The sequence below is a fragment of the Nuphar pumila genome, chromosome 8, assembly GCF_984573655.1.
Source record: "Nuphar pumila chromosome 8, dmNupPumi1.hap1.1, whole genome shotgun sequence".
NCBI classification, from domain to species: domain Eukaryota; kingdom Viridiplantae; phylum Streptophyta; class Magnoliopsida; order Nymphaeales; family Nymphaeaceae; genus Nuphar; species Nuphar pumila.
The window spans coordinates 24,324,215-24,396,303 of NC_143256.1; the positions used below are offsets into that span (position 1 = coordinate 24,324,215).

The following is a 72,089-nucleotide window of genomic DNA, read 5'->3' on the forward strand; positions in this document are numbered from 1 at the left end:
ATTAGAGGCAAAAAACTGGAAAGTAAAATTGGCCCGACATTGGCAAATAATTGAATTGCTACTAAGTAATATGAGTTGCATATACTCATTTTGCACTCACGCAATACTTTTCAAGGAAAGTATCCATTTAGGTGATGAAAAGTTTTACTTTAAAAATCTACTTCAAAAAAGTTTAGCAAGGGACAATTTCTGTTGAAAAAAGAGTCATTTGAAGAATAATTTTCTTATTTAGATCATCATTTATATTGTATTGCATAAGTCCCACTGTGACATTTAGCATTATGTTATGCACATTTGTCATTCATAAATGTCATCTTTGTCTTGTTATGAAATTCTTTTGTATCAATCCCTGATTATCTTGTCAATAATGTTAATATTGCATTCAATCATTTATGTTGTCTCATTTAACCCCATAAGGTCTACCAGTTGATCATGTAGCAAGATTTATTTGGACAATTTTTTGTTGCAATCCTTGTCAATTTTATCCAAAATTAAGTTTTTGACAATGCATGGAGCATGGATCATAGTCATAATTTTTGCTAGAAGTGTCATTTTAAGTCAAAATTTCAAATTATGTCATTGTCCTACTACATTTTATCATGCTTGTTTTGTCTTGAGATCGATGGTTAGTCATTGGCAATAACTTTCAATGGCTATTCATGAAGCCAGTGGGACCCTTATGTGAAACAAGATTCTTGTTTCATCTTGAGATTGATAGTCGATCATCAACAAAATCCTCCCATATTGAACAACTAATGCTTAAGCCAGGGTATGATTAACGTCTGGAAATGCATCTTATCAACAATCATTTTCATCAAATATGTCAATATTAACTCCAAGCATGTAAGGTTACGTATATTTCACATTGTTTTATCAAAAAGTTTGGTTTTCATGAGTTAGAAAGTTGTCTTAAGAAGTTGCTTCATGAACATCTTGATAAAAAAGGGTCAAATCAATGCATTTTATCATGCATCAAATGTTACTAATTAGTTTTCTTGTAGCTGAATAGCCACCCAATTATCCCATTTTTCATTAGGAAAAGCCAATGTAGTTCCATGTTAGAATTCTCTGTGATCTAGACAGTTGGACATTAGGTCCATAGGTTGTCTTATAGACTAATGGAGTAGTCCGCTACCCAATCGATGAGTGCATAACCAACCCATATCTTTATTGTCCAAGTGAGTCCCATAACTTGGTCATTTTTTGTCAAAAGTCCTAAATTATTTTCTCAAAGATTGTCTTTGACATCATCATTTTCAAAAGAAGACTTTAGCTTCCAAAATCTTGTCTACCATATGTTTGTGCAATCTTATGCGATAAGACACTTGTTTCGCCTTTTGTTCGACTTGTTTGTCAAAAACTTCCTGCTTATTTGATAGAGTCCAAGGAGAATCCCTCGTGTAAAACAAGTTACTAGCTTCATCTTTGGCCTAGTATTGTTCAACCAAGACCTCTATGCTCAAATGAAAGAGCATTAGAGAGACCTTTGTGTGTGACTATACATGCCTTAAGTTATAAAGTGCATATTTGTCATCATATCATGTCTTCTTAAAAGACTTTTTCAAAAAAACTTCATGTCACTGTCAACCTTTGACTTCCAAAATCAGTTTGTCTACTTCTTTGTTATCAATTGAGCGTTACACACTTGCCAACAAAGAGTAAAATCCGTAGACATCCTAGTTTTGACTAAATAGTTTTCTAGTAGGAATCCCTTTTGAAACCAAGATGTTTCAGGTCTTTCATAAGAAAATTCATAGTTATAATGCACTTTTAGTCTTCAAAATGACATCTTCAAGATTTTTGTCCAAAAGAAAATTGAAACTAAAGAGTCTTAGCTTTCAAACTTGAAAAAGCCAAAGTCAATATGACATCAGAGTAAAAAGTCATAGTCAAAACAAGATGACTTGTTTTGTCGAAAACTTGTCTTTTTAGGTAGTGCCCATTTTAAGTATAATTTCGATCACCAAAACAATCGAATTCGGTTAAGTATAATTTTAACAACCAAAACATTCAAATTCGATTGTTTACATAAAATATAAATTAAGGTAGAAGATGTTATCTTTCCAACACATAAAAAACTATCTCAAAAGGTCATCTAATTGGGGAGTTATGGCCAAAACATGTTAGTTTGTCAGTGTAGTTAGGGTCATTTTTGTCTAACAGGTCAAAAAATTTGACTTGCCATCGGACATTGTTTGACAAATCAGGAAATTTAACTTGTCATTAGACCCCAACTTTGACTTGTCTTCAGAGACCTTTGAATTTTCATTAGACCACCTATCTTGTTGTTAGATAGGGGGTACAAATCTATAAATTGTCATGAAACAATCCACTTATCAGCATACCTTTTTGACTTGTAGTTAGACAACTTTGTGACTTGCTATTAGACAACAAGTTGCCCATTTTGGCTTGAGACGCACGTGAAAATGAGGATAAGCTTATCATACTTACCAAAATCACAAAATTTCATGATTAAGCCTTTCCTTAACCAAAACAAGCCCACCTAGCTTGTCTTAAACCTATTTTCCTATTTTCCAAAACTCCCTTTAGAATAAACCTTGTGGTTTGAGCCAATCAGAGCCTAATATCTCAAATATCCAACCAATTAGATCACAACTACTATCCAACATCTAGATTTGGATAATTAGACCCAAATTCTATTGAAATTAAATCTTGAAAAGGTCCAAGATCCAAAATTCATCCTAAACTCTATAAATAGGCACCTACCTTCCCTATTTCAACATTTAGAATCAGAGTAGAGGAGGAACCTTGCTACACTAATACCTTACCTTAGCATAGGTACCTATATTCTGCCTTATCCCACTTAGCCTATTTGACCTAGTTCTAGATCCATAGACCTAGCTCACTGGGTCGACCCTATAGAACCCAAGTCCATAGAGCCTTAGCCCTAAGGAAGTTCTACTGGATTCGATAATGTAGGAGGGCTACCTAATCCCAAGATGAGTCCCTTTTTCGCTTATTTCTCATACTTTATCATTTTATTTGGATTTATTATATTTAAATTAGTTTGTTAAACCCTTCTTATTTTGCCTCATTTTTTCATATTTTTTATTAGCTCTGGTGGTGCCTAGCACCATTGATGTCTTGTTTTCTTATATTCATACAACCTGAATGCATGAAGATCCGACCCAAGGTGCTATGATCCTGTTGGAACTAATGTCTCATTATTTAGGGAGGAAAAATGTTCAACTTGCAGGCCGAACACCCACACTTTCACAAAAATCTGATTTAAAAACAATGTTTATCTTTTTAAAACCATTATTTTTAGTGAAGAATCAATGTATTCAGAAGTACCCAAAAACCCAAAGGGTAGCCGGCCCTTTGGCCACCCCTAGAGACAAGCTCATTTCATTTGAACCTGAGAACCCCAAGTGATGATAGTGCAACCTAACTATTTGACAATCTTTTCATGTCCCAAATAGACCCACACACATGCACAAGACAATAAGATTAAGGTGCCACAAGGGCTCTACCATCCTGGCAGAGTAAGCACAATTTGTCACTTGGCATGGAATGATCATAGTCAAAACCCAAAGGGGCATCCCCAACCAAAAGGTCGAACATGGAACCACCAACTAGGGCTAGACAATCTGTGGGCTGGGCTATCCAAGACCATTTAATTGATGGCTTTGACTGGGCTGTTCACAGGCTGAGCCTGGTCAAGTCCTACCCATTGACCAATTGAGTCAGCCATAGGCCTGGTTCGAGTCAGTCTTAGGTCTAATGCAAAACCCATGGTCTGCCCATTAGGCTCATGAGCCTAATTCGGATCAGTTTGGGCCATGTTGCAAGTCATGATATATTCACATTACTCATTTGTTTCCTCAAATTCATAGGTTCCTTTAATGAAATTAAAAAAAATGCAAAAGAATAGATGGGATTCGATGAATCAAGTTTTTGAATCAAAAGTTAATGAGTGGTTGGGTCTATGGTTAGGTTTAGTGGGCTTACCTAGGCTCACTTAGGTCAAAGTCAAAGTCAAAATTGGGTAGACAAGGTTCTATTTTTCGAGGTTTTGGTAGAAAAATCACTATGCCAAAATGGTGACAGAAAATTTCCAAATTTTAGGAGAAGGTTTTGAATACTTATGGATCCTTGATTTTTAAAAGCAAAAATATAGGTTTTCCACAAAATTTATTTAAAAAATGGATTCGAGATTTGGATCCAAATTTGAGAAGAGTGTAGGGAATCGTTCTTCAAGTCCTTAAACATTTCCTCCTCCATTGAGTAGGGATTAGCCGGATTAGGGATGTTGAATCAATCGTTGTAGAGAGTTACATTGCAATAGTATGTACCTCGGGCACTAAAACTTACAAAATCTAGTTTGGTGGTGAAAACCACCAAAACTCAAAAAAGGACAAAGAAAATAACAAATGTGCAAAAATTAGAATAATTCAAACTTAAAAAATATATAAAATAATTTAAATAAGCGACGAGATAAGCAAACCAAACTTACCACGAGATTAGGTAGCCCTCTTTATGATCGTTGAGCACAGAAGAGCACATACAATACTTTGGCTAGGTTCAAGCTCCAAAAAAGGGTAAGTTAGGTGATCTGGACCCTTGACTAGGTTAGTTAGGCTAGGCTAGGCCGTGGAAGATTTTTTGCAGAGTGGTATTACTTGAGAGTTTGATTTCAGATCATTTAAGTAGGAAGAATGACTCTATTATTTGTTGGTTTTGAAGTGGATATGGATATGCTCCTATATATTCGTGATCCAGTACAAAATCTAGGGCCATGGTTGAAAGAGTTTGAATAAAAGGTAAAGGGCTAAGATTCAATCTTAGGAAGGTGTTTAGGGGAAACAATTTGGTTTTAATAAATGTCATTTAAGTAAGGCTTATTTTAGGTTGTCAAAATGGACAAAAATAGGCCTCAACACGTCATTTTTGAAGCTTGCCAACATTCAAAACACGAGAATGTGTTAACGGGCAAGTGAGTAATAATGACAAATGATTTATCATTATTACTTCCTAATAATGATGAATGTTGAAAACAAAAACAATATTGAAAAAAAGTAATAACGACACATAATTTTGTATCATTATTGCTAATAACGACAATTCATCAAAGTAATAATGATAAATGATTTGTCATTATTGAAACTGGTCCAACATGTCAACTTTTCTTGGCCATAACATCCTAGTGATATCCGTTTTGAGTGATTTTTATTGTGTTTGAAAGCTAACATCATCAATATTTTGAGTAAAAAACCAAATTTGATAGTCAAAACCTAAGTCAAAATAGGACTTACCTAAAAAACAATTTTTTTACTAAACAAGTCACCTTATGTTGGTCATAACTTTTTACTCTAACGTTCGATTAACCTGATTTTTTATTAATTGAAAAGCTTTCCTCTAGTTTAAATATTCTTTTGTATGATAACTTGAAGACGTTGTTTTGAAGGCCAAAAATACAATTGAAATTTGTAGAACCTTGAAATATGGTCTATAGATGCCCCTCTTTGTTGTCGAGCATGCAAAGCTCGATCAATAACAAAGAAGTAGATACACTAGCTGAAAAAAAATGAAAAAGATTGTCTCTAGTGAAGTTTTCTCGAAAAAGAGATCTTGACAAAGACAAAGACAAAGACATAGATGACTTGACGGTGCTAGAAGATAGCTAAAAGCTTGTACATAGCTTAACATAAATGACTTCCCATTGTGCATGTCATATAGGTAGAGAGGTCTGGCTAAACACAATTCAACTGCAGACTAAGCTACTACCTTGTTTCACATGGGGGCTTTCCCTTTAACTCAGTGATGTGTGCGAGAAGTCTTGCTAAATGAAGTTAGACAAAGACAGAACAAATACCTGGTTGCTTGAAATCGCATAAAAAATTACTAACGATTTTGCCAAAGACAAAGACTTCTTTTTCAAAAGATAAATATAGAGACAATTTTTTTGGGGCAAAAGCATCAAAAAAGGAATTTTTGAAATATTTTGGATCATTTAAAAAAGACATAAACTGACAGAGGATGGAATAAGGCAGTGTTGGATGCCATTCAAAAGATGTGTCCCTGGGACAAAGATGGGTTTTTAGGATGGTTCGTGCACTCAATGGGGCTTTAAATTGTTCCATCAATCCGTAGGACAACTTATGATCCTAATGTTCACCTATCTGCAGGATGATCTTAAAATAGGACTGGGTAGGCTTTTTCTAATGGGACAGAACAATTGGGTTCCTATGAACTATGTCAGCTGCAAGAAAAATTGTTAGTAATATGTATATGATGCATGATGAAATGCTTTGATTTAACCCATTTTGATCAAGGAGATCTTGAAACAAGTTCTTAAGAGAAATGTTTTGCCATATGAAAGGTCAATTTCTTTTTAGAAAATAATGCAGAAGATACTTGGCATTAGCTTGCTTGAAGTTGATATTGTCATTTTGGACGAAAAATGATTATGCTATCAAAATGTATTTTTAGACGTTCCTCATTCCCTAGCTTAATGATTAGTCATATAAAGTGCGAGGTTTTGCTGATAACCAACCATCAGTCTCAAGATAAAGAATAAACTCTGTTTCATACGAGGGTCTCTTTGGCATAATAAATAGCCATTCAAGTAGGATGTCTTGCTGATGACCAACCATCAATCTCAAGATGAAACAAGCAAAACAAAATACAGGAAGACAAAGATATATTTTTTAAAAAAGATTGATAAAAATGAAACTTCATGCAAAAACCTATGACAATGATCTGGGCATCGTGGAAAACTCAATTTTGGATAAAATCAACAAAAGATTGCCAAAAGTTTTGTCAAAAGAAATATTGTTGTAGGATCAACTTGTAATCCTTTGTTGGTTAAATGATATGACATGAATGAATGACTACAATTTAAATGCTATGGATGAGACAATCAAATAATGAGGTTAAAGAGCTTTATAACAAATAAAAGACAAGACAAAGATGACATTTATGAATGACAAGGGTGCATGTCATAATGCTAAGTACCATCATGAGACTTATGAAATGCAATATGCATAATGACCTAAGCCTGAAAATGATGCCATACATTTATTTTTTCTAAAGAAGAAATTACCCCTAGTTAAAAAATTTGAGAACTGATATTGAAAATGAAAAATTTTACTTGATTGGATGCTTTCCATGTAAAGTGATGCAAACATGAGAAGGGTGAGTGCATAAGTGAATGTGTGCAACTTGCATTACTCAATACCAATTTGATTCTTGGCCACTAATTGAAGTCATCATAAAATAAACAAGCTCACTATTCTTTACTAGAATAAATCTTATGTTTGACCTTCAAATTTCAAATCAACTTATCACACCAGTACATGTTTAAGCTCATACTTCAATAGCTGCTAGTCTAATCTCACAAAGATTGACACTCTAGAAATTTTGAAATGAGCAAGACTCATTGATCATGTAGGCTTGAAAATGAGATCTCCAAGTGCATGAAAGTTTGTGCCTTTTCATTCCAATGCACTTTAATCTCTTTTCTCCAACACTTGCATCAAACTAATCCAAGCGACCAATCATTTTCTAATGACTTTGAAGGAAACAAATAAGACATGGGTTATTGAACTTTGGATAATGAGGATAAATTGTGATAACAATATATGAGATGAAATAGTAAAAATTCCTCTTTTTTATAGGTAAATAAACATTTTTTTTTTAACTTTGGGCATCATGAGGCTGAAAAGGGTTAACAAAGAAAGTTGAACACAATATTCTTGAATGCTAGGCTCAAAGAAAATAAAGTGGGTTAGGGAATCCTGGGTATCTCTTACTTGAGATCTTCAATTGTAGAGGAAGCACTGAGATTTTTAGAGCTTTCTCACATTTTTCTTTTTTTCAATAATGCCTTTTTTTGATATTTTTATGAGATTTTTTATGCTTCTCTTTGTAAAATAAAAAAATGCCCCAAGATAAGGCTTGAATGGATAGTTTCACTTTATACAATGATATAACTAACTTAGTCCTTATCAAGGATGATGAAAACAAGACATAGGAGCAAAAGATACCAGTGCATAAGACAAATAAGTATAAGCCAGACTTGACATCTTTCAACTTTAAGAGTTTTTTCCTCTAAGTTGATTATCATGGTCTTAAACCATAGAATATGAGTATGTACATGCCCATGTATGATTCATCATTTCTTATTTTCAAGCTTTAAAAAGAGATTTATCCTTCTATTTCAGTAGAAGCTCAAACATTTTATGTTGCCTTCTCGTAAATAACTCTACTTTTAAGTTTTCTCTTCATAATAATAGAAAAGAAATAGTCATTGTTAATAATGAAATGACTTCTTGAAAAAATCCATTCAAATGACAAAACTTTTTGCAATAAAAGAGGCAATCCTTTTAAAAAAATTAAAATTTATGATTTTTTTTTTTCAAGAATTTTCTAGTTTTTTAGATTTTTTTTTACTTTCTATTTTTTTGGATTTTTCAAATAGCAAGTTACAGAAGACATTCAAACAACTTATATTCTCAAAAGATGTGGGAATGATGGATACATGGCTTTGGACTATAAGACGTTAAAAGCAAACTTGATTTAGATGGTGTCGTTTTACCTCCTATGACTCTCTAACCTGATGTATAGAACCCAGTGTGCTTTGGATATACCCCAATGATAGGTTGTAGGTGGTGTAAGGATAGGTCCATGTCATTTTCTTCTTGATTCATATTCTGATTTTGTTCTCCTCCATTTCAACCTTGATCTTTCAAGGGATTGGGATTTGGACTTTTGCTCTGATGTTGCCCTAGACGTGGCTCCATGAAATGGTAGATGATATTGATCTTCCACCTTATTAAAAATATCTACTGACCTTTTTGCTCTCTTGACCCAACATAGATTTGCTCTATATAGTGCAGACTGCAGGTGACTTTTTCATAATTTTCAATATCAGAAGTAGAGGTTCGAGCTGAATATATGAGAATCTTGGTTACTCAATGGACACATAGAGATCAAAAGATTGATGACTAACATGAGCATGAGTATAACAAGGTTGCATCTTCCTCTGGCAAATTTTGAGTTGTCTTAAAGAGTCTCATCAATAGAACTTTTTTTTTCCTCAAGAGAAGCATGCGAAATCTCTATGACATGATATGGACAATTCATCTTAGCAAGATCATTACTATTAATGCCAAGTTGGATGAGTCAAAATCTTCCATTACATCAGCAAATTCAGAGTCTTCTTCAATGGAAATTTTAGACACATTTTCTTACTCCAAAATGGGTTTGTCAATGGTTGATTTCAGCATAGTCAAACCTTTATTTTCTAAAGTCATAGTAGGATCATCCTTTTCTGGAGCCACGGGAGGACTTTCATCTTTTGAAGTTGTGATAGGGCCTTCATTTTCCTCTTCTATGATCTTTCTCCTTGAATTGATTCTCACAACGGTGGACCTCAGGATAGGCAAGTTGTGGTAATTCTGACTGTTATGAGGCTCATTTCTGATCAGTTAAGCCAATGTAGACTTTGAAAATTATGATAAATTTTTTCAATATTGGTTCATCTTTGCTAATCATATGGAGTTTTTTATTCTGAACACAACTTGGTTCCTCCTGAGCTTCTTCATTTTTCAAGATCAATTCACCTTTATCAAGGTGTTCCTGTGTAATATCCAAAAATTTCTAAGTTCTTTTTCTATAATATTGTAAAATTCTTGAATTTTGTGCCAATATACAATCATGATTCCTTTAAAAATGAATGTTTGAGTATGTTTGTAAGGCTTAGGGGGTTTAATTATGTTAAAAAAAGTAATAAATATAGACCCTACATGGTTTGGATATTAGAGGAAATTCTAAGTGATGTCTAATTGAAAACGTTTTTCTTAAAAGAAAATTTTGATTTTTCTTTAAGTAAATTTATTTAAATGATGTGAATTAACAAAAGTAGATTGTAAAAATATATATATTAACATGCTTAATAAGTTGGAATTAGTTTATAGTTAATGCCTTTACATTTTCACATGATTTGTGGTTATATAAAACAAAAATGATTATTATTGAAATTTTACGGTTATTTTATTATAATTTAATAAAATAGATCTTTCTATAAATTAATCCCATTTTATTAGTTTAGTAGGAGCCCATAGGTGGGCCATCCCATCGTATGTGACATCTTACTTCAAGTTTTATTTTGAAAATAAAGGTATGGTGAATTTTAAGCTTATTTAAAGCTTGAATGGTGAAAGTGGAGATCAAGGGCTCCAAATGATTTCCCTTGTTTTAATCATGGACTGGAATTAATTCCAGCCCATTACCTGACTCAAGAGAGGCTACAAAGCCCTCTCTTAGTTCACGCCCCCCTCATTTGGGCTGGAAAAATTTTAGAGTCCTTTCTCTCTCCCCTAAAAACCCTCTTCTCTCTCTCCTCTCTTTCCCTTCCCTTTTTCCTTTTTCTTAAGGGTTTCTTTTGATTCTTGAATGCAAGATCCAGACTTCAAGGGGTGTGTGGAGGTCATCTAAGGTCCCCACCTTGCTGGAAGAAAGAGTTGATCGGATGGATCGTGCAAAAAGATCCATTAAGCCACCAAGAAACATATTTTTTCAACAAAAGGTAGGGTTTTTATGCTTTTCTTGCAAGAACAGAGTTCTTGGCATGGATCTCTATGTTTTTTCATGAGTTTAGATCACGATCAAACCCTCCTAGCCATGGGTTTGACTCAGATCTAATGATCCATGGCAAAAACACGTTTTCCCCTAAAGAAAACCCTTTTTGAAATCAAGTTTTTCATAAAAATTGGTTTCTCTGAAAATAGATTTGTGAAAATAGTTAGTATTCGATTTATGCCATGATTTTTATGCAAATGTTGGTTTGAGTTTATAGAATATGTTATTGTAGTCATACTGTAAAAATTTTAGGGCTTTCTATGGTTGAAATTTAGGGATATTGTGATTTTAGCAAAAATTAGGTTTCTCAAAAAAGAATATGGTAAATTCATCAAGAAAGTAAATTTCGTGGGTTGATTCATGCAAAATTCTATATTTTCTAATAGATTGTTATTTGTTTAACCATCTATGAATTTTGTGGATTTTTCTGAATTTTATTTCATATATTTTGCTTAATTTCTTTTAATTATTTCGAGATTCGGGTGACTCGGTTTGGCTCACCCTAATGTAAATCTCAGAATTTTCAGGTCTCCGGCTTAACCTCTGTTCAGTAAAACGGTTGTTTCTCCTTCGTTCGGAGAAGTTTTGATAAACGAATTATTGCATTGGAAAGCTAACACAATTTTGCATCTACTGTAAAAGTTTGAGCTCGGTTCATGGACCGAGCACGTTCCTGTGATAGTCGGAACAAAAGCTGATAGGTCTGTGGTAAAACAATCATAACTCCCTCATACAAATGAGTTTTTACGAATGGTTTGCGGCTATGAACTGCTAACAAAATTTTCTATATACTGTAAAATTTTTAGCTCTATTCATGGAGCCAAAACATTTTTGTGAGTTCTGTACTAGTCGAGCAGAGTTAAGAAATCGGTAAAATTAGGGCAAATTTATAAATTAAGGCTCAAAAGATGCATAGTTTATATGTCTTTATATAATTTCTTAATTTAATTAGCATGCATTATGTGAATGGTTATTCAGGTCTGATTTTACGCAAACTTTATACGATTATGACATGAACTGTTAATAAAAGCTTACACGGTTAAGATCAAGGATCTAAGTATCCAATGAATGCAAGTTATGTTTTAATTTCTGAAAATGCGTGGGCTAGATGTATACGTACTTATCATGATGATATTATTGTTTCATTGATGTGGATGTTCATATACATATTCTTTATTGAATTTGCTATGTACATGTGCTATGTGGTGTGTAAAAACGAGTAAGATATTCATACCTTGCATGTGCTCAAGTTTGGTTACAAGTTGTATTAAGTGAATCTTTACACTGCTTTATATAAATGCATCCACAATTATAAAGTAGTTCAAGTTAATGTTGCATAAAAAGTAAGACTGTAATCAAGTAATCATGTGACATTAAAACTCAAGGTACTTGTTGGGAGAGTAGCAAGTTATACACAACTTCGTGGGGCAAGTCTGTTATGGGCACATAATGTTGCTCCTTCCCTCCTACGATTTTATGGGGAAAACCTCTGCATCAGACTTCAACGTAGAGGTTCTAGTACTCATGAGAAAAAACTGGTGCATCAGGTTGAAAGGTATTGAGAATCTCTCTCGTATTAACATCCCTCACCCTATCTTAGTGAATGAACCTGACTAGGCTAAAGCCACCCCTGTATGTAAAACACGTCCTGTGTCAGGATCCTAATCTAAGAATGACCGCCTGTGTCATATCAGCAGGGCTAAGAAGTGATAACTTAAATGATATGTGCATTAATTTGGCATCACGTGCATCATCTAATTAAGAAAATTTAATTAAAGATAAGAAAATATGCATGTATTAAAAGAGCTTCTGCATATGGTAAGTCATGCATATTAATTACTCATGCATTTTATGTTTCAACTGTATGAATTAATGTTCCTTTGTTAAATATGTAAATCCTGAACATGCATGATTAGTTGTATGATCCTTTAGTTAAATTCAATGTTAAACCATGAAATCTCTATTGAAATCCTTGCTTTGTAGTTCTGTCTTACAAGCTTAGCATATTTCACTCTACTAAGACATGTGTGTCTGGCCCTATATGGTTTAAAATTTTTCAGATAATGAGGAGTAACTTATATGCGAAGGCAGAAGGTTGCGATGGAAGCTGAGCCTATATTTCCTCTGCTTATTGGATTTTGAACTCTGATTTTATTTTAATTTAATTCAAGGACAAATGTGATTAATTTTGGATATTATGGAACTTTGATTTTATTTTATGCATGGTTAATTAGTTGTTAAATTTTAAATTCTACAATTATATATTTACAAGTGTTCATATGTAGTAGCATGCCAAGTTTTGTATCCAATGTGTTTTTCCGCTGTTAACTGCTAAAAGATTTTAAATGTATTTCAAAAAAAAAAATTTCCACCATCTCTCTTGCTCTTTTGCACTCTAATTACAAGCTTCCGCGATCGACAAGCGAGCTGACAAGTAGGTTTGTGGCGGTGATGAAGGATTGTCGCGCCGCGCTGGCCCATTGAAGGAAATAGGCCCATGACAATGCTGATGGTGTGGTGAGAGCAACAGTCTTGGATATGGTTTGAGATTGAAGATGGATCACCTAGGTGGGACGTGATGTTGACATCAGTTAGATCTAATGGTGACAATGATGTTCGTTACCATGATGGTGATTACAAAGATGATGCCATTGTTGATGATGATGGATCATATCGTGGTTTTATATAGTGATAATTAGTATTAAGTAACTAAACAAAAAAAGAAAAAAAGAGTGCAACTTGATTTCAAAATCCCAATTTACATGGATCTCTTATAACTTAGCATTCAAAATTCAGTAAAATTCTGGAATTCCAATATAGTTTGCACCCAAATGATGAGCTTGGTGGAGCACAACATGCTTTCAAAGTTACACCTATTGATTTTCATGAGAACCTACGATACAAGATCCATTGAGAACAAGTTACACCTATTGATTTTCATGTAAAAATGGGCTGGGTCCAGGGTTCTAACCCAAACATGACTGGTATGATTATTTGGTTCCAGTCTGGATCTGGAGTTTGACCAAGACTTGGATATATTCAGAACTGAGATATGGGTCAGATCCGTTTGAGGAGACTTGAACGTAACCACAAAGGCGGGTTAATACGGGTAATTAGCTAATTTGCATGTGCATCAAAGGATACTCATGTGTTTTTGGCACGTAAAGGCAAAATAGAAACTTTCCTAACTTTTATATATTTCCCACTGCTTGCTTTGACTGAGATTAACCCAAGGTCTCTATTTGACTTTTGCTTGGGTCCATATCAGGAATTTCATAAAATGTGTTACCTAATATGGACTATCAGGCAGGTGGGTCCATATCCGGAAATTACCCTATTATTTTAATATATTTTAATAATTTTATGACTATTTAATATTATTGTAAGAAAAATACATTTTAAATATTAAGTTATCGAAAATAAATTGGTTGTAAGTTTTAAAAAAATATGTGTTCTAATGTTTGGTAACTTGCAGCCAAACCTGTTTTTTTTTAAGGCAAGTTAAAGGATGACCCTTGGGATTTGAATCTAAGCCTCCTCCCTTACGATAGTGCAACCTTAATTACTATCATAAATATTCAAGGCTTAAAAAAATCATGTTTTTTAGTAAAAAAATATGATATAAGTATCGATTTTTAGCAAATTGTTCATGTGGAACGCATCTGCATGGTCATATTTGGAAAACACAACTTGGAAACCCCACTTTGGATCGTGGTAGATTGAGTTAGGCAATTAAGGCAGTAGGCTGCTATACTCTCTCTCTCTCTCTCTCTCTCTATATATATATATATATATATATATATATATATATATATATATATATATATATATATATATATATATATATATATATATATATCAGTGGCGGAGCCAGGGGTGGGCATGGGTGGGCGGTCGCCCACCCCAGAATTAAAAACCGAGTCGAAATATGATACGACTCGGGTCTTCTTCTTCATTCTGCATGATTTGGTGGTTGCATTCTTTCCTTGCGAATGCTTGTCGAAGAAGATCAGAGCAGGGTGGTGCAGGAGTGGAGATCAAGCCCCCCTGCGATACAGAGTACCCTATGGCACCCAGACTCATGAGACGGTGGACATGGGATGGAGCCAGCCGAGGGAGTTGCTCTGCCTCATGCTGTGGCGAGGACCGTCCCCTCCGAGAGGAAGCTAAGGAGGCACCTCAGTTGGAAGACCTTCGGCTTGCTGCTGGATCACCACCGAGAAGGAGGTGGCTCAACTACCGAAACAGGCTTTCGATCTTGATCTATGATCTTCACCACCACGGAGGCTTCAAGCCATTGCGTCACCGATAGAGGTCGATCATCACCACCCGAAGTCTGCCCACCCAACGAAAAACTTCTGGCTCCGCCACTGATATATATATATAACAATGCAATGCTCAAACATGTGGCTGCACTCACGTCAAACAAGAGGATTGTCTCGATAAACCCTTTCAATGCAACACAAATTTAGCCCGTCTACTGTTTTAAGTAACATAAATATGAAACTATTAGTCATTACGACATTGAAACTTATTACAATCATCAAAGCCAGGCTACACTTTGCTTTAACAAATTATTGTTTAGCTTTTTTTTCTTTTTCATGCTTTCAACGTGGTTCCTTTTTTAATACACATACTTTTGTGGCCCCAAGGGAGGTTGGCAAAGTGGGGGTGGGGGCCTTGGCTGCTAGATGGGTGGTCAAGGTTCGATTCTCATAAGCATCGCTTCTCTACACAAACCGACACATGGCATAGGCGCCGAGGGCTGGGTTCTTAACCTCAGAGTTTTACACTATCAGCACAGGGACTGTAGATATGGCAGGTTGAGCCATCATAACCAGGTCTTTGTGTCGATGCAGTTTCTTCTCTTTTTCTTTTAAAGAAATATATTGCATTTACTCAGAAATCATGAGATATCATTTGGGAACAATAAGCAGGAGATAAGCCGGATAACTCAGTCCAGACACTATCATATGAGGACCCGATTGATGACAATCCACTGAAGGCCCTGGTTTGGCCATTTTCTGTGCACTCTGCTAGTGGTTTCTCTTCTCAGTTGGATCTGAAGTTGATTTCAGGCTGACAGCAACCAGACCCGCCATACAAATGCCCATTCCAAGGATGCATCAGCCGGGTGCAGTTGCCTTCAGTTGTAAAAATAAAAAGTGCATACTTTTTGTGATGCATAAATTTGTGTTTCTGAATTGAGATTTTGGTGTATTAACCTATTTTACATGTTTCTACACATATATTTTATAAATTATGTAGATCAAATTTGTAGCGATTGATTCACATGCATAAACCTTTGAAAACACATTAAAAAATTGGTGGTCTCTAACAAGATAATATGCATAATCGACTGTACTATTAAAAAACTTATTTTTAAGTTTTCAATATTTCAAAGACCTGAAGAGCTTGCTCACATGGTAACCGTCGATGCTGAAAGGCGGTGCTACCCATAAAAGGTGCCACCCGAATAATATTCGGGTAGACCCGAACTCAACCTAAGCATTATATGGGGCCGGGTTTGAGTTATGAGTTTTACCCGGTACCTGACTTGACTTGTATTTTATATGTATTTTAAGTAAAAATAAACTTCTGAAATTATACATATTGGGGTTTGGGATTTCATTTTGGTGATCCGACAAGGCCTGAGTCCAAATCTGAACGTGACACTTTGTTACTTGGTCGGGTACAGGTACACCTTCTAAGTTGGGTATCAGACACGTTGACAACCTGGTGTACCTCTTGCAAGAGTTATACCGGTGTTTCTAGGGATGGCAATGGACCGGGGCGTGGGACAAGGTCTCCACCCCCGCCCCGTCTCAAAATCTGAACCTCCAACCCTGCCTCTATCCCCCACACGGGTTTGGATTTTAACATTCACCCCCCCGCCTCCGTCCCTGTTTCATGTCCTCCATCCCCGGTCCAAATACGGCCGACGGGGCGAGGTGGGGATCGGGATGGCGACGGGGACGGGGATGGGTGGCGGAAAGCGTAAGTCCATCCCTGCATTTATCCCCTTACTGGTTTTGATTTTAACCTTCATCCTCATCTTCATTCCCATTTCATGTCCTTCATCCCGGGTCCAAATGGGGACACTGCCATCCCTTGGTATTTTCATAAGACCAAGTGTACCTTTCTCTCCATATATATATATATATATATATATAAAAGCTGGGGTTAGGCAGACCCCATCCGTTAACTTGCAACATCCCAACAACACAAAGTGATTTGAACCAACAGTGCCTACCAAACAAGCGGAGCCCCCTAGGTGTGTGTTGTGCAGAAGGTCAAAGATATCCATGGAGTTTGACAACACGACAATGTTTTCAATGGGTCTGGTTTGACGAGATCCATCTATGTTAAATCTGGATCTTATTTGGCTGAAAAACGACACTTATTGATTTTGTATATTTTTATTTTTTCTTCATACATATAATTTTTTTTTTGTTTTTTAATATTTTGCCATTAAAAACATGAAAAAATGAAGAAATTTCAAATTCTTATCAGAATTTAAATGTTGTATATTTGCCATTTTAAACTTTGTCATTATGACAAGATTCCAGGCCAATAATTTCAAGCTCCATGATTCCATTTCACTTGGGATGGCCTTTTATATATAATAAAATATTTGAATTTGGTGGCTCAATAAACTAAGAGTCTAGGGGCAAGGTTAATTTGATACTAGACAAAACGTAACCTCAACAATAAGCAACAAAGCGGGACCATTGAAATTTTAAGATGGACGGTGCAGACAATAGGCCATCGATGAAGCACTAATATAATAATAAAAAGAAACGGGTGCTTAGCCCAAGGCCGTGTTTGGTTTCATCGGAAGATGAGTTTTTTGGTGGTGTTTTTTTTTCTCTCGATTTCTTTTTCTGCAACAAAAACCCACTACAACCAACCCATCGGAAGATAAGTGCAGCAGGCCCATAAGACCGGTTGGGCTAGATATGGTCTATTCTTAGGAGCCGTGCAAGGACTTGTATTGTATGCCCCAATTTGCAAAGCCTGGCTGGGATCAATTGCAGGGCCCGGATACAAACCCATTCATTGACAGCTCAAAACCATGCCAGGCCTAGCCGACACCCTGCCAAACCAAACCCATCGGACCGACGAGACCCTGGCCCACGAAATGGCGGAACAAGGTGGACCCCATCTGAAAAGAGGACAATCCCCATGTGACGTCTCTCTCTCTCTCTCTCTCTCTCTCAGAAATTGCATCTCACCATCAAAATCATCCTCTCTGCAAATCTCCCCCCCAAAAAACCCTAATCCCACCACAAAGTATTAGGCCACCCTCTTTTTCTCCATCCCTAAATTAGGGTTCCGACCTCCATTTCTAGAGTGAGAGAGAAAAGGAGGAAAACTAGACAGAGAAACAAAGATTTAGAGAGAGAAATAGGGTGATGGATGACCCCACATTGACAAATTAGGACACCCCTTCTTCTCCCATCAGATTAAAGTCCTCACTTGCATTGATTGGGAGAGAAAGTAGAGAGAGAAACGAGAATTGGAGAGAAAGAGAAAGAAACAGAAATATACGGGGATGATCCCACCGTGAAGGATCGGGCTCCCTCCCTTCCCCGCCTTCGTTACTAGAGAGAGAAACAAGATTGGTAGAGAGAGAAAGCGGGGGAATTGATAATGCCAAGCGTAGCGGTGAAGCTGTACAGCGTCTTCTTCAAATTCCTCCTGAAACACAGGCTCCAGAATCGGACGCAGTCGACGGAGGAGGGAGGCAACCCCTTTGGCATCACCTCGCGGCCGGAGGAGGAGTCGATGGTGCCGGCGAACGCCTCCTTCACCGATGGGGTTGCCACCAAGGACATCCACATCGATTCCTTCACCTCCCTCTCCGTCAGGATCTTCCTACCGGACTCTTCTCTCAACCCCCCCTTCGACCCTCTCTCCAAGCGATCCGATGCCCGTCCGCCCCTCTCTCGCCGGAGCAGCTATGGTGGTTTTACTACCGCCACCACTCCCACGGCTGTAGACGATATCCGTCGGAGCAGCTATGGCGGCGAGTCCGGTGGAGCCGGTGACTCGAATGGTGCCGCGGTGTCTGGATCCAATGGCCATCTGAAGGAGTCCAAGAGGCAGCAGGATGGTGGGGGCTTGTACAGAGGGTACCTCCCAGGGAACACGAATTCCCCATCTCGCCGGAGGTTGCCCATCATCTTGCAGTTCCACGGTGGAGGTTTCGTTTCCGGGAGCAAGGATTCGTATTCGAATGATTTCTTCTGCAGGCGGATCGCGAAGCTCTGCGAAGTGATTGTGATTGCTGTTGGATATCGGTTGGCACCGGAGAATCGGTACCCGGCTGCATTCGAGGATGGTTTGAAGGTTCTGAATTGGTTAGGGAAGCAGGCGAACCTTTCTGAGTGCAGTAAGTCGCTTGGGAACTCTCGTGGTGGTGGTGCTAGTGCTGCAGATCTTCGCAAGTCCGATGTACATAGACATATTGTTGACACGTTCGGGGCATCGATGGTCGAACCATGGTTGGCTGCTCATGGGGATCCTTCCAGGTTATTCATTTCCCCCCACCTTGTTCCATGTCCTTTATTTTTGTGAGATGTACCTTTTGACACCTATGGATTTTCCTGCTTTGGTTTTTCATTACTTCGTTTGATTCATTTGCATTTAAACAGCTTTTCATTCTTCTTATATTTCATAGCTAGAATGATGCACCAATTGATTGAAGAATTCTGAGATTCATAACCACTTGATGAAGGTCGAATTGTTGTTCATCTAGGGAGAGATTCAAAAAATAAAATCCTTGTTGGTAAACTCAGAATTGTCTGAACGTTATATTTGAACTCTTGCTTGGTTATATGCAATGTTCATGACATCATACTATTTCTACACTGTTTATTCCTCGATTGGTGGCTGAAAAACTTTGTTTTAATATCACAGTACATATGGGACATGAATTTGTAAAACTTGTGTTTTGTGGTTTGGCATGTTGACAGATTTCATTGTCACTTTTTCTATGACGACTAGCTACGTTTCCGCTTTCAGAACTAACAAAACAAGAAAGTTGGTAGTATTTGCAGACTGGAAAATGGACTGAATCATACTCTAAATCCGTAGCCGTCTTATGATTGGCAAGGAAAATTGTAATGTTTTTGTTTCTGTTGATTGGCATGTTGACAGATTTCATTGCTAAGAGTATTTGCAAATTGAAAAATTGCTTGAATCGTATTTTATAAAATATGTACCAGTATTTTGAGTAGCCTCTGTGTGTGTGTGTGTGAGGGGGGGGGGGGGGGGGTTGGTGGAGGGGGGAGTGGGCTAGGTTTTTTTAGACTGAGTCTATGTTATTCACTTACATTTCACTCATATAAGTTGTTGGATGAAGTTTAGCGTCCATTTGGTGGACTATTCTATTTATTCAGTCACACAAACTAACTGAACCTAAAACTCTTGGTATGTAAATTGTCAACAACAATGGAAGGGACATCAAAATAGGTTGTAATTGGTTAGTAAAATTGGGCACTTGTGACATCTATTTGCATTAGTAGTGGAATCATATCATGTCTGATACGAAGTTGGTGGTTCTTTATGGTTCTGCTGTCTTCACCTTTGTCACATGAAAAGTTCACATAGTGTGCATGTATTGGGTTGCATTGCCTCAGACTTTGAACACACCCTGGCATTTTATGGACACAACAATCTTGTGTTAGACCATCAACGCTATGTACCTAATTTTGTCTTTTCTTAGTAATCTTAATCCTTTAGTTTCTAGTTACTTGCTTTGTTCTTTCCAAAATTTCTTGTTGATTATGTTTGTTTCATTATTCAACTAGGATGTATCATTATTAGTATTAATTAGTCATCATGACCTAGAATTGTTCTTCAAGAATTTTCACATTTAAGATGAAATTCATGCTTTGTTGCTTTAGATTGTGAATTAGAAAACATACAGACACACACACACACATACACAACACACACAATACACACGTGCATGCACATGGACACTATTGTGTCCTCATGCTCTGGTTTTACAAAACCTTAATTTCTTACGAATCATGTCCGTATCATGTTCCCTGCTTGCGTCCATGTCTATGTGTCATAGGTCTTCACTTGGATGCGCAATATGTTAAAGTTATAATTGTTTTATTTAAAAAAATCTGACTTATCTGAGAAAAATGGTAGTAATGTTTCTAGATCTTGTTTCTTTTTCCAGGACATGCACAACAATTCATATGAATTGGTGTCTGCAATTCAGCGTGTGGATTTCCTAAGAATATTGATATCTTAATCCAGTCCTCAATGTTTGGGCCCCACATGTATGCTTTTCAATGCACCAGTTATTCCTGGAATTAACCAACACTTGAATCAATCATTACCACCGAGTCCTTGATATAACTAACAGTTAAAACAATGCTGTTGAATTCTTTTTTTGCATCCTTTTCAAATTACACCTAATTTTTCATTGATCTTATCATTTGCAAAAAGGAGAATGGTTAATCACTGCATTTTCTTTAATAACATCAAGGAAAACCCAATATCTTCATCTAATCATCCATCATAATCAAAACCAGATTAGAAAGGGAATTATCAAAAAGGAAACATATCCTAAAGGAATCTGCTTATTACAAGATACGTCACATAGACATGGACATGGGTACAAGATATGACACGAGCAGATATAGTATGACATGAGAGCTTTGTCAAACTAGGGCATAAGGACATCACCGTGTGTATATGCATGCATGCATGCATGCATTTGCATTCTTGCGAGTGAGTGTGTCTGTGTGTACGCATGTGTGCTTTTGTCTGTATTTGTGTGCAGGCTTCCATGTATGCATGTAGGTGTGTGCAAAATCTTGAACAAGAATTCTAAACCCTTTTTTTTCGCCTAATATGCATGACTTCTAAATCCTTACAAAATTAAAACTGTGTGTGTAGCTATGTAACACAGACTCTTCTAACAGGGCACCGCACCCGCATCCATGTGGGTGAGACACTTGGACACAGCTTCCTTTGTGTCAGGTGAAGTCAACCACACTGAGGTCCATTTCTGTCCAAAAGTAGATTCAGTTAATCCTAACCAAGTCCAGCTTTATCTATATTATATATATAAATAAATGCACACACATACACAGTGTTAACTTAAAACTGTTAAAAATTATATATATACCCTACCCGCACCCCCACACCCAAGTTTTTTTAAAGTTCTGCATCGCCGCATCTGCACTCGCACCTATGTGAAATAGGCTTGTAGGATTCATGTAAATTTTTTAACAGAAATTCTAGATCCTTATGATTATAGAAATTAAGTAATAAATTCAAGTTGAAATTGGAATATAATGTAGCCAATGATATTTTGAAAAAAAAGAAAAAAGACACAGAAACACAAGTAAATGCAAAATAAACAATCAAGATCATGAAAAAATAGATGAAGTTTGAGATGGTGTTTACCCATGGTTGTCACAAATTTTTGTGTCCATGAAATGTTCTGGTGTGTCCACCATGATGTTGTGTTGACATGGGACACATGCTGAGGGCCTGCATGACAAAGATTTCAGGAAGATTGTCTAACCTCTTGGATTTTCTGTTGATGGACCATAGGTCGTGTGTGTTTCTAGAAAAGAAAAAGAAGAAGCATGAAACAATGGAGAAAAGTATGAGGGGAAGTTTGGATCAGTGAACGAGGGATCCACAGAAACAGTGTGTGTGTGTGTGTGTGTGTGTGTGTGTGTGTGTGTGTGTGTGTGTGCATAGAAATTCATGAATTCATGACAAAACTTATGTTGTGAGGGAAGCAGGATGCCAGCTGAGAATGGCTCGAGTTATAACTAATATCCATTGTGATAGAATGTGGATGTGTGGAAAATTCAGAAGTAGTCATGAAAATGTTTGTCTTAATCCAATATAAATTGGACATTGATGGTTTGTTTTTCAGAAGTAGTCATGAATATGTTTGTCTTAATCCAATATAAATTGGACATTGATGGTTTGTTTGGTTTTAACTTTCACTCAATAAATAGAATTCCATCGAGGGAGTGATTTTTGTTTCACGAAAATGTTTTCACACCCATCTCTCACCTTTAGTGGGTTGAGACCATCTGCCAAGACATTAACCAGATTTTCCATTTTTGGTGCCTTTTTCATTTGTGACTGAGACAGTCCAGCAAAGCCAGTGCTCTACTGGAATACTTGAGCAAATACTGGATCTGTGGGCGTGATGAGAGTTTTTGTGTACGACAATTCTGTCTATTCCAAAACACAGCCTAGAGAAGCTATCTGTTAGACATGCATGTCCCACATGGAATATCTGGTGAATCCAAACACTAACTGCAGTAAATGTTCTCTTTGTGCAAAGATGCTTGGGGAATGTAAAACTAGGTCAAGTTGTAGAATTGCAAGTGAGCTAGCCTATTTTCTAGTCTAGATATGGACATAATTCTATGTAAGGAGGAACAATAAAGACATTTGTCAAGGTGGTTGCATTTTTCCTTTGCAATGAGCGTCATTTGAGAACATGCCAAACTTTCTGTTTTCTTGTCCGAGGAAAAGATAAAATCTTTCTTGATAAAAGATGGTGATGTGATAAAGTTGCATGCTTTTAGGCTAAATTAGTTTTTAGCAGATCAAGAAGTAATTTCTTTTTGTTTGAGAGCTGTGGTGTAACAGTTCACATAATCTTTTAAGGAATAGCAGCAAAGGCTGTTCGCTTGGGAAAAAGAAGCATTATAGAATTTATTGCAAGTAATTGCATTTTGTTGAGGAAGTGGGTACCTGGGGAAGTGCATTTTTTAGAGGAAAAGATCCAAATGGAAGAGTGATAGAAAAAGGATAAAGAAATAAAAGAAAAAAAAATTGTTGAAAGTGCAGAGATACGGTTCCTACAGGATTTCATGCAAGATAAATCTAGCTTTCTTTTTTTCTCCATTCTCTCATTCTTATTTTGTGTCAAGAAGGAAAACAAATGCCAGTATCTGTTATATATATAGTACTGTACTATTTAATCAGCCCATTTATTTTCTAACTATTTATTATGTGGTTCTTGAACTGGACCATATAGATGTGACCTCGATAGTTATATTTAGTGAAAATAGTGATCTAGATTATGACATTTTCTATTAGACAGGTTTGTATAAAATTACTAAGGGTTTATTACTCAACATGATTATCATTAAGAAAAAGGAAAAAAATAAATGCATGCATACAAGAAGTATAGTCCATCTTGCGAAAGACTCATGATTAATAAGATTTGTACAAAATCATGACAGTATTAATTAAGGAAAGAAAACAGCAATCAGCTACACAAGGCTCGAGATCACAAAAAGTGAATGAGTCCTTGTTTCTGTGTTGATCATGTGAGATGTGTTTGACTCTCTCCATGAAGTTGTGGCATGATCTCTTATGATGTTGTTATGCTGTGATGATACATACATAGGTATAAGTGAAGTATTCATTTGACTTGACTTGCCATGGTTAATGGTCATGTACAAGATACAGGCCTCTTTGGTTAATCTAGAATAGTTGTGCCCATCTTGCATATGTACAGGCACATTCTTGCTGATGTTTTCACTTTACATGAGTAAATAAACCGACAGACATTTGGTACCATCTTCTGTACTTGATTGAACCAACCCTATTTAGAAAGAAGTCGTATATCTATTTATTGTGATTATCATGGTTTATGTAATATTAGGTATGCTTACTATCAATTTATGCATGTTCAATTTTTGGGGATTTGAAGATGTCATTTACCCCCAAAAATATGAAGATTAAATGCTCCTACGTTTAAATCTGTGCATTTAATGGAATTAGTGATTATGGGTTCAGCAATGTGCTACTTTTTGAGTTAATAGAAGATGTGCATACATCATTTGCCAAAGGCCACATATAAATATGCACTTCACTGCATAAAATGGTATCTACTTTGTTATGCATATGCATTCTCGATTTGCAGGTCACCGAATATATTTTTTGTGTTTTGGAAGTCTTGTGTTTGTCTTCTGTTTCTTATTACTGATTCCTCCTGGTTTTTTATGTTGTATGAATTATATTCAGGTGCGTTCTCCTCGGAATTAGTTGTGGTGCCAATATTGCAGATTATGTAGCTCGGAAGGCTGTTGAGGCAGGCAAGCTTTTGGAGCCTGTAAAGGTTGTTGCACAGGTTCTAGTGTATCCGTTTTTCATTGGTAGTGTGCCCACGCATTCAGAAATTAAGTTGGCAAACTCATACTTTTATGACAAAGCAATGTGTATATTGGCCTGGAAATTGTTTTTGCCAGAGGATGAGTACAGTTTGGATCACCCTGCTGCAAACCCTCTCGTTCCTGGCAGAGAGCCGCCACTCAAGTTCATGCCTCCAACCCTCACAGTGGTTGCTGAGCATGACTGGATGAGGGATCGTGCTATTGCATATTCTGAAGAGCTGAGGAAGGTGAACATTGATGCACCTGTTCTCGAGTATAAGGATGCAGTTCACGAATTTGCCACTTTGGATATGCTTTTGAAATCACCACAAGCTCAGGCTTGTGCGGAGGATATTGCAATTTGGATCAAGAAGTATATCTCACTGAGAGGTCATGAATTCTCATACTAAATCAGTTGCTTTTTATTTCCCCCCTTTTTGTGTATGCATCAACATCTTTCTGTTTTCCTCTCCCTTTTTCCCTCCCTCTGTTTTTTTCAATTTTTGATCAGTAAGGCATTTTCTCAAAATTCTGTAGGCATTTTTTCCCCTCTAAATTAAACTCTGGGTTTGTAAAATAGGATTATAAATTAATAACATTGCTGGAAGATTCCTTTCTTGGCCAACTATCTTCAATTAATACGAATCAGTCATATGGGTTGGCTCTGCTTGTCTGGTAGGAGCAGCTAGACCTTGTGTTGGGATGTTGCAGGTTCAAAACCCTTCCATTAGAGGGTGCCAATTTGGGGATAATCTTTCCAAGATTTGTGCACTCTCCCCCTGGCTAACATAACTAGAAGTTTATCCAAAAAAACAGATTTACAATAATTGAATCCAACTTTAAACCTTTTAAAATTATACAAGGTATTTACAAGGTGTGATAACTGTCACTCTGGTTTTCTTATTGCAATTCTACACACGATTTCATGTTTCATTTGGTAGTCCAGCAGTTATCACTCGCTAGTACAAGTTCGTGATGTGCTTATCTGGGGCTCAATCTACTGTAAGGACGTGCTTGATTGTGCATTTGGGGTAGAACTTCATGGCCATCAAACAGTGGACGTTGTGACCATGTGGAATGCATGTCTGCCATGTCCATGGAATGGTGTTTCACCGGTTCCGGTGCCCCCCTTATTATGTCGGAAACAAAGATGGGGGGTTAAAAGAAAAAGGAAAAAGAAATTATTAGGCAGGGGTAATATCCCCTGATACCCTTCATTTTGTCTCTGTGAGCCTCTCCCTGACGTTGACCTCTGGTGACCATCACAGGTATAAGTGTGTGTGTGTCTCCCTCTCTCGTCTGTCCTCTGTGTCCTGATTTGGAAGGGCAAGGGTGTGGGATTCATTTTTTTGCAGATTAGTATTTGGATTTGGGGCTCTCATGCATAAGCAGTTTTATTTTTTAACGAGTTAAAATGAATGAATGTATGAGTTGTCTGCACAACTAAAATCAATTAACACACGGAACGCAACTTTTTGTCCAGTCAAAACAAAGATTGAGACAAAACATGTGTTTTATCTTTTTGTTCTATTGTTTTATACAATCTTTGACAAACAATCAAAACACACCCTAAACAACTTTTTCTGATTGAATCACTAAGGGCACATTTGAAAGTGAAAAAGATGTAAAAAAAGTGAAGGTAGGAAGAAAAAATATACGATTTTTTCCAATGTTCCAAACAAGAGAATTTTTCTCTAGGAGAGTTTTTCTAAAAGATATAATTTTTTTTACTAATCTTTGAAACCAAATTACTATCATTCTCCACAAGGCAATGAGGTTCCCCATATCCAAAACCACCTTGTAAAGGGGCTTCATTAAGAGAATGAGGCTCACTGATTCCAAAATCGCATTTTAAAGGGGCTTTATCCATTAGTAGGAAAAAAAAAACTAAAAATTGTGAATGATATCATAAACAACAAAGAAAGGCAATACTAATTATAAACATGTACAAAGAAGATGTTAAAACATTAAAAATACAAAAAAAAAAATGTCAAAGTTCTTTTCTTTCTATTTAACACCAAGCCGAAGTTATTATAGTATAACTTCAACCAACTCAGTAGACCGGAGACATGTAGAAAATGAGACTGGAGTAACACCTTCAGGGTTTGGTGAGGTGTCTTAAGTATTCACCATATCATAAAGAAAAGCATTGCATTAATGTTACACTTAACATGCTTGACATGCACATATACAATTATGCATCTTCACATTAATTAATTGTCAAGGCACAAGCGCACACACACAAAACACCATTTGTACCACAAAAAATCAACTCTCTCTCTCTCTCTCATGTGGGATAATTATATGATACTATAGGTATCCAATAAATTACATCTAATCAATCATGACCCCAAGAACATGCTTTGAACACGTTGGCGTTCCATCTGGAATAATGTTTTCATTTTGTTTTTGTTTTTCAAATTCTTAGATTGCTAAATCTGCAACTGACAGCATGCCATGTACAACAGTTTAGTTTTCCTGGAGGAATTCAAGACCAGACTAAACTGGACAGGAGGATCAATGCCATATCAAGAGTTGAAAATGGTAAAATGAAAATTCAGGCACTATTCAAAACAACTTGGGAATCAGCCATGTCATGTTGACTTCATGGAAACCTTTGTCTAGAGTTTATTCCTATTCATGGAATGGATAGACATGGAGAGCTTTGGATATTTTGGCATTGGTCATGATAACAAGGACTAGCTGGTGATGGGCTTGGATTTCTTGCGTTATGTGCCAATGTTGCTCTCAAATTAACTAAACAAATCTGATAACAATCTCAAATATTGGAGTGAAAATGAGAACTAACAAAGAATCCAAAGAAGAACATGCAAATAGAAACAGAGTGCAGATATATTATCCAAGAAGAAAAACACTTTTTTAAGGAATTTCTTTCGATTTTTTACTATTTTCTTACCTTTTATGGGAAGTACAAGCAATCTCTACGATGTCAGTAACCATTCGAACATCAACAAGCTTCCCCCTTCAACTCGAGTTAGATGGAGGACTAACAAAGAATCCAAAGAAGAACACCATGCAAATAGAAACAGAGTGCAAATACATGATCCAAGAAGAAAACCCCTAAAAACTCGTCTTTTTAAGGGATTTCTTTTGATTTTGACTATTTTCTTACCTTTTATGGGGACTACAAGCAATTTTACGATGTCAGTAACCATAGGAACAACAAGCTTTCCCCCTTCAACTCTAGATTGAGGGTTTGGACACGTGGCGAATAGCTGAGAGCCGTGGCATATAGCCGAGCACTTAGCCGCTCCCTGGAGCCGAACTCTCAAACAGGGCCTAAGCGACTCTCTCGCTTGTATTTAAGATGGGCTTTCCCTTATGGAGACCACTATCAAATTTTAAATAATTGTGCAAGTAGAGCTAGTCTCTCTCTCTCTCTCTGGTGTCCTTGGTTCATGCTTGGATGCGGGCTCTCTTCATACCTCGGACGTCAGAAAATTTATCCATGTCGTCAGGAGAGAGCCTCTCGAAGCCTGTTCTGTCATGGCGCTGCTTGACCCACCTTTCTTTTTTCGTGAGCTTCCGCATTGGGTCGCTGATCGGGGTTGGCAGCAGGTTCAATCTTCATGGCAACGCTCTTTTTGTGCCCTTCGCACAAGATCTCAGTTGCGTCGCGCTAGACCGGGAGACTGGTGGTGTGCATCATGTTTGTCTTTGCATTTTCAGAAACACTTTGATTGTCATAGGTGTGGTTCATCTTTCCTTGCTCGTCGTCATCCTTTTTGGAAGCGAAAGCGAAAAAATGCTCCTCACCAACATTCAACCGGGAAGCCTCTTGACTACACCGAACCTTCTGTGTTGGGGACTCACTTTGCCTGTCAAAGTTCTAAGCGGCCTTCGCGATGTACTTCTTTTTCGCCATGGGTGCAGATTGAAGATCTTCAAGAGCCGAAGATTTCTTTTCATGCCATTAAGATTGGGACTATCTGGGCCCCGGTCCCGGTCCAGTTATCACATGCTCTGCCAAGGCAGCTTACCAGAAAATCTTGTTCTAATACGGTTCCGGCTATATCATCTACATCTTCGAAATTTGTTGCCAAACCCAGCACGTCTACTCGACTTCTCGCATCTCGCTTTCAACGGTCGTCGAACGTGCTGCTGGGGAGCCCTAAGATATCTGTCGTAACTAGTTCTGAATATTATCCTACTGGTGATAAGTCTATCATTATTTCACATGCTCATGCCCATCATGGTTTATCTGTTAGTGACTCTATGCCTTACTCGACTAGCGCCCCTTCTTGAGGTGGATTGGCAACTCGGTTAGACAATCATGCAAAAGGTGGAAAAAGGTCAATTTTGCCATCGTCTTTCATTATTTTTCCATTGAGGCGCTTTGATTATATGGCGTTTAATGCCCATTCCACTGAGGCTTACAAATGCATGATTATTGGTCTATCGGTTCCTTTTCCTTTATCGCCGGTCGTTATTGAGGCCACTATTGCTGCATCTACCGTCACTGATTCTGTGTGTAGTTCTTAGAGGTGTGGGGCTCTCCCAAGTGTGGCTCTCCCTTCCGCTCCACCCGTTCCTCGACAGTCCCCCCTTCTGTCGCCCTTGGGTGTTGAGGTTGAAGAGGCAGCACAGATGCTTGATATCTCTCTCTCCTCATCTCAACTGCTTCATATAACTGTCGATATGGTATCTACCATTTCGGTAGTCTCTACTATCCTAGGTGGCTCCTTAGGTCCTCCACTTGATGTTGTCTCTGATCTAAGGGGTGATTCTCTCGGTCCTTCGAGGGCTACAGAGCGTATGGGGGTTGTTCGGCACCGGCAAGTTAGCAGTGGTAGTAGAAGCAAGAGGAGCAACCCACTCAATGTTACGACTTTCGATGGCAGATCTCCACGAAGGTCAGCAAGGTTACACCCCCCCCCCCAGATTTTTCCAGATTGTGTGTCATGAAGTCTCTTTGCTCGATTATTAGGGGCTTGAATTGCCTCTCTAAGCATAGATTTCTAGCAAATTGGGTTAGACAGGAGAAGCCTGATCTGATTGTTATTTGTGAAACTAAGATGGATGAAGTTTCTCGCTCTGTTGCCTCTAGTATATGGAGGGGTGCTGACTATTTTTTTAAGCCTGCGGTCAACCATGCCGGTGGTATCCTTATTTTGGGGAAGCAATCTTTAAATATTTCTCAACTGGACATGGGTCTGTTTTCTTTGTCTGTTGCCTTCATGTTGCAAGACAATGGCAGGAGGGTTGTGGTCACTGTTGTATATGGCCCTAATCACGCTGTCATGAGGCCTGCTTTCTGGAACGACTTAAATAGGATCGTCGTCTCAAACGGGGAGTACCATTTTCTTATGGGAGACTTTAATTGCCTTTTGTCTATTCAGGATTCTAATAACCTCGTTCTTCCCAATCCATCTATGCGAGGTTTTCAAGATTTTGTTCATTGGCATCACTTTTACCCAATTCCTTTTATTGGGGAGCGTTACTCTTGGTCAAATAGGCAGATTTGCCCATGCTGCAGAGTTCTTGACAGGGTTTTTGTCACTCTAAATTTGCTGGATCTCATTCCAGATGTCAAATGTGTCTTGCTAGCTCCTTCTATCTCGGACCATGGTCAGTTAATCACTACTTGGGGGGGTGGTTTTAATTACGCCAGGAGTTTTGTGTTTGAACAATGGTGGCTCCAAGAGCCAGATTTTCATACTATTATTTCAGACTCTTGGAACAAGCCCTCCAATGAGCAGTGGGCAGCTATCCGGTGTCATGAGAAGTTGTCTCGTCTCGCTAAAGACATCAAAGCTTGGCTCCATAATCGAGATGTGGTTAAATTTCAGTAAATGACTGCTTGGGAGCAAGAGATTTCAGCATTGTATCAAACTATGTCTTTCCCGGAGTCTCTATATGATTCTCTCTTGCAAAGTTTGCAGGCCAAATCTATTGAGTTATCAACGCTTTTGAAGAACTGGAGGGTCAAAGAGGAAATTAGATGGAAGCAACGGGCAAGGGTGAAATGGCTTGCGGTCGGAGACGATAATACTAATTTTTTTCACTCATATGCTTCTCATCGTCAGAGGAGGAATGTCATCCCATCAATCACCATTGAGAATGTTTCGTACCTTAATCAGCATGTTATTTCAGCTGTCACTCAGTATTTCAAAGATTTATATTTTGTTTCCATTACTGTAAAGGGTGTCATTGGTCCTGTTTCTGTTGGTTCGATTCGGCAAGATCAAGCTAGAATTATGCAAATGAAGTTCTCTGAAGATGAGATTTTTAGGGCAATCAAAGGTTTGTCTGGGTGGAAAGCTCCAGATTATAATGGGTTTCATGTAGATTTCTTCAAAATTTTTTGGTCTTGTGTGAAGCCTGATGTTATTAACATGTTTGATGAGTTCTATCGCAACTCTAGATTGCCTATTCAAACCCACTTGGCAATTATTTCTTTAATTCCAAAAGATGCTGTTGCAACTGATATCTCTAGGTTTCGCACGATTTCTGTTATGAGCGCCCTTTATCGGATGATTGCCAAGGTGTTGGCTAATAGGTTGAAGGTCGTGGCTCACCAAATTTTTTCGAACTCTCAGTTCGCCTTTATCCACAATAAGAGGATTCAACATTCATTCATCTTGGCCTCTGAAGTCATTCACTCCTTACATCTTAGTGGTCAGGCCTATTTTTCTCTTAAATTAGATTTTAATAAAGCCTTTGATTCTGTGCATTGACCCTTCTTATTTCAAATGTTATCCAATTTTGGCATTGGTCGTCATTTTTCTGAGTGGGTGAGGGAATTGGTCTCTAATGCTCAGGCCATGATTAAGATTAACAGCACTAGAGGTGGTCAGATCAAATTGGGGCGTGGACTAAGGCAAGGCTGCCCTCTATCGCCTTTGTTGTTCAATGTCATTGCTGAGGGTCTCGTGGTGTTGCTCAAGCGTGCTGCGAAGAAGCGCCTGATAGATCCTCTAGATCTTCCAGATTTTTTGGACCATATTCTTATTTATGCTGATGATATGATTATTTTTGGGCGAGCAAACGTGCAACAAATGCTTAGATTCAAGCTTATTCTCCAGTTCTTTCTTTCTCTTTTTGGGCTTTCCCTAAATGATAACAAATGCTCTATTTCTATGTTCAATGTTCAGTATCCTATGCTTGCAGCGGGTCAACGGATTTTCAATTGTGCAATCTCTGAGTTGTCGATGAGGTATTTGGGTCTGTCGTTACAAGTGAAGCGCCTCTCTTCTGCTGCTTGGGCTCCAACTATTCAAAAAGTGAAAAACAAGCTTTTTTCGTGGCAGGCGTCTTATCTCTCCATTGCTGGCCGTCTGACTTTAATCAGACATGTTCTTTTTTCTATCCCTAAATTCTTCATGTCAATGTTCGTGATGCCTGTGGGCGTGGAGAAGCAGATTTGTCGTTTAATGACGAATTTTCTTTGGTCTAGGTGTCAGCCTAAGAGTAAGCGTCATTTGGTTGGTTGGCGAACGATGATGTTACCTAAGCGTATGGCTGGCTTCGATGTTTTTGCTCCAAGACAGAGGAGTATTGCTCTTGTGGCCAAGCAATGTTGGATGGCCCATCAACGAAGTTCTTCTTGTGCTCGTTTGCTTCATGCTAAATATGGTGCTCCTGATTTATCTATTTTTCGTCATGGAACCCGGGGGTTGGCGATCTCGTACTTGCGAAGCATGTGGCTGAGAGCCTTATCGTCCTTCATAAATCAAATTGGGGATGCAGGTAATTATGATCAGTGGTTGCATTGGCTATTGCACCAAATGGTGCGTTCCACACTCACAAAGTGTATAGATCGTTGCTCCCCCCAGGGGCAGATTGGTTCCCTGAGTGTGCGTTATGGGGTAAGGGCCCTACCCCAAGATCTCGGGTCTTGGCTTGGTTAATTTTGCATGATAGGGTTCAGACTCACAGTTATTTAAAGAAGTTGGGCTTTCAGTTTCCAAGTTGGTGTGTGTTGTGTCAAGCTGCTGAAGAAACTACTTTTCATTTATTCTGGTCCTGCCCAATCTTCGTGGCCCTATTTAATAGCACATGGAGATCTCCGAACGTAATTGTCAAAGAGGAGTCTTTTGCGATTGATCTGCTCCTAGGCCCTATTGAAATTAGACGTTGCAAGCGGTGGAGACTGATCTGGAAGACATGGTTGCTTACTACTTGGTGGTTTGTTTGGATGGCACGCAATGATGCTACTTTCCGTCAAATTCCGGTCATCCTTAATAATCTTGTCCATAAAATCTTGGTTGATGTATACGCAATTCTACGAATGCATCTTAGAGACCTCTCCTTCCGTCTGAACAACGTTCACTCATCGGTGGTTCCTTCTTATCCAGAGGATCCTGGTTGAGTTTGGCTTTGTTGTTTGTTGCTAGCTGGCTGTAGTTTCTTTTTCTTTTCTTTTGCTTTTGTTTTTCTATATTTTAGTTTTGTTTTTCTATTTTGTTTGGTTCATGGGTTCAACATTTTGTTGATCTTCATGAGTGATAATGTTGATCCTCTTTTGTCTCTTTCTCTCTCTCTCTCTGTTTAGATTTCTCTTTTTTGCCTCTTTTTCAGCCATAATCGTTAACAACCCTCTCCAGAGATGGGAATGGAGGTTGCACCGGATGAAGGTTGTGCCTGTGAGTTCAATTAATGGCGGATGCATTGTCCTCGAATGGAGGTTGTGCCATCCTCAGAGATGCGAGTCATGAGGGAGAGAAAAGTGAGAGAGAGAAGGGAAGATATGAGTGCTTGCCCGAGGTGAGATGAGTAGGTGGCGGTGATATGGGTAGGGGTGGCAATCGGGTTGGGTTGGTGGGTTGGTGGGTCAGCATACCTCAACACGAACCCAACCCATTTATTAAACGGGTCGGTTGTGGCAAACACGAACCCGGCCCATTTATTAAACGGGTAACCCGACACGGCGTTTAATCAACGGGTCAGGTCGGGTAAATGGTTTGGCGGGTTAGCGGGCGGGTTGGCGGGTCGGGTTCGGGTAAACGGGTTGACCCGCCCGCCTAACTCGTTTATTAAACGGGTCATCCAGGTTGGCGGGTTGGCATACCCCTAACACGAACCCGACCCGTTTAATAAATGGGTTAGGCGGGTCGACCTGTTTACGACGCGAACCCATTTAAGCCAAACCCGAACCCGGCTAAGAAGCGGGTTGGCGGGTCAGGTCAGATTTTGCCATCCGTAGATATGGGTGTGTCAAAATAAATTATCTTAGTAGAAAACATTTCTCCACTTTGGAGGACTTTGGAGGAAGGTTTCCTATCATAAAGTGTACTTTTTAAAAAAGTTAAAGTCTCTGTCATTTGGAATGGTTAAAAATTCCATATGATTTTTTTTTTATTTTGCATCACTTTTCCAACATCTTTCTTGCGTGCTTATAATTTTTTCAAATAATTTTTTTTTTGCCTTTGTATAACATGAACAAGAGTAAAAAAAATATGATAAAAATGAGAGAGAAAGTGACACTTTGACTGAACTAGCCAGTGAGTGGTTTAACCATACTATAAAGAGAGAGATAGGTGATTTGACAATACCTGTGAAAGAGGTGGGTCATCAACCACACCAAAGAGAGAAAAATATAAAAATGGTGGTAGATGGGAGGAAGATGAAGATGGATTGAAAGAGAGGAAATTTGTTGTGGGTGGGAGGAAGATGACTGAGAGAAAGGAAACCTAAAAATGGTGGGTAAGAGAGAGAGAGAGAGAGTAGGCAGGAGAAAGCTGAAAATGTAAGAAGCTCTTGTTGTGATAGCTCATGGAACGAGGTGGTGTAGGTCAATGGTTACCCTACAACAAACAACAACAACAATTACGCCTTCATCCCAAAACAATTGGTGTCGGCGATATGAACCAAAAAAGAAAATCATTCTGGGTCTTCCACATGAATCCTTCTCCTCCAATCATTTCTATCCAATGTCATGTCCTCGGCGAGGTTCAAAGCATTCATATCCTTTCCTATCATCTCCATCCAAGTCTTCTTAGGCCTACTCCGACCTCTTTTAACTAATATATTTTTCCATTTCTCCATCCTTCTAACTGGAGCATCATTAGGCCTTCGTCGAATATATCCTAACCACCGTAAATGATTCTCTCTCATCTTATTTTCAATGGATGCAATGCCTACCTTCTTATGTATCTCCTTGTTTCAAATCTTATCTTTTATTGTATTTTCACACATCCATCTAAGCATATGCATCAATGATTACCCTAATGAAAAAAAAATTTAATTACAAAAAAAAACTTCTACCTCAATCAAGTGAAAGAATTTTTCTTATAAAAAACATAATTTTTAGATTTTTTTTCAAAATTTTCCTCTTATTTGAAAAGGTTGAATAAGTTATAAATTTTTCTTTCTTACTTTTCCTTTTTCTACTATTTTCTTACTTCCAAATGCACCCTTAAAGAGTCCATCTTTTTAAGTGAGCAATTTCCTACCAAGCAATTTATTAATCCTAATCCTATTCATAAATATAATAAAAACAAAAGCAAGGGTCTTTATGGAGGGGGCGAGGCAGCCGCTAGGTGGCTCTCCTTGGTAGGGCGGAACACTTATAAAGTGGTCTACCCCAAACACTAGATCTGCTCACAGATTAAGACAAGGAGCAGATCCAGTGATCGTTGGTGTAAGCTTTATGAAATAAATATTTGAAGATATATTTTTGATAAAATATTTTGTAAAAGTTAAACACCAAATAATAAAAATCGACTCACACTAGGTTGAGCTTTGGGTCGAACTCAGAGAACGAGATGAAACAACTTTGTATTCCACAGAGATGTAGTTTTTATTGCCTTAAAAATAAAAATAACTAATTACACTAAGTTACCTTCTTGTAGAGGGCTCAAAAAAATAATAAACATGCCTTATTATAAACTCAATTAATTGAAAATGGCCCTAAACTAAAAGAAAAGAAAAAGAGAGGGACTTCTTGTTGCTTGTGGTCTAGTCCTTTGCACTACTCTGCTTCCTTTGAATAAAAGAGCTACTAGTATTTTATTCCTATTTAAATATCTTGGGTCTTCTGAGGGACCTTCAGGAGATGTTCAAGGGCTTGAATGGCCTTTTTGAGAGGCTTTTTTCACTTGCAACGCTTCCCTGCAAGACACAAAAAGATAAAGCACAAAACATGCAAAAAAAACTATACCTAAATCTAATGTTAATTTTGACAAGAAAAAGAAATAAAACTAACTCTAACAACTTGTAACAAACTAAAGTGTAACAACTAAATTAATAAACTATAAAACAAGCTAATTAACTTGAAACATATTTAAAACAAAATAACTAAAACTTATAACCAACTAACTTCTTGAAACATAATGAAACACTAACTAACGTAATTCAAAAAACACGTGAAGTTTAAAACTGAATTAATTTTCAACAATCCAAGTAAATCTTACTATTATGTAATAAACTAAACGAATTAAACTAAATACTAATACTAAATTATGAAATTAACTGACGAAAAACGTTAACTAAATTATGAACTATTTAATTATAATGTAACAAAAAATCTAAACCACACTAATTAAAAGAAATAATTCACATATTAACGTCAATCACGCTGATGAGTGATTTGTGTCAATCAGCATGCATTGCTAACACGTCTACTTAATCTAGTGCTAAAAATATTTCTATACTAACTAATAAATAACTGAATAACGAAAAACGTGAACTCAACTAAAAATTTATTTCTAAAACAGGTTAAGTGAAACAATAAAAAAACTTTACTCAAGCATGCAAATCAGCATCAATCAATGTGCTGCATGATTGATGTTGGACGCTAAGTCCTTGTTTTAACTTCCACAAAGTTAAACGAAAATTAATCTAACTAAATATCATGTCAAATTTTTTTTTTGAAGCAAACAGGTTAACTAACTATTGAACCTAATCTAAAATTTTAAACACTAATTAATATTAACTATGCTACGCAGCCACTGCGCAAAATATGCAGGCCATGAACAATCAACGGCAATCACGCTGGAATGCGTGATTGACACTGGTCCAAGATAAAACATGCAGATTAACGGCAGTAGGGTGTGCTAAAAAAATAAATAAATAAATTTAATTTATTCTATCCTATGATAAAAACGACAATCAGATTTACGCTATATACAATAAAAAAATCATGTTTAATCTATGCTAATATATATATATATATATATATATATATATATATATATATATATATATATATATATATATATATATATATATATATATATATAACTACGTGCAAAAACAAGTAAAGAATGAGGGAAGAAGAAACAGACCTCGTAGCTCGCTTCTGATGGAAGGGTTGAGAAGAAGAAATGACTGCTCCCGTGGTTGAACGTGCACTCTAACGATGAGGTAAGAAGCATCAATGATAGCAAAGGTTCGAAGAAAGATGAAATCGAGATTGAAGAAGGGAAGAGAAGAGGGAAAACCAATGATCGAATGAAGCAAAGAGAGAAGAAACAAAGAGGAGAGGGAGAAAGGGGCCTGCATTTTTTTCAAGGGAGGATGCCTCCCTCTTCTAAAAAACTACTATTTATACTAAAAATTTTGGTTAAAACAAAAATTTCAAAAAACTACATTTAATTTTCTAAAAATTTCAAAAACTACCTTGATAGAAACTAATTTTCAGAACCACTCAATCCTAAACAAATTAAAATATGAATAAAAAACTCTTAAACTAATCAAAACACGCAAGGAAGGTCGAAATTGGCATTTTTTTCTCATTTTTTATTTTAAAGCAGTTTCTCGAAAACCATTGACAATAATGAGTTTTTAATGTAATTTTTTTGAAAGATCATGCATAAAAATATATATCTAAAATATAAAAATTATACATGATCAAACTCTCCCATGCTTATCGTTTGCTAGTCCTCGAGCAAACAGACCATGAATAACAAAAAGTAAAACAAGCAAAGCAAAAACCTAACTCACTTTCATAGGAATCATGGTTGCATTTAGCATATGCAACAAACCCTTTAAACCCTTGGGTTACCCTAGTGGACAAGTAAGGTCTCGTGAGGGTTTGCAGTGATGCTACCCACAAACATCTTTATCATGTATACAAAAGATTCAACTTCAACATGCATTAGGCAGTTAAAAAGTTTGTTTTCATAAATATTTTATGCCATTACTTTTTCAAAACATAATTAGAGTCTTTGCATGCCACCACAGAGTAAAACTTTTTTTTTTACTTTTCTAAGAAAAATCATAATCATTTATGCTTTATTATAAAAAAATCAAATATACACATGTCATTGTTTATTTTTCCTCACTCATATTTTTCTGCCCAGATTTCTCAAAAATTATTCCTACGTAGTGAACTTTATCTTTTTGCTCTTAACTTTCTTTCTTTTTCTTTTTCATGTTTTTTTTTTTCTTTTAATTGAGCACTATATCAAATTTCCAGTTTTAGTGACCCGTGTAATAAGCTTTTGGCCAGCGACTCTCAAGTTAGGCGACCTTAGGGCACCAGATACAAAGTATCCCACAGACTTAATTGCTTGAGTCACTAGACCTTCAATTTTTATAGTTTTACGCATAGTTTGCTTCTTGTCATGTACAATGTCAACATCTATTAGGCTCTCTATAAAGTTCATGTAACGAGCTTTCGGGTCAGTGACTCCCAAACCAGATGGCTTTAAGGCACCAAGTATAAACACACCTCAGGCTCTACTTGCTTGAACCAAATAGGCCACATATATCAACTTAGACAAAGAAGTAATTTTCTTCGTTATCCTTTTTGACATGGAGATCAAACACTTCAACTTGTATCTGAGCCCTGCTACTATGGAATACGAAGACATGAAACAACTAAACATATGTTGTTTTTCGCTTTTTGAGCTCATATTTTCAATGATGTTCATTTGCTTAGTTTTTTAAAAATAAACTGTACATATTCATACTTGTGATTCAAAATAAAACTCTAACATGCATCTACCATCTTTTCTTTGAAATCCAAATAAGTGACCCCATTTTTTTAGATTAGTGTTAGCAAATTTTTTTGCAGGGCTTAAAAGTTCTCTAAAAATGTTAGATTATGTAAAGCATTCATATAGGTTAAAACTCATTCATTAAAATCTTATTTTTTATGAGTTTTTATCAGTGTCGATACATGGATAGAAAGAAAAAATTTGGGTGTGTAAACTACACCCTCCCCCATGCTTGAATAACACTATCCTCAGTGGCACTCCCCCATGCTTAGATGCAACTAAATAAATGCATACTAAGAAACAAAAGACACACAAGAGAAGGGATATATGTCACTTGATGCACTATGAAAGTTGTCCTATCATGTGTAACTCATAAATCATATCCAAAAAATGAAATATATACATGATCTATCATACATGCTCATAACACAAAAAACAGTAAAAACTACTGGATTACTAAAATTACAACAACAGTATGAGCTGCCTTCCATAAAGCGCTAAATTTTATGTCTTCATCCAAAAGGATCTCCGGTTACCCTTCATCATCCATGAGATCAATAGACTGAAGGGTATGCTCAATTGGGAGGTCTGAGATATATGGTCTCATCTTTTGCCCTATCCACTTTGTTTTCTCCAACTCTACCATTTTTAACCCTGCAATGACTCTTTTTTCGGTTAGGAACGAGCTTAGTCGCCACATTTGATTGAAAATCATGGTGAATCTCATGGAGACGATTCTCATATGATGGTGAGCTATAAACCAAATATCTATCTATGCAAGTATCCAACTGCGGATCAGATTGCTTTCATTGAACTTCCTTCACATCGAAGCTTTCGTCATTTCATATCGCTCTCATGGCAGTATCAAATATATTTATCTGCAATCGCTTATTGCCAAAAGAAACACCTATCTCCCCAGTATGGCAGTTAATACACATGTTGGCGGTGGCCAATAATGGTCTGTCGAGAATAATGGAGGTTCGGTGAGCGACATCAGTACCTTGCATATTCAGAACGAGAAAATCAACAGAAAAAAAAAGTCCTCGACCTTGACTAACACATCTTTCGAGATTTCCCTGGGAAGCTTGATAGGCCTATCAGCCAACTGTAAGATGGTCGTGGTGGGTTTTAAATCCCCAATCCCAAACATGTCATAAAGGAAACCTGGTAATATGTTCACACTGGCTCCAAGATCGAGCAAAGCATGATCGATGGTCATAGTTTAGGTGGGGCTTGGTGCTGAAAAACTGAGCTTACCTACTCAGTAAAGAAGATTTTCTTGGGCAATGATCTTGATTTTCTTTTCTAGGTGCAAAGTTCTTTAAAGAACTTTGCATAAGCAGGCATCTGTTGGATGACATCGAGAAGGAGGAGGTTAACATGAACATGCTTGAATATCTCAAGCATTTCTTATATTTTTACTCCTTTCTTGCCAAAATCATTCAGTTTTTCTAAGGTCTGAAGAAATGAGGCGCTAGGAATATACGAAGGAGAAGGCACAAGCCGTAGGCCCTGTCTGCTTTCCTTGGGCCTGGTAGGATAGATCGACTGGTCAATAAGTCTTTTTTTGGGTTCTTCAGTCTTCTCCTGAATGGGGTGGAGTTCCTTCTCACTCCAAAAGGGTCATAACAGAGTTAGTCTGCTCTTGATGAGACTTTGTGATGTGCAGGTCATGGTACATAGGTTCTTTATCCCTCGGGTTGATGACAGGCTGACTAGGAAGCTCCCTTCACTGCGTCTGCTCAAAGCCTCAACCAACTGTCTCATTTGAGTCTCCAGCTTGACTATTGGCTCCGTGTGGGAGTTGAAGTTGGCCTTTATATTAGAAAAGGCCTCGAGGAGCTTCTCCTGAAAGGATGAACTCGATGTGGGTTCTTGGGGATAAGGCAAGCTAAGTTGGGAAGGAGGTTGTGGGAATGTAGATCTTGGGTAACCTTATTAGAAGCTACCCAGTCTGACCTATGGTTGGGAAGGCATATGGGTGGGTCTTGTGGATTTCTTCACCCAAAGTTGGGGTAGTTTTGCTATCCCGAGTTATAGGTAGGCACATATGGATCATGCACCTGTCGGGTAAAACTTTGGGCAACACTCACCAGCTCCTGAACGAATTCAGGATAGAGCGGTGCTGTCGGACAGATACAAACAAAGTGTGCAAGGCTAGCGCATAGCTCACACATTTTACTCATGTGATTTATTGAAGTTGGGTTGGCTAGTAGTTGGTCCACTTTTCTAGTCAACTGGTCCACTTTGATTTGCAATTATTGGTTGGACCCAACTTCAAAAGTCCCTCTCTTTTTAGGTCCACTAGAAATAGATGTGGTCTTATCAAATCTCGAGTTCAAGGCATGGTGTATAGAGTTTTCACTCAACGTTTCAAATAGAGACCATGCCTCATTCTCGCTCTTGAGCATGAACATCCCCCCACATGAAGAATCAACTATTTGCATATCTTTCTTAGTCAGGCCATCGTAAAAGTATTGCACTAGTTGCCATTAGAGCACTTGGTGGAGGGGGCACTTCTTGAGTAGGTCTTTCAACCTATCTCAGGTCTCGTAAAACTGTTCTCCCTCAATCTGAAGAAAACTGGTTATTTCCTTTTGATATTGGTTCATCTTTTCAATAGAAAAATATTTTTTAAGAAACTCTTTTTGCAACTGTTCCCAAATGGCAATTCATATTGTATTTAAAGACTTTAGCCAGTGCTTGGCTTTATCCTTGAGGGAGAACGAGAACAAGGCTAACCTCAATGCATCATCTCCAAAATTATTGATCCGCACCGTGGAGCATATCTCGAGGACCTCATCGAAATAACAATAGGGGTCCTCATTGCTAAGGTCATAGAAAGAGGGTAACATCTGTATGACATTGGCCTTAATCTCAAATTGATTCGCTCCCACATCAGGTCTCATGATGCAGGAGGCGAGTGTATATTCATTAAGAATGAAATACTCCCTCAAGGAACGGGAAATCTGTTGATCCTCAACCATGGGGCCGGATCTGCGGGCTCTTCTAATAAGGGACTCGGGGTCCTCTACGAGTAAAACAAGTTTGGGGTCAAGCAAGCGTCATCCTTGCATACACCTTGGGCAGAGACCGGTATAGCAACCGTCCTAGGGATTTGTTTTCTACCTACCTAGCACACAATTATGACCAAATCACACCACGAAAGCGAGCAAAAATAAAATAAAGAACTGAAAGCAAGAAATAAACAACCACACACTTACACCCAAGCAGTTATTTTGTAGGAATCAAACTATGTGTAAGGTACCAATCATGCACAGTCGTCACCTATGAAAGGGTAGCCTACTAGGTGGGTCGGGCAAGAAAAGTAAACTTGGCTCTAGAGATATCAAGCAACGTGGTTTTACAAATCCTAATTACAAAAGCAAACTAACAATCCTAATTAATAAGCAAGAAAAATAAACTAGCAATCCTAAATAATTTGCAGAAAGAAAACTAACAGTCTTAAATAAAACGTAAATAACCAAGAGGCAATAAAGTGAATACACATTTTTCGATCACTGTCCCTTGACAACGATGCAAAAAAATTGGTGTAAGTTTTATGAAATGAATTTCTAAAGATATATTTTTGATAAAACATTTGTGAAAGCCAGACACCAAATAATAAAAACTGACTCACACTAGGGTGAGTTTCAGATCAAACTCAGGAAATCAGATTAAACAACTTTGTATTCCACTTTGATGTAGTCTTTATTGTCTTAAAAATAAAAATAACTAACTAATTACACTAAGTTACCCTCTTGCAGAGGGCTCAAAAAAATAATAAATAAGCCTTATTACAAACCCAATTAATTGAAAATGACCCTAAACTAAAAAACAAAAAAGAGAGGGTCTTCTTGTTGCTTGTGGTCTAGTCCCTTGCACTGCTCGGCTTCCTTTGAATCAAAGAGATACTAGTATTTTATTCCTATTTAAATGTCTTGGCTCTTTTGAAGGACCTTCAGGAGATCTTCGAGCGATCTTTTGAAGGGCCTTTCTGAGAGGCATTTTTTACTTGCAATGCTTTCCTGCAAAACACAAAAAGATAAAGCACAAAATGGGCAAAAACAACTATACCTAAATCTAATGTTAGTTTTGATAAGAAAAAGAAATAAAACTAACTCTAACAACTTGTAACAAACTAAAGTGTAACAACTAAACTAACAAACTATGAAACAAGCTAACTAACTTGAAACAGATTTAAAAAAAACTAACCAAAACTTATAACCAACTAACTACTTGAAATAGAATGAAACACTAACTAACATAATTCAAGAAACACGTGAAGTTTAAAACTAAATTAATTTTCAATAATACAAGTAAATCTAACTATTATGCAATAAACTAAACGAAATAAACTAAACATTAATACTAAATTATGAAATTAACTGACGGAAAATCTAAACTAAATTATGAACTATTTAATTATAATGTAACAAAAAATCTATACCACACTAATTAAAAGAAATAATTCACATATTGACGTCTATCACACTGGTGCGTGATTTGCGTCAATTAGCGTGAATTGCTAACACATCTACTTAATCTAGTGCTGGAAATATTTCTATACTAACTAATAAATAACTGAATAACAAAAAACGTAAACCCAATTAAAAATTTATTTCTAAAACAGATTAAGTGAAATAATAAAAAAAACTCGACTCAAGCATGCAAATCCATATCAATCAGTGTGCTGCATGATTGACGCTGGACGCAAACAGGCTAACTAACTATTGAACCTAATCTAAAATTTTAAAAACTAATTAATATTAACTATGCTATGCAGCCACTACGCTAAATATGCAGGCCGTGAACAACCAACGACAATCATTCTGGAATGCGTGATTCATGCTGGTCCAAGATAAAACACGCAGATTAATGGCAGCAGGGTATGCTAAAAAATTTAAATAAATAAATCTAATTTATTCTATCCTATGCTAAAAATGACAATCAGATTTACGCTACATGCAATAAAAAAATCATGTTTAATCTATGCTAATATATATATATATATATATATATATATATATATATATATATATATATATATATATATATATATATATATATATATATATATATATATATATTTAAATCTAACTACGTGCAAAAACAAGTAAAGAATAGGGAAAGAAGAAACAAACCTCGCAGCTCGCTTCCGATGGAAGGGTTGAGAAGAAGAAACGGCCACTCCCGTGGTTGAACGTGTACTCCAACGATGAGGTAAGAAGCACCGATGATAGCAAAGGTTTGAAGAAAGATGAAATCGAGATTGAAAAAGGGAAGAGAAGAGGGAGAACTGGTGATTGAATGAAGCAAAGAGAGAAGAAACGAAGAGGAGAGGGAGAGAGGACCCTACATTTTTCCCAATGGAGGACACCCCCTCTTCTCAAAAAGTACTATTTATACTAAAAATCTAAGTTAAAACAAAAATTTCAAAAAACTACATTTAATTTTCTAAAAATACCAAAAACTACCTTGCTAGAAACTAATTTTCAGGTCCACTCAATCCTAAACTAATTAAAATATGAATCAAAAACTCCTAAACTAATTAAAACACACAGGGAAGGTTGAAATTGACATTTTTTTCCTCATTTTCAATTTTAAAGGAGTTTCTAAAAAAAATATTGATAAGAATGGGCTTTTAATGCAATTTTTTCGACAGATCATGCATAAAAATATATATTTAAAATGCAGAAATTATGCATGATCAATCATGCTTGAGTACTCTTAAAGAAAATCGCTATGAGTATAGCGGTTTTTTGCATTTTTTACAAAAAAATGCTAATGCAGATAACAACTTTTTATGTTTGCACATTTTATATAGAAAATTGCTACCCGCATTAGAGATTTTTTGTATTTTATGTGGCCCGAATACTTTGTAAAGTACTTGGGTCTGATCACCTATCCACACCTTGACTAGAATCAATGAAATAAATGTATATATGAGCAAGTTTATTTTTTAATAAATGAATATATGTATGAGCAAGTTCATTTTGAATTAATGAATAGAATGAATGTAAATATACATCAAGGTTGCAAACTTCACCATAATTAGACGACATTCTCATATCAAATAAAAATGCACATTCTGATGTGTGAACCTAAAACCATATTTTTGAATGTAATCACATATTTGTGAATGTCCATCTTTGAGATTTGTGAGATCTGCATGACGATAATGCACAAAGGTCCTCACATTTATAAATATTTGACCACATCCACAACTGATGAGTTAACTTTATTAGTTGAACCACATTCACATATCAGAATGTGCGAACCTTAAACCATATTTGTGAATGTGGTCAAATATTTACAGATGTCCGTCTTCGATATTTGTGAGATCTTTATGAAAATAATGTGCGAAGGTCCCAATATCCATAAATACAACAACAACAACAACAACAACAACTACGCCTTCATCCCAAAACAATTGGGGTCGGCGATATGAACCAACAAAGAAAATCATTATGGGTCTTCCACATGAATCCTTCTCCTCCATTCATTTCTATCCAATGCCATGTCCTCGGTGAGGTTCAAAGCATTCATATCCTTTCTTATCACCTCCATCCATGTCTTCCTAGGCCTACCCCGACCTCTTTTAACTAATATATTTTCCCATTTCTCCATCCTTCTAACTGGAGCATCATTAGGCCTTCGTCGAATATGTCGAAACCACCGTAAACGATTCTCTCTCATCTTATTTTCAATGGGTGCAACGCCTACCTTCTTACGTATCTCCTCGTTCTGAATCTTATCTTTTATTGTATTTCCACACATCCATCTCAGCATGCGCATCTCAGCTACACTCATTTTTTGAATATGATGTCTCTTGGCAGCCCAACATTTCGTACTGTATAGTAAGGCGGGCTTAATAGTCGTCTTATAAAACTTTCCCTTCAACTGCAATGGCATTCTACGATCGCACAACACTCCAGTTGCACTCTTCCATTTCATCCACCCAACCTTTATCCTATGATTTACATCTCCATCAATTTCTCCATACTTTTGAATGATAGATCCCAAATATTTGAAAGAATCATCCACCGGTATTTCGTGCTCACCAAGCTTCACTACACTCCCATCACTACTTCGTTGCTTACTAAATTGACATTCCATGTATTCTGTCATACTCTTACTCAACTTAAAACCTTTTGCTTCCAATGTTTGTCTCCATAATTCTAACTTAGCATTAACCCCAGCTCTAGACTCATCAATCAAAACAATATCATCAGCAAACAACATACACCACGGCACATTTTCTTGAATTGATCTCGTAAGCTCATCCATCACTATAGCAAATAGGAAAGGGCTTAAAGCAGATCCTTGATGTAACCCAACTGTTATAGGAAAATTGGTTGTCACCCCTCCACAAGTGCGGACATTGGTTACTACTCCTTCATACATATCTTTAATTATACTAATGTACTTGAGAGAAACACCTTTCTTCATCATTGTCCACTAGAGAACGTCCCTAGGTACTCTATCGTAAGCCTTCTCCAAATCAATAAAAATCATATGCCAATCTTTGTTCCTCTCTCTATTTCTCTCAATAAGTTGTCTAAGAAGATGTATAGCTTCCATAGTTGATCTTCCAGGCATAAAACCAAATTGATTCTCCGATATCATGACAATCTTCCTCAACCTAGACTCAATCACCCTCTCCCAAAGTTTCATAGTATGACTCATGAGTTTTATACCACGATAGTTTGTGCAATCTTGTATATCACCCTTATTCTTATATATAGGCACCAAAGTACTCTTCCTCCACTCATTAGGCATCTTATTTGTCCGCCAAATCTTGTTAAAAAGATTTGTCAACCATTCTAAACCTTTCTCTCCCAAGCATTTCCAAGCCTCGATAGGTATACTATCTGAGCCAACTGCCCTTCTTGATTTCATTTTCTTCAAAGCCTCTGCAATTTCTTTCTTTTGAATCTTGCGCATGAAGTCATGATTCATCTCATGAAAAGGAATTGAAAAGTCTCCAAGATCCTGAGCATGACTTTTATTAAATAGCTTATCAAAATAATCTTTCCATCTCTCCTTAATCTCCTCATCTTTGACTAAAACCCTTTGTGTTTCATCTTTGATACATCTAACCATACCCAGATCCCTTGATTTCCTATCTCTCATCTTTGCAAGCCTATAAATATCCTTCTCACCCTCTTTGGTATCCAACTTGTCATAAACCTCCTTATATACCTTATCATTCGCATTCCGAACTACTTTTTTAGCTTCCTTATTTGCTATCATATACTTCTCCAAATTCTCATTATCACGATTTTTACTTAGATTTTTATAACACTCTCTTTTAACCTTAATAGCTAATTTGACATCCTCGTTCCACCACGATGTATCCTTACCTAGCGGTGCACCGCCTTTAGACTCACCCAATACCTCCTTAGCCACCTTTCTCATGCCACCCGCTATCTTATTCTACATAGATTATGAATCCTCCTCGAGACACCAATCAACTTCTTTAACTACCCGCTCTACAAACATTTCTTGTTTAGCTTCTTTCAGTGCCCACCACTTAATTCTAGGATCTATCATATGTTTATCCCTTTTGTGGTATTGTCTAATTCTAAGATCTAAAATTAAGACTCTATGTTGTGTAGCTACACTTTCTCCCGGTATAACCTTACAATCGATGCAACAACCCCTGTCTCTCTTTCTAAGTAGGAAAAAAATTATCTGACTCGTATTAACCCCACTTTTAAATGTTACTAAGTGAGACTCCCTCTTCCTAAACCAAGTGTTTGCTAAGATCATATCATAGGACAAACCAAAATCTAAAATCCTTTCTCCACTTTCGTTTCTTTCTCCTATACCATAGCCTCCATGGATACTCTCAAATCCATCCCTACTAATGCCTACATGCCCATTAAGGTCACCGCCGATGAAAAGCCTTTCTCCAATATCCATAAATATGTAACCATATTCATATTTGACGAGTTATCCTTATCAATTTGATGAGATTCACACATCACAATATGCAAACCTGAAACCATATTTGCAAATATGGTAACATATTTATAGATGTTCATCTTCGATATTTATGAGATCTGCATAAAAATAATGCGTGAAGGTCCCCACATCCGCAAATATGTGACAACATTCGCAGCTGAGGAGTTAACATTATCAATTAAACCATATTCACACATTTGAATATGCGAACCTAAAACCATATTTGTGAATATAGTCAAATATTTATAGATGTTCATCTTTGAGATTTGTGATATCTACATAAAAATAATGTACAAAGGTCCCCATAGCCGCAAAATTTGTGACCACATTCACATATGAGGAGTTAACCTTTTTAATTGGACCACATTCTCACATAACAATATGCGAACCTGAAACCATATTTACAAATGTAGTTAAATATTTGTAGATGTCCATCTTTGAGATTTGCGAGATCTGCATGAAAATAATATGTGAAGGTCCCCACATCCACAAATATGTGACCACATATGCATATGAGGAGTTAACTTTATCAATTAAACGATATTCTCACATCAAAATATGCAAACTTGAAACCATATTTACGAATGTGGTCAACTATTTGCAGATGTCCATCTGTGAGATTTACGAGAACCACATGAAAATAACACAAAAGGTCCCCTGATAGCTATGCAACTATTTATAAAACAGGAAGTGACATGTATGTGAAAATTTAGACTTGAAATATCAATAACACAAATTATGTGAATAGTTTACTTAAGGGGTAATTTCGATTTAAAATCAAACATCTTACCAAAACTTAGCAATCAGTTGGCAAAAGAATTTCCTGAGAATTTGACTATAAGACATCAAGGAGAATAATCCTAAGGCCTACAAAAATAATCATTTATGATGGGAACCCAACTATATGATATCAGTCAACAAGTTACTAAGTGATTGGGTTGAGCACTTATAATCATTTTATTTCTAATGTCAAGTGCTCGAAACCTATGTATAGAGTTTGAGTTTAAATTGAAATCTTGATGAAATCCATAGACCTTATGGCTAGAGTGTTTCAAATAGATTTACGTCCTTGATGGACTCACCTATGTGAGTGTGAAGGTAGGGGCCACCTTTTATGAGACTTAGGCTTTGCCTCCAGAGTACTTATAAAACTTGGATATTGTACAAGACTTAATATGTGCTTTTTAAATACTGATAGATACACTATGATCACCTAAAGTGAAAGTGTGTGTTACTGTATTTGAAAACTAAAATAGGGTTATGAATTTAAAGTTATTGTTATTAGGGTCCTAAACTAACAATGACTAAATAACACTAATGTGGAGGTTTAAACCCAAAACATTCCTATATTTATGCATTGAATCTTCACGAATAAAGTCATTTCATAATTTTGATTCATGTGAAAGATTGTTGGAGTTTGTTTCAAAATTATGCAGGTTTGCACCTAACATTGGTCTTCTATTCTTATCATTTTTTTATGTTAGCCGTTTGGAGCGATCTACATTTATTTCAAAAAGTTTAGCCTTAGATTAAAGAGGAGAGTGTCCTACACACAAGTTTATATAGGATGGAGTTGCCTTTATAGGTAAGGCCCATTTGAGTAGAGTTATCATTATGTTAGGTCAGGGTTGAGTCAAGGTCGACCCATACCCACCCATATAATTAATGACCGGGTTCAAGTTCAAGTGTTGCCAGTTCACAAAAATGGAATCACAAAACCAGACCTGTAGAATTAAAAAATGTTTGGGGTTGGGTTAGGTACCTGGCAAAAATCATTTCGGGTTTTATACCAGGCCTATATAGTGCTCGAATCGATTTCGGGTTGACCCAAATATTATCTGGGCTAGCATTTTGCATGCTCATACTAAAAAATTTGGGTTTGGGCTGAGTTGAATTCCCAATACAAACCTGACTCATTGACAACCCTAATTGGAGCATGTCAATTGAACTTTGAAATTTAGAACTTAGACTTTAGATTTGGATTTGGCTTTAGAATTGAACTTAAGTTTCGATATGGGTTTAAGTTTAGGATTCAATTATGTTTGGTCCGGTCTCATTCGACTCATCTCTATTTGGTTTGGTTTGGTCTTGGTCTTGACTGACTTTTAACCAGTTTTATCCCTAAGACTTTAAGTGACCTTTTTATGGGGATTGTCAAGCCAGTTTAGACCATGAACCAGTCCACTGAACCATTTAGGGCCACTCTTAACCTAGTCCAATGTTTTGTTTATCATTCATAGTCAAACAATCATCGAGTCAACCCTATTAACCTTTGTTGTCCTTTGACTAGCGCTTGGTTTTTGAACTATTTTGGACTAGAAAGGTCATTCTCAACTTTTTGACTGCTCTTTATGTCAGTTGATTGTCCCCAATTTGTAACCCCTTCGTCCTAGCTATTGGATCCTCTTGAAGGCTATTTATTTTTGGTAATTGGGTCCTTTATCTCTAGCTAGTGAGCTAGGGGCTATGTATACTCCAACCTTCTCCCATTCTTTCCATCACTCTCGTCTCCTCTCTCCTCTCTCTCTCACGAGTTCCTGCTTTTTCTCTAGAGCTGTCTAGCACTTTTGAGCCCCCTTTCTCTCAAGAGTTTAGGTCATCACTTAGTCAAGGGTATGCCTAAGTAGATCCTAGGGTCAACCTAAACGAGTCAAAAGGCTATTAAAGGTAGTCTATGTCGAGTTATTTGGTCTCACCCAATGCAGGGCATGAACCAACCTTCATGAGTAGGTGAAAGCACAGTTGTATCCTAAAAGCGAAGTTGCACGAATACCCATTACCCCAAGTACTTGATCTTAAATGAACCAACTATTGTTGTAAAGATAGTGCATCCAATGCATGTCTCTATGCTTACCTTTGATCAAGCTCAATTGCCACACCCACTCAATTTTCTAATAGTATTGGCATATATCTTAACAATGATGTTATGTTTAACAATCAAAGGGCTAACAATCATAAAAATCCTTGCTAAGGAAAAAAGTGCAAGAAGAAAAAAAATGCATATGTAATAATTTTTCAAACATGTTTTTTTTTTCATGTGAAAATGAGAAACCACCCACAGAGTAAGATATTTAGCCACGTTGGACTTTGCCTACTATACCTTCATTCGTTGTCTCAGTGGCATAAAATTATGATGCCATTCTCGATCCCCTAGAAGATCCAGCTTTGCCTTACCGAAGGGGTGCCTAAAAAAATGACTTGAACTCATGATAAGAGGACCCTATCCAGGAAATTGATGCTATGTAGGCAAATCCTTGGGGTCTATGTCCTTCCAAACATTTAAACCATGATATTGTAGACACCTTGTTTTGGATCGATGTATTTTTTATATTAAAATTTTTAAAATTCTTCACCAAAATTGACTTCAATCTGAGTTTAACCTTTAAAGACATATCTTTAAAGTTTTTTGTCAAAACAAAAGTTAAAGAAAATGTTTTCAGCTTTTCAACAAGCAAAAAATCAGGTCAAATTGACCCTGAAATCAAACGTTATGGCTAAAATAAATTTCCAGGTACTAACGACACTTCTTTTCCCAATAATCATTGTTATCAAAATTTAAATTATCGTCAAGCCCTTTGAATTGTCATCAGCATTATTAGCCATTTTTTGGGTCGTGACATCGACATCTCATAACAATACAATCAATTGTCATCAGGAGTTGTAACTTCCCATGATTCGTTATCAACATCTATCAATCCTAATGATTTGTCGTCACCATATGAGTAAATGACACATTCATTTGTCATTAATGAAACTTTTGTAGTTCACAAATTTGTTGTTAGCATATTTGTCATCAATGGCTCCCAGCCATTTTGAAACGTGCACCATTGGGATCAGTTTGCCTTAAATCAACCAATTCACCTACCAAAATAAAAAATAAGTCACTAGGCGTCTCTTAAAGCCATGAAACTCTATTCTATGTAACTATCTCATGAAAGTTTTATAAAATAGATTTTTAAAAGATATTTTTGATAGAAAACGGTTTATGCAAGCCAGACACCAAATACTAAAACTGGCTCACACTAGGGTGAGATCCGGATCGATCTCAGGGAATAGGAGAAACACTTTGTATTCCACAGAAAACTAATATACTCTTTATTGCCTTGAAAAATAAAAGAAATAATTAATTAATTAACTAAGAGTATGACCCTCTGTGAAAACAAATAAAAAAGAATAATTACACAGCCTTATTACAAACCCAAAATGAATAAATGAACAAATCCTAAGCTGAAAAGAAAAGAAAAGAAAAGAAAAGGGCCTTTAATGCTTGAGCCTCTAGTCCTTTTTTATGTTTTTGCTTTATTTGATATTTCTTGCTTATTGTTAAGGGCTCCCTGAAGGGCTCAAAGGGGCCTTTTGAGGAGACTTTTTGAGGATCTGAGAGGGTTCCTCAAGGGAACTTTTGAGGGCTCACCGCACGATAACATTTCACAAGGCAAACTTACTTGCGTGAATGAGAAATCACGCATATCCATATGTGTAAACACCCCAAATTTTCCAGCTCCATTCTGGACACCCCCCCTCACAGATGTCACCCAACCCTGTGGATCAATATAGGAGTCTAACCCTAGGTCCATTCCAGTTTAGGTATCATTTCACCCCCTTTTTGTGAGTAAAATTACCATTCTACCCCTGGGTCACCTTAGACCCTCGTCAGTTAGACCCAACCAAGCTCATTTTAGGTTCAAAACAGTTAGAATGTCGTTATTTCTAGCTCTCCTGAGCTCACAATGAGCAGACACCGTTCATTTCAGCTGAATCTGGTTCATTTTCGGCGAAATGAGCTCATATTCAGCTCAAATCCCAGTCAATTATTCTTAAATCAGTAATTTCTTGTTGATCCTATTTCCTTGAGTCTAACTTGAACTCACCAGGAGTTCAAGTAGTTCAGTTCCAGTTCAAATTCATTTTTCACACTATTGGAGTTCACTTTAGTCCATTTCAGCTGAATTGAGCTAAGTCTAGTCAGCCCAACTAGTGCATGAGCTCTAGATTTAGTTCATCTCATTATAACTGACATTCATTTCAGCTCAAACCCAGTACATTTTTGTGACCCACTTCATTCTAGTGTTCATTTTTCACCATTTCTTTGAGAATTGGGTCATTTCTCAATCATCCAATCTAGGAATTTAGTTAAGTGCCTTTTTAGTTCATCTGAGTTTAGAAACCCTAGAATCCAGTTCAAACCTCATTTTTCAGTGTCACTCTTTGCTCTGCGGGGGCAAAATAGTTTCTCAGGTCATTTTTATTCAGAACATCAATTCTATCATTTTCCAAGCTGGTAAAATTACCAATCTGGGCTCAGATCAATTCCTTTTCTGAAATTTTAGCTATATCCGAGAACCAATTCACATTTGGATCGGATCCAATATCGAATCTGATATCTAATACCCAATTTCTATCCTGAGACGGGAATTTTCAATTCCTTGTCTCTGCTAGAGGTCTGGGACTTCAAATCCCTCATCCAGGGTTTGCGTTTTGCATGTCATCATATGTCATTTCATTGCATGTCATTTTCGAGATCCAACACTCTTATTTTCAAAATATCAAATCTAGACTTGATTTTAAAACCTTTCTTTTGATATCAATTTCAAAAACCTGAGTTTTATAAACCAATTTTTTCCATTTGGCCAACCCCCAGGACTTTGTATCCCCTTATTTTGAAAGCATTTCCTTATAAAAATAATTTGGATTTGTTTTAAATTTGATTTTTAAGCTAATTTTTAATTTTCTCAATTTTCTTCAAGTGGGGCCCACCCAGCATGGGGTGCCAACCCTAAATTTTTCATCTTTATTAAATTTCATTTAATTTCATGTTTTACTTATTTTAAATATATAAAAAAATTCATAGATATAGGTGTCTTTTAAAGCTTCTTGAAAATCTTGTTTTTAACCCCTTTATTTTGCCTTTTTAAAATCATTTTTGAAAAACCAAATGGGGCCCACATAGGTGGCACCACATTTGAGGGTATTTAAGTCTATTTAGGTTTAGTTAGTGTTTTATTCAAGTTGAAGTTTGAAAAGTCTAAACCCAATCCAATTAGATCTCTTTAGAAAAATCCCCCCCCCCCTCTTATATTTATCCTTTTTAATTAATAGAGTTCCGACCAAAATGAAACTCTCTAAACCAAAAGACCAAAAATACTATAAATACCTACCTCTAGGGGTCAACCCACTCATGCTTTCCTATCATCTCCTCTTCTCCTTCAAGCCCCAGCAGCTTTTTCCTCCATTGAAGATCCAAGGTGAGCTTTTCTTCTTCCATTTTCATTATTTTATTTAATTTCTCATTAAATCTTTCACAACTGCCCCTCTTTTCTTTGTTTTCCCCTCATTATTTGCATCAAGAATCCATATGGTATCTTCAAGAAGACAATCAACTAAGCCATGATTAATCTTTTTATAATTTTATTCCATGGATCATGCTTATATTTCGTTTATTTTGTTAATGCCCAAAGAAAGAAGGTGATTCGACCTTCTATAGGTTGAATCCCTCTTCTCTATTGGCAAAATCGAATTTTAATCCATGATTCTTGATATTTTATTGTTTATTTTGTTGTATTCATGTTTATTTTCAGTTATTCATGCCTTCAATCATGATTAATAGCCCTAGTTACACATTTTATAGTTTTATCATGCTCAATTAGATTTTATTTTGTTCTTGGGTTTTAAATTTGCAGTCTTTAATTCTGGATGCATGATAATGATGTTGTTTTGCCTATTTTTATTTATTGTTTAAATCTAATTTGTTTATGGTAGAATCATGTATCGGTCTACAGTTTCCAGTAAAAAAATGGGATTTTTTTGAGCTAAATAACCCATTTTCAAAAATCAAAGTTGGAACCTGTTTTCTGCACTGTCAAAATACTATGCAGAATCAGGTGCTATTGTCGGGGTCATATCACCCTAACCGATGATCGTATTTCAAATCCGTAAATAGTTGTATCTTTGTCTGTGTGTATAGTTTATTATGCAAAATTTTTATGATTTTCTACAGTTGTTTATTATTTTATTTTTATCCGACATCAGAACCTATCTTTCTTGAATCGTCAGGCATGATTCAAACCCTGGGTCATCTTGCAGGAACGATTTCTCTCTCACCGAAAATTGTATTTTCAATCCGTAAAAGGGTTTTTTTCATCATTATCTCTAGTTTATCTCTGTAAAAAATTATGAATTTTCATGACATTTTGCTATTTTTTCTAAAATCGGAACCAGGGTCTATCTTTCTTGAATCGATAAGCATTGGCCAGAATAAAGTGCATCTTGCCGGAATGATATCTCCTTAACCGGAGATGATTTTTATGATTTGTAAAAAGGGTTATTTTTATTAAAATGTTTAGTTTATACCTATCAAATTTCATAAATTTTCATTGTTGTTTGTTAATTCGTTATAGTCTAACAACGTGATAGGTACAAGAAAGCATGTTATTTAGCTTTTTTTTAAATTTTTTATTTAATATTTATTTCTTGCATAATCGTAAAAATTTATTTTTTGATTGCATATTATTTTTAGGATTATTATCAGTGTCTTTGTTGATTTTTATGATTTTTAGAAGTCATTTGATATGTTATTTAGTTATTTCAAAAAAATAAGATGCCCGGAGAGTCCTGATTAAACTGAAATATAAGCAAAAATCAATCTTTTTCCATTATTTCATCTTTTTCATGAAAAGTTTTATATTTTTAGGATTTGATTATCTTCATAATCATATCAGGGTGCTCTTTACCCGATTTGGCATTATTTTGAATCTGTTTGATCCCTAGATTAAGCGTATTACAAAAATCTTTTCTGAAAAACTCTATTTTGTAATTAACTTCAAGTTTCAAGGGTACTTTAGTCATTTTTTTCTAATTCTGAATTTTTAAGTTGTTTATTCTTATTATTTATTTAGTTTTGCATCATTCTTTATTTTATTTATTTCACAGAAGCATGGAAAAAAACTTATATCTAGATAAATCCCTTAATTTCCAGATATTATGGGATAAATCCAGAAAAGCTTATATTTGTCTAGTAACTTGTTTGCTAATTTTGCAGGAAAGCTCAAGATTAGATTTTCTTTTATTTCCCTTTTTTTCAATTATTGATATAAATTATAATTGTAATATTGGAATAAGAACATTTTACTTTTATGCTTAGCTTATGATACATTTCCATATAGTTTGATTTTGATATATAACTGCTATTACTTGTCATTCATGCATCTTTCAAATTCACAATGTTCAACATGAATGACACATGCACCTGCTTCTAAGGAGTTAATAAACTCGGTGGATTTCGTATTTGTGGTCATAGTCAGAATACAAATGATACTCAAATTTATTATCTTCTTTTAAGTTACAAACAACCTATACTTTTAGACTATCTTCAAAAATCATTGCATATTTTCAAAAGCTTTTCCAAGTATTTTCCCTTTTAGAATCAAATGGGATACATTCAATATGTATTTGTGGCCATAGTCAGGGATATTAAGCGAATCTATTTCGTTCAAATTCTATAAGGCACATAAAATCTCTTTATTTTATACAAATTTGATTTATGAAAGAAGGGATTCCTTAAAGATTTTTTGAATTTTCTTTTTCCAAATATGATTTTTACAAAACCACATTTCATTCATCATATAAGTTAGTCAACATCATCTTTTGAGTCTTTTTTCTCAAAATCTTCAATTTTCAAGAAATCTTTAATATTCAAAGTCCAAATCACGATTTTCCAAGTTTCCTTTTCTTCAAAAATATTTTTCAAGTGTGGCTCATATTTTCCAAGCATCTCCTTTTTCCAAGTATTTTTCAAAAATTTGAAGCATACATCATGTTTTTAATCTGTATTTTTCTAAGTTATAGCATATGTTTGCTTCTTTGTGCATTTAGGAATAGAATGACGATTTAGATAGTTGAGCAAAGCAAAGCATAATATTGATCCTTGGTTCGATTACCCCTGGTTATGGCGCTAGAAATGGTTGAACATCGTACCGACAAGCGAGTCTCATTCTGCAGAATTTTTCTACATTTTAAAAATGGAGGTGAGTTATTTTTAAAACTTTTTCAAAGGTCAGTTTGACTTGCAAAAGTAAAATTTTTTGCATGATAACAGGTTTGGCGATCGTGATGGGACATGTCTTCGCCTGATCAATATAGTGCTTTGTTCTATCTAACTTGTTAAAATCATGTTCTACAATGTCAGCTCAATTTCATGTGAACCTAGAAGCCTAGAATCAAACCCAGCTGACATGAAAGCATGTATGCTTAGGCATGGTTTGGTAGGACCGATTAATGAGGCATTATTCATGCTCACATAGACTTAGGTCTCATACAATCCTCCTCAATCTAGGATCTGATTGAAAACAATGTTTGCTTCTTAAAAAATTTTAAAATTCTACTTCTTTAGGTCATTCGAGCCTTCTGTTTTCTTGGATGTTGATTATTTTTCAAAAACAACCCCACCTATTTTTACGTGGCCACCACATTGCTAGGCTTTCTTCTAGAACCATAGTTCAGGACAAAGCCTTACAACTAAAACACCTATTTGGGTTGAACCCCTGCCACGTACCGAGGGCCATAGTCCAAAGTATATCGGTAGGCGCTTAGGGATGTTGGAAAACATGAGCCTAGAACTAGAGAAAATTATTTGTATGCCACATACATCGAGTTTCGGCTCGAGTATATTGGCATAGCATGATTGGACACAAATGATCTAAGCCTAGATTTAGGATTAGGGACCTATAAGCCATTTTTAACTTATGCATTTAGAGTCAGCCTTTTAGAGAGTGTTGTATGCGTATACTTGTATTGTGCATGATGTGATTGTATCTCAACTATTTCCGTTTATTTTCTTTATATTTTCTCATATTTTTCAACAATTTTCTCAAACCCTGGACGATTTTTCAAATCCTCTATTCTACAAAAACTCCAGGCAATTTTCCTTTCCTTCCTTCTGGATCTTGAATTTTCAGCTTAATTTGATCCTGCGTGTTATTTTTCTTAAGAAAATCATGTATTTTTCTCCTGGATTTGATCCTTCATTTTCAATCTTGCTATCTGTTTTCAGACTTCATCTTCCTCATATTTTTCAGTGATTTTTTCTGATTGTTGCAGTGGAAATTGTCCGCCCACATTCCTTCTGCCCTCTTTTTATTCCAAAAAATTATTTCATGGATCGTCTTGTTAAGAGACATCCCTTTTCAAAAATAGTGTTTTCTTCATGGTTGACGACCTCGCCTAGGTAACAAGGCATATTCTTGTTGTTTATTTCCTCTCACAAAATAACAATATAATTGTCGCAATTTTAGCGGTGACCCAATCCCTGGTAATGGGATATCCTTCCAATTGTCAGCCAAATCTCCAATTATTTTCGAAACAACATTTTCACCCTCATGAGAGTTGACGACCTTGCCTGGGTAACAAGGCTTACCTTAGTTGTTTATTTCTTTCAGAGTAACAATGAAATTGTCATAATTTCAGCGACAACCCAATCCTTGGTAATGGGATATCCTTTCAAAATTGTCAACCTGATCTCGTCATTTTTCTCTTATCCTTTTCAGCAAAATTGTTGCCCTAAATTTTTTTTTCACCATTCTGATCATCCTGTTTGTCCTACAGAGAGCATTGACATTGTTGGATGGTTCAGACCAGATCAAGCAAGAAGACTGCACCATATCAGCGTGTTAGTGATATCGGTAGCAACAATAAAAAGATGAGTTCTCTGAGATCTGCTAGAGGACAGGGTCAGCAGGGTGGCGATGACATCGATCCCGTCATGCGAGAAGATGATGACCAAGATACAGTGAAAGCAAGCTAAGGCTAGCTTAAGAAAGGTGTCATCCAGGAAGAAGACTAAGGGCAAAACCATCAGGAAACACATCAAAATCGCCCAGAAGAAAATCCAGCAAGATAGCGCTTTAGAAGAGGTAGATTCAGCAGAAGGGGTCTCTAAAGAAGAGCAGGAGGCATTTAAAAAGTTTATTCAAGAGCTCAAATTTGTCAATTAGCTGAATATTTAGACCCCAGCAGTTGAAGACCCTATTCAATTGCAACTCAAAGAAATGACCAAGATGGTCAAAGACCTGCAGGCCCGTGACAAGGACAAGAAAGTCTACACTAGTGAGGACTTCTACGATGGACTAAAAGGGGATGATAGTCTGAAAGATCTCCCCCGCAAATTTGTCAAATCCGATGAGACTGGCGATCCCAAGGCTCATCTGGCCATGTTCTTCGTGTAATGCAATTGATTTAAGAGAGACAATTGAGCTTTATTCAGGTGCTTTTCATGCAACTTGGAAGGCGAGCATCCAATTGGTACTCCGAGCATATTAATCCAATCGAGCTGCGAGAGTTTGATAAGGTGGTCAACTTGTTTATCGAACAATTCTTATTCAATACTGAGGCCTTGCCCCCATTGAACCATCTTTGCAACCTAAGGCAGAAAGAGAGCGAAAAGGCTAGAGACTTCATTCACAGATGGAGATCCACCTACAATCGAATAAGGAATCCAATATCAGAGGAACATGCATTATCAGTCATTCTGAATAATTTCTCACAACCCCTGAGGGGTCTGATCTCTACTTCTCTATCGTGATCTTTTATCAAATTGATAGAACGAGCTGAATGACTTGAAATGAGGATAGAAAATGGTGTATATGAGAGTCTCACGCTCTCGAAGAATAGCCCAAACGCTAAGGGGAAAGTGTGAGCCACTTGCGCAACCAACACCACGGGCCAAAACAATAGCAGCATCATGAAAGGCAAAAGGGGCGATGCCCTCACGCATGATAACAAGCCTTCTGGCTCCCAGCATAAACCAATCACTTGAGAGAAGATAAAGCATGATGGTTGGGGTTATGACCACAACTTCACTTATTTAGATCAGCCACTCGAGGAAATTCTTGAACACTTGCTCGCAAAAGATATGATCAAAATTCCAAGTGTTGTCGATCCTCCAATCACCTTAGGGAAATGAAAAGATCATTTTTGCAAGTTCCATTGAGCAATGGGACACGATATTGAATGTTGCTTCATCCTCAAGAACATCATTCAAGACTACATCGACAAAAAGCTTCTTGTGGTAGACGAAAAAGAGGACCAGTCGGCCGTCCTAACCGAGTCTTTCATTGATCATTCAAGAAAATGCTAATGCCAATGTCAATGTTTTCTCCTTTCTTTCATCTTGCTTTTGTCATTTTAAAGGAATGATATAATCACATTTCTTTCCTTGATTTGTCATTCTTCCTTCAATGCATCAATAAAATCATTATTTTTTCTCATAGCTTGGCACCATCTTCTCCTATTTTGCAAAGTGTCTTCTGCGAGGGGTGACTTATTTCAGAGTACCTCCTGAATCCATCAAGAAACTTGTTGCCTTGTTATCTTCAGAAAGCGTTCTTCAATATCAATTATCCTTCTTTTATCCAGCATCATTTTCTCTTGTTACACTGGGGCATCTTTTGAAAATTTGTCTTTACTTCAAAACATCTTGTACGTAGGTAGGATCAATCAAAATCTTTCACCATCCTTCATCACCTTTCATTATCAAGCATTATCAGGCATTATCATGCAATTTTGCATCAATTCTAGATAAGGGATAATCATAAGACTTCGGCAGTCATCTATGATGATTTATTGTTTGGATGAAATTGAAAATTTCTCATCACAACTATCAAGCACTTTCAGGGCACCGACCTTTTCAAATTCGACCTTCGAGTCAAGTCTTTTTATCAAAAATTACCCCTTTCCAAAGTCAACCTTCGGGTTAAGCCTATTTCCAAAACTATCTTCGCCGGTTCTTTTCAAAATCAACTCTCAAGTTGAATTCGATTTTCAAAACTTAGTGCTCGTACTGGTCCTTTATCAAAATCCAGTGCTCATGCTGGTTATTCTTTCAAATCCAGTCCTCACACTGGTCTTTCATCAAAATTCAAGCTCAATACTAATCAGACCGTCGGTTCATCAGTTTTGTCAATCAGACCTTCAGGTCGCCGATTTTACCAAATTTTTAATCAGACCTTCGGGTCACCAAATTTTACAATCAAACCTTTGGGTTACAATCTTTGTCGATGCTAATTTTTATAATCAAACATTTGGGTTATAATTTTGCCAAGTATCAATCCTTCAAAATCCAGTTTTTACATTGGTCCTTCCAAATCCAGTTTAACACTGGTCATTCAAAATCCAGTCTTCGCACTGGTCCTTTCAAATCCAATTTAGCACTGGTCCTTCAAAATCCAGTTTTACACTGGTCCTTCCAAATCCAGTTTAGCACTAGTCATTCAAAATCTAGTTTAACACTAGTCATTCAAAATCCGGTCTTCGCACAGGTCCTTCCAAATCCAGTTTAGCATTGGTCCTTCAAAATCCAGTTTTACACTAGTCCTTCCAAATCCAGTTTAGCACTGGTCATTCAAAATCCAGTTTTGCACTGGTTCTTCCAAATCCAGTTTAGCACTGGTCATTCAAAATCTGGTCTTCGCACTTGTCCTTCTAAATCTAGTTTAGCACCAGTCATTCAAAATTTGGTCTCTGCACTGGTCCTTCCAATTCCATCTTTGCGTTGGTTCTTTTACCAAATCGAGCTTTGCGTTGGTCATTTTACCAAATCCAGCTTTGCGTTGGTCATTTCACCAAATCCATCTTTGCGTTGGTCCTTTTATCAAATCCATCTTTGCGTTAGTCCTTTCACCAAATCCATCTTTGCGTTGGTCCTTTTACCAAACCCGACTTTTGCGCTGGCCCTTTCACCCAATCCAGCTTGGCGCTAGTCTTTTACGAAATCCAGTTGTTGTGCTGGTCCTCTCACCAAATCTAGACATGTGCTTGTCTTTCCAAAATTCAACTTTCAAGTTGATCTTTTGTCAGATACTAAGTCTTTTTCAAGGTCCACTCTTTAGTCACAGATGTGTCAGTTGGATATCAAGTAATTTCTTTTGCCATGGATTTCAAGAATATCTTGCCAATTTGTCATAAAAACAGTTGTTGATCTTAAACTTTTATTGCACAAAGATTCACCTCATATTACCTTCGGCATCCCTTCTGAGAGGGCAAAGACTTTTGCGAAGAAAGAATAAAATTCAAACATTTTCTGTTGGTCAACCAAAAGGATAAAGAAAAATCCTCGATACGATTAGCAAGGAAAACTCAATGATGTTGAAAACCCATAAGTGAATTGATATTGATTTGATTTTACGAAGTTAGCCCAATTGGTGGTAATATTCTGGGTAGAAGAGGAAATATATTTTCGCATAGACGTACACATTTTTCAATCATTTTGGATCAACTGCAACTTTTACCTTATTGACAATATTTTTAGCTATCCTGACATGAAGCGAGAACTTGATGTCGATTTTGATATATCCTGGCGTTGTTTTATCCCTTATTAGGACTTGATAACAAGAGTTTTCAAGATCCTTCCCTTATTTTTAATCTAAGCGCTCGGGCTCTCAGATTTGCATACTTCTCTGTGTTTCCCAATGTCCCGCCATAGACAATTCATTTTCAGTTCAAGGTCGAGCCAACATCTATATTTTCAGCAAAAGGTCACCATAAAAGCTATTTAGTCTCAGTAATGAGATGCCCAAGATCAATCCCTTTTCAAAGCTTTAGAGAACCTCATTTTCTTCCTTTTACAAACCCCTCTCAGATTCTTTGTGCGAAATTCGAAGCTTCCATCATGGTTTCTTCATCCGAGGATTTCATCATTGTCCCCTTCATGTTAAGGGTCAAGCCTGAACCTCATTTTTGTGAGGTATTTTCCTCTTCAGTATAAGGGTTAAACCTGAATCATTTTTTCAAAAAGGTCATCTTTCAAAAGCTATTTAGTCTCAGTCATGAGGCGCTCAAGATCACTCCCTTTTCTAAAGCTTTTAGGGAACCCCATCTTTATTGCCTTCTTTGCAGCCCCTCATTTATAAAGTATTTTTTATGGATTCCTCAATCTTTTCTCTCGAGGACTCCACTCAAGCCTCCCATTCAGGTAAGAGTCAAACCTGAGCATGGTTTTCTTAATCTTTTCTCTCGAGGACTTCATTCAAGCCCCCGTTTAAGTAAGGGTTAAACCTGAGCCTCCTCCGCGAGGTATCTTTTCCCCATTCAGGTAAGGGTCAAGCCTAAGTCTCATTCCAATGAGGTGAATCTTCTTCTCCATTCCATATCTACTATTATCACTAGAGCAGATTCTTTTATACTTAGTCACATCTTTCCAACTGGGGCATTTTATACCACAAATTTGGTGTGTTTTCTTTGCCACTAAGCTCAGCTCTAAACCGGCTTAGTAGCAAAGAGGGGCATCTGTAAACACTCCAAATTTTCTAGGTCCATTCTAGACACACCCTCTCACAGATGTCAGCCAACCCTGTGGATCAGTGTAGGAGTCTAATCCTAGGTCCATTCCAGTTTAGGTATCATTTTACCCCCCTTTTATCAGTAAAATTACCATTCTACCCCTAGGTCACCTTAGACCCTCATCAGTTAGACCCAACCAAACTCATTTTAGGTTCAGAACAGTTAGAATGTCAGTCATTTTTAGCTCCTCTGAGATCACGATGAGCAAACACTGCTCATTTCAGCTGAATTTGGTTCATTTCCAGCGAAATGAGCTCATATCCAGCTCAAATCCTAGTCAATTATTCCTGAGTTAGTAATTTTCTGTCGATCCTATTTCCTTGAGTCTAACTTGAGCTCACTAGGAGTTTAAGTAGTTCGGTTCCAGTTCAAATTCGTTTCTCATACTATTGAAGTTTACTTTAGTCCATTTCAGCTAAAATTGAGCTAAGTCCAGTTAGCCCAGCTAGTGCATGAGCTCCATATTTAGTTCATCTCAGTATAACTAACCTTCATTTCAGCTCAAACCCAGTATATTTTTGTGACCCACTTCATTTTAGTGTTCATTTCTCACAATTTTTTTGAGAATTGGGTCATTTCTCGATCATCCAGTCTAGAAATTTAGTTGAGTTGGTGTCTTTTTAGTTCATTTGAGTTTAGAAACCTTAGAATCTAATTCAATTCAGTTTAAATCAGTTCAAACCTCATTTTCCAGTGTCACTCTTTGCCCTGTGGGGGCAAAATCATTTCTCAGGTCATTTTTATTCAGAACATCAATTCTATCATTTTTCAAGCTGGTACAATTACCAATCTGAGTTTAGATCAATTCCTTTTCTAAAATTTTAGCTATATCCAAGAACCAATTCACATTTGGATCGGATTCAATATCGGATCTGATATCCAATACCCAATTTCTATTTTGAGACGGGAATTTTCAATTCCTTGTCTCTGCCAGGGGTTTGGGACTTCAAATTCCTCATCCAAAGTTTGCATTTTGTATTTCATTTCACATCATTTCATTACATATCATTTTCGAGATCCAGCACTCTTGTTTTCAAAATATCAAATCTAGACTCAATTTTAAAACCTTTCTTTTGAAATCAAATTCAAAAACTTGGGTTTTAGAACCAATTTTCACCATTTGGTCAACCCCCAGGGCTTTGTATCCCCTTATTTCAAAAGCATTTCCTTAGAAAAATGATCTAAATTTATTTTAAATTTGATTTTTAAGCCAATTTTCTTAATTTTCTTTCACTGGGACCTACCCTACAGGGAGTGCCAACCCTAATTTTTCCATCTTTATTCAATTTCCTTTCATTTTCATATTTTACTTATTTCAAAAACACAAAAAATTTCATAGATATAGGTGTCTTTTAAAGCTTCTTGAAAATCTTGTTTTTGACCCCTTTATTTTGCCTTTTTAAAATCATTTTTGAAAAAACAAATGGAGCCCACATAGGTGGTGCCACATTTGAGGCTATTTAAGTCCATTTAGGTTTAGTTAGTGTTTTAATCAAGTTGAAGTTTGAAAAGTCTAAACCCAATCCAATTAGGGCTCTTTAGAGAAATTGCCCTCCTCCTCTCATGTTTATCCTTTTTAATTAATAAAGTTCTGACTAAAATGGAACTCTCTAAACCAAAAGACCAAAAATACTATAAATACCTACCTCTAGGGGTTGGCCCCCTCATGCTTTCTTCTCCTCTTCTCCAAGCCCTAGCAGCTCCTTCCTCCATTGAAGATCCAAGGTGAGCTTTTCTTCTTCCCTTTTCATTATTTTATTTAATTTCTAATTAAATCTTCCATAGTCGCCCCTCTTTTCTTTGCTTTTCCCTCATTGTTTGCATCAAGAATCCATATGGTATCTTCAAGAAGGCGATCAGCTGAGCCTTGATCAATGTTTTTATAATTTTATTTCATGGATCATGCTTATATTTCGTTTATTTTGTTAATGCCCAAAGAAATAAGGTGATTCAACCTTCTATAGGTTGAATCCCTCTTCTCTATTGACAAACTTGAATTTCAATCCATGCTTCTTGATATTTTATTAGTTATTTTGCTGTATTTATGCATTCAATCATGATTAATAGCCCTAGTTACACATTTTATAGTTTTATCATGCTCAATTAGATTTTATTTTGTTCAAGGGTTTTAAATTTACAGTCTTTAATTCTAGATGCTTGATAATGATGTTGTTTCACCTATTTTTATTTATTGTTTAAATCTGAATTTTTTATGGTAGAATCATGCATCTGTCTACGATTTTCATTAAAAAAAATATTTTTTTTTAAATCTTAAAGCCATTTTCAAAAATCAAAGTTGAAACCTGTTTTCTACACCATCAAAACGCTGTGTAGAATCAGGTGCTATTGTCGAGGTCATATCACCCTAACCAAAGAAGATCTGTAAAAAACGGCATTTTTTTTTGTGTGTATAGTTTATTCTGTAAAATTTCTATGATTTTCTACGATTGTTTACTATTTTATTTTCATCCGACATCAGAACCTATCCTTCTTGAATCGTCAGGCATGATTCAAACCCTGGGTCATTTTGGCGAAATAATTTCTCTCTCACCGGAGATTATATTTCTGATCCATAAAAAGGGTTTTTCTCATCATTATTGCTAGTTTATCTCTGAAAACATTTATGAATTTTTATGACTATTTGATATTTTTTCTCAAATTGGAACCGGGGTCTATCTTTCTTGAATCAATAAGCATTGGCCAGAATCAAGCACATGTTGCCAGAATGATCTCTCTCTAACTGAAGATGCTTTTTCTAATCTTTAAAAAATGTTATTTTCATTGAGATGTCTACTTTATCCTTGTCAAATTTCATAATTTTTTTTTCTGTTTGATATCTCGTTCTAGTCTGACACCATGACAGGTACAAGAAAACATGTTATTTAGCCCTTTTTTTATCTTTTATTTAATATTTATTTTTGGATTGCATGTTATTTATAGGATTATTGGCAGTGTCCATGTCAATTTTTATGATTTTTAGAAGTCATTTGATATGTTATTTAGTTATTTCATAAAAACAGAATGCTCGTAGAGTCCTGATTCAACTGAAATATGGGAAAAAATCAATCTTTTTCCATTATTTCATCTTTTTCATGAAACATTTTATATTTTTAGGCTTTGATCATCTTCATAATCATATTAGAGTGCTCTCTACTCGATTTGGCATTATTTTGAATCTATTTGATCCCTGAATTAAGCGTATTACAAAAACCTTTTCTTAAAAACCTTGTTTTTAACATTGTTTTGCAATTAACTTCAATTTTTAAGGGTATTTTAGTTATTTTCCCCCCAATTCCAAATTTCCAAGTTGTTTATTCTTATTATTTATTTAGTTATGCATTATCCTTTATTTTATTTATTTCACAAAAGCATGAGAAAAGGCTTATATCCAGATAAATCCTTCAATTTCCAAATATTGTTGGATAAATCAAGAAAAGCCTACATTTGTCTACTAACTTGTTTGCTAGTTTTGCGAGAAAGCCCAAAATTAGATTTTATTTTATTTTTCCTTTTTCTTTTCAATTATTAATGTAAATTGTAATTGTAATATTGAAATAAGAACATTTTACTTTTCTGCTTAGCTTATGATACATTTGCATATAGTTTGATTTTGATATATAACTACTATTACTTGTCATTCATGCATCTTTCAAATTCACAATGGTCAACACGAATGACACATGCACCTACTTTTAAGGAGTTAATAAACTCGATGGATTTCGTATTTGTGGTCATAGTCAGAATACGAATGATACTCAAATGTATCATCTTCTTTTAAGTTACAAACAACCTATACTCTTAGGCTATCTTCGAAAATACTTGCATATTTTCAAAAGTTTTTCAAAGTATTTTTCCTTTTAAAATCAAATGGGATACATTCAATACATATTCATGGCCATAGTAAGGGATATGTAGCGAATCTATTTCGTTCAAATTCTATAAGGCACATAAAATCCCTTTATTTTATACATATTTGATTTCTGAAAGAAAGGGGATTCCTCAAAGATTTTTCAAATTTCCTTTTTCCAAATATGATTTTTACAAAACCACATTTCATTCATCATATAAGTTAGTCAGCATCATCTTTTGAGTCCATTTTCTCAAAATCGATTTTTCTCAAAATCGATTTTTCTCAAAATCGATTTTTCTCAAAATCTTCAATTTTTAATAAATCTTTAATATTCAAAGTCCAATTCACGATTTTCCAAGTTTCCTTTTCTTCAAAAATATTTCCCAAGTGTGGCTCATGATTTTCCAAGCATCTTCTTTTTCCAAGTATTTTTGAAAAATTTAAAGCATACATCATGTTTTCAATCTGTATTTTTCTAAGTCATAACACATGTCTGCTTCTTTGTGCATTTAGGAATAGAATAATGATTTAGACAGTTCAGCAAAGCAAAGCATAAGATTGATCCTTGGTTCAATTACCCCTGGTTATGGCATCAGGAATGGTTGAACCTCGTACCAATAGGCGAGTCCCATTCTGCGGAATTTTCTCACATTTTAAAAATGAAGGCGAGTTACTTTTAAAACTTTTTCGAAGGTCAGTTTGACTTGAAAAAGTAATTTTTTTTGCATGATAACAGTATGCTTGGCCTACAAATATGCATATAGACTGCATTTTCTAAGAAAACAAAATATTGTTAGAATGAGAAAAGAAATCTAAAAGAAAATATCCTACGATGCAACGTATTCCTACTCGAATATGCAGAAAACAATCATCGTAATTCTCCTATCTTAGATGATACGATATTATTGAAAATAAATTCTATGATATGCAATGCTAAAATATGTTTTTACGTATGCAATGAACTAAAGAGAGGTCTAAACTACCTACGACTCAAACAAAGAGATGGAGGAGAAGAAACATACCTCGTGATCCATTTTCGATGAAGGGGTTGAGAAAAGAGTGCAGCCTTTCTACTTGTCACATGTGCCTTCCCGACGAAAGAGAAAGATCTATCGACGAAGAAGAAGAGGTTAGAAGAAAGAGGAAAAAGAGGAAGAAGGTAGAGGAGAAAGGGGAAGAGGAACCGATAGAGAGAGAGAAGACGTAGAGGAGAGAGAGAGAAGGGGAAGTGGGCTTTAAGGTGGGAAAGACGCCCCCCCCCCTCTTTCTCAAGCCTATTATTTATAACCCATCATTAGGGTTAATCAGTTTTTTAAGAAAAAATTCAAAAAGAGTCCACAAGGTTTTCTAAAAAATTCAAAAAGAGTCCTCGAGCAAACAAGTCCCAGCAAGACAGATAAACTAAAGAAAGCAAAAACATAACTCACTTTCGTCGGAATCATGATTGCATTTAGCATATGCAACAAGCATTTTAAACCCTTGGCTTACCCCAGTGGACAAGTAAGGTCTCGTAAGGGTTTGCAGTGATGCTACCCATAAACATCTTTTTCTTGTATACATAAAGATTTCAACTTCACGAAGTATTAGACAGTTAAGGAGTTTGTTTTCACAAATATTTTATGTCATTACACTTTCAAGACATTTAGAGTATTTTACATGCCACCATACAATAAAAGTATTTTCTTTTACTTTTACTTTTACTTTTTTATATATCTTTAACATTTATGCTTTATTCTCACAAAGTCAAATACACACATGTCATTATTTATTTATCCTCACTTATATGTTTTCTGCACAGGTTTCTTAAGAATTATTTCTAAGCAGTGAACTTTATTTTTATGCTCTTGATTTTTTTCTTTTTTTTTCAAGATTTTCAAATTTTTTCACACTTTTTCTTTCTTTTTATTGAGCACTATATCAGATTCTAGTTTTTGCGACCCATTTAACGATATTTGGGTCAGTGGCTCCTAGGCCAAATGACCTTAGGGCACCAGATACAAAGTCTCTCAGACTTAATTGCTTGAGTCACTAAACCTTCAATTTTTATAGTTTTACGTATAGTTGGCTTCTTATTATGTGCAATGTCAATATCTATTAGGCTCTCTATAAAGTCTATGTAACGGGCTTTCGGGTCGGTGGATCACAAACTAGATGGCTTTAGGGCACCAGGTATAAATACCCTTCAGGCTCTACTTTCTCGAACCAAATAAGCTATAGATATCAACTTAGACAAATAAGTAATTTTCTTCATTATCCTTTTCGATATGAGAATCAAACACTTCAACTTATGTCTAAGCCCAGCTACTAGGGAATACAAGGGCATCAAACCACTAAACGTATGCTCTTTTTTACTTTTGAGCTCTTCTTTTCAATTTTGTTCATTTGCTTAGTTTTTCAAAAATAAAACTATACATATTCATACTTATGATTCAAAATAAACTCTAATATGCATCTATCACCATTTCTTTAAAATCCACATAAATAACTACCTTTTTCTATATCAATGTTAGAAAATTCTTTTATGGGGCTTAAAAGTTCTCTAAAAATATTAGATTATGTAAAGCATTTATATAGGGCCAAACTCATTCCTTAAAAGCCCATTTTGTTTTTAGTTTTCATCAATGTGCAAGTACAAAGACAAGACATGCAAGGGACGGAGTAGAAGTTACCTGATCCGTGTTATGGAATTTGTCTTGTCACCTGTAACTCATAAACCATATCCAAATAGAATGAAATGTATACATGATCTATCATACATGCTAAAAAATTAAGACAAAATTAAATATGCAAAAGACTATGGAAAATGAAATCAACCTAAATACTAAAGGTACAACATACATACACTGTGCACTGCCTCACACATCAATGAGGTCAATGACCTTGATGTCCTGACTAGTAACAACCTCATAAATATAGGGCTTTAACCATTGCCCATTAACCTTAAACATGTTGCCCGTTCATGGGTCCAAAATATCAATAGCACCATGTGGAAAAACTGTTTGGACTATGAACGGGCCATCCCATCTAGACTTCAACTTCTCTAGAAATAGTTGGAGTCACGAATTGAAAACCTTCTAACCAGGCTCGAACTACTTCCTCAAAATATGTTGATCATGAAAATGCTTAGTTCGAGCCTTGTAGATTTTGTCACTCTCGTATGCATCATTTCGTAACTCCTCAAGCTCACTCAACTGCAGTTTGCGCGCCGCGCCAGCTTGGACCATATCAAACTTAAACTTCATAATCATCCAATATGACCTATGTTCCAACTCAATAGGGAGATGACATGGCTTTCCAAAAAAAAATCGGTAAGAAAACATGCCAATCGAAGTCTTAAAAGAAGTCTTGTACGCCCATAATGCATCATCTAAGTGCTAAGACAAGTCCTTTCGGTCTGACTGAACTGTCTTTTTAAGAATCCGCTTAATCTCCCTGTTGGAGACCTCGACCTGGCCACTCGTTTGTGGATGGTATTGTGTAGCAATCTGATGATGTACAGAGTACTTCCTGAGTAAGGAAGCAACATGCACATTCTTGAAGTGCTTACTTCCATCACTAATCATAGCCCTCGGGACACCGAACCTACTAAAGATGTTATGCTTGATAAATCGAAGTACCTCTTTGTGATCATTGGTTTATGTGGCCACGGCCTCGACCCATTTGGACACATAATCAACCACCACTAAAATATAAACATAACCAAACAAAGGCGGAAAGGGACCCATAAAATCGATGCCCCAAACATAAAAAATCTCTACGACAAGAATGGGGAGAAGGGACATCATATCACGTTGGGAAATACTCCCTGTCTTCTGACAGCTTAAGCATCTTCTACAAAAATTATGAGTATCTCTATGCAGTGTCGGTCACCAAAATCTAGACTAGATGACCTTTTTAGCGGTCTTTCGACTAGAAAAGTAACCTCCACATGCCACAGAATGACAAAACTCAAGAGTGGATGTGAACTTCTCGGTGATGCACCTTCGAATCATCTGGTCAAGACATAATCGAAACAACTTTGGATCCTCCTAGAAATAATGTTTCACCTGCACCATAAAATGATTTCTCTCATTCTTGTTCTAATGCACAGAAAATTGTCCAGTCACCAAGTAGTTGATGATGTCTGCAAAACAAGACAAACACTTAACATGAAGAAGTTGCTCATCCGGAAAGGAATCATCAATCTGTCTCTGATCAGTAGATGTTTCTACAGTTAGTCTAGATAGATGGTCTGCAATAAGATTCTCACATCCACTCTTATCTCGAATCTTGAGATTAAATTCTTGTAGCAGAAGGATCCACCGAATGAGGCATAGTTTGGTAACCTTTTTACTCATCAGATACTGCAATGCAGCATGATTTGAGTGAATGATGACCTTGGAGCTCAACAAATATGAACGAAACTTCTCCAAAGCAAATACTATAGCTAGCAGTTCCTTCTCAGTGGTCATATAATTCATCTGAGCATCAGAGAGGGGCCTACTAGCGTAATAGATGACCTGAGACCTTCGTTCAATCTTCTGGCCAAGAATGGCTTTGACCACATAATCAAAAGTGTCACACATGATTTTGAAAGGTATTGACCAATCAGGAGATCAAAGAATAGGAGTTGTGGTCAGGGCCTCCTTAAGAGATAAAAATGCCTTCAGACATGCATTATCGAACAAAAAGGGTTGGTTCTTTGACAGCAGGTTACATAACAGTCTAGAGATTTTGCTGAAATATTTGATGAACCGCTAATAGAAACCTATATGCCCTAAGAATGAGCGCATCTGCCGTACTGAGGTTGGTGGCGAAAGTTTGGCAATGGACTCCACTTTGGCCTTATCGACCTTTATCTCTTTCTCAAACACAATATATCCAAGACCAATCCCCTACTGAACCATGAAATGACTCTTATCTCAGTTGAGCACAAGATTTGTCTCTATGTATCATTTTAGCACTCTCGCTAACTTTTGGAGACAATCATCAAACGAAGAGCCATACATCGAAAAGTTGTCCATAAATATCTCAAGTGCGTCATCAACCATGTGGGAGAAAATCACCATCATAAACTGCTGAAATGTTGTCGGGCATTAAAGAGACCGAACGACATTCTCCTAAATGCAAATGTGCCATATGTGCAGGTGAATGTCATCTTCTTCTGGTCCTCAGGGTGAACGACCACTTGACTATATCCTTAATAACTATCCAGGAAACAGAAATAATGTTGTCCTGCAAGTCTCTCTAAGATGGTCGATGAATGACAACAGAAAGTGATCCTTC

The 72,089-nt window shown here is 36.4% G+C and overlaps 1 protein-coding gene across 1 annotated transcript; it reads left to right on the forward strand.

Annotated features, from left to right (window-relative positions):
* Positions 1-18,141: 18,141 nt before the first annotated feature.
* Positions 18,142-25,195, forward strand: LOC149829810 (putative carboxylesterase 11). The gene is made up of 2 exons (XM_090015637.1): positions 18,142-19,139; positions 24,643-25,195. Exons 1-2 carry the CDS (start codon positions 18,259-18,261, stop codon positions 25,178-25,180), a joined length of 1,419 nt encoding a protein of 472 aa, XP_089871763.1. The 5' UTR covers positions 18,142-18,258; the 3' UTR covers positions 25,181-25,195.
* Positions 25,196-72,089: the final 46,894 nt, after the last annotated feature.

Excerpts from the sequence above, each read along its gene's own strand:
- LOC149829810 (XM_090015637.1), top strand. The coding sequence starts at position 18,259 with ATGCCAAGCGTAGCGGTGAAGCTGTACAGCGTCTTCTTCAAATTCCTC. Across the intron at positions 19,140-24,642 it reads GCTCATGGGGATCCTTCCAG|GTGCGTTCTCCTCGGAATTA; the intron begins GTTATTCATTTC and ends AATTATATTCAG.